At 41.1% G+C, this 71,727-nt stretch overlaps 3 protein-coding genes across 4 annotated transcripts; all 3 read right to left on the bottom strand.

Annotated features, from left to right (window-relative positions):
- Window positions 1-29,994: 29,994 nt before the first annotated feature.
- Window positions 29,995-37,141, bottom strand: morf4l1 (mortality factor 4 like 1). The gene is made up of 12 exons (XM_022189982.2): window positions 37,000-37,141; window positions 36,146-36,192; window positions 35,984-36,051; window positions 35,816-35,902; window positions 35,006-35,083; window positions 34,881-34,906; window positions 34,630-34,721; window positions 33,880-33,981; window positions 33,670-33,758; window positions 33,370-33,542; window positions 30,558-30,642; window positions 29,995-30,478 (listed from the first exon to the last, which is right to left on the bottom strand). The coding sequence occupies exons 1-12, from the start codon at window positions 37,037-37,039 to the stop codon at window positions 30,394-30,396; spliced, it is 972 nt and encodes a 323-aa protein (XP_022045674.1). The 5' UTR covers window positions 37,040-37,141; the 3' UTR covers window positions 29,995-30,393.
- Window positions 37,142-38,685: 1,544 nt separating this feature from the next.
- On the bottom strand, window positions 38,686-51,545 carry pias1b (protein inhibitor of activated STAT, 1b). The gene is made up of 14 exons (XM_022189993.2): window positions 51,501-51,545; window positions 49,217-49,649; window positions 48,942-49,026; window positions 48,699-48,746; window positions 47,801-47,891; window positions 47,578-47,712; window positions 47,354-47,459; window positions 46,793-46,866; window positions 46,348-46,508; window positions 45,722-45,855; window positions 45,459-45,636; window positions 45,191-45,330; window positions 44,111-44,148; window positions 38,686-40,705 (listed from the first exon to the last, which is right to left on the bottom strand). The coding sequence occupies exons 1-14, from the start codon at window positions 51,543-51,545 to the stop codon at window positions 40,376-40,378; spliced, it is 1,998 nt and encodes a 665-aa protein (XP_022045685.2). The 3' UTR covers window positions 38,686-40,375.
- A 737-nt stretch (window positions 51,546-52,282) lies between these two features.
- Window positions 52,283-67,781, bottom strand: skor1b (SKI family transcriptional corepressor 1b). Of its 2 annotated transcripts, none has more exons than XM_022190015.2 (8): window positions 59,138-67,781; window positions 57,100-58,844; window positions 56,675-56,768; window positions 56,448-56,552; window positions 56,282-56,341; window positions 55,599-55,673; window positions 53,699-53,773; window positions 52,283-53,089 (listed from the first exon to the last, which is right to left on the bottom strand). In XM_022190015.2, the coding sequence occupies exons 2-8, from the start codon at window positions 58,825-58,827 to the stop codon at window positions 52,995-52,997; spliced, it is 2,232 nt and encodes a 743-aa protein (XP_022045707.1). In that variant the 5' UTR covers window positions 58,828-58,844; window positions 59,138-67,781; the 3' UTR covers window positions 52,283-52,994. The 2 variants fall into 2 exon arrangements, with proteins under 2 accessions (XP_022045707.1, XP_022045699.1); XM_022190007.2 differs by having other exon boundaries at window positions 52,283-53,092; window positions 59,138-67,780.
- Between the last annotated feature and the right edge of the window lie 3,946 nt (window positions 67,782-71,727).

Below are 71,727 nucleotides of genomic sequence, written 5' to 3'. Positions count from 1 at the left end.
GTGGAGAAGGGTCTGGCTATGCGAAACAAACTCTTTTGATGACAACCCACTGGTCAGTGTAGATATACAAATACACTGTTCTCAAATACAAAAGTACTTTGATTTACATGCATATATTCTGAAGCAACATTCTCAAGCAAAACTGTAAACTTTCACCCTGACACTTGTTATCTGCATGTCAATAATCTGCTTGCGTTCATGCAAAGATTTCATTTTAAAGTCTTTATCAGTCAATGTCACATTTTTGACCTATGTATTTAGCAATTATTTTATTATCAATTTATTTTAAGATTTTTTGTCAATAAAATGTCAGAAATACACATTATTTTTTCCAAAGCCCAAACGGGCATCTTCAACTGTTGTGTTTTACCCAACAGTCCAAATCCCCAATTATTTACAGCCACAGAAGACAGTTTAAGGCATCAAAATCCCACATTTGAGAGGCTATAACAGAGAATGTTCTGCATTTAAATTAGTTTTGAAGATTAATTGTTTTACAACCAATTAATCAATTGTTCGACTTTTCAATTCAGGTCTAATAGATAAGAGTAACAATTTCCTGTTTGCACAGTCTCTTTAGGATGAATGCTCCAAAGGAAAGAGCAGTGCAGGACAGAGGCAGGTGGAACAAAGTAGTCTGTGTGAGAAAGACAGGGGAGGATGTGAAACTGTCTCCTATGTACTACTATGAATAAACCATTAGAGTTTAAGTGAAGGACATGCAGATACTAATTGGATATGCTTGGTTGATTCTATTACACTATGAAGATAAGGTTAGGCAGAGAGGTCAATAGGGCATTGTGACGCTCCATCTGATTCAGTGATAGTTTTCTCCATTCGATGTCCTAAACCTCCCTTGTGCAGACACACATGCACACACTCAGACACATGACTTGAGGGTCAGCTGTCATGGCTGCTGCTCCTGCTTGTCCCTTAGGGAGGGCGGGCGGACAGGCTATTGATCAGCCGGAGTATTATCAGAGCTGAAGCTGTTTATCATGCTGTCTGCTCTCAGCAGGGAGGCTCCGTCTCTAATGGACCATGGTAGGGCGCTCCCCTGCACCTGTCCTTGTCACCCCCACACCTTAAGCATCATCGATCCCTGTGTCACCGTCCTTGTCCCACCGGTGCCCCACTCTCTGGAGGAGAGTGGCTCCTCCTGTGCTGTACTGTCTGTACTGTCTCATCACTGCTGCCCTGCTGATGACTCTCTACTTGGTCCTTGTAGAAACTGCTGTCACCCTGGTAACTGCAGTTTGGAAATAATAATGAGCAAATCATCACGATGTGACCTATGATATGTTCGGACTGTTCATACTCTGTTATGAGACAGAAACCAACAACAAATAATCTTCATTTTCCTCTTTATATCTTAGTAGCTAAAGGGCTACTCCAACCATTAAATCCATCACTTTTATAAAGCTGGAGGGTTTCAGAGAGAGAGAGAGACGTCATCCTGACATCATCCACACGATCATTTTCTGATCTGACAACACTATGATAAGGGTTTAGCTTAACTGCAGAAACAACTTGGGAAAGGTTTAGATTGAAATGACTGCTTTGTTCAGGTTAGCAGACATCTTGGTTACAATAATAAACACACAGGACTGCAGCATGGGAATAATTGTCGTTATGGTTAAAAGAAACTACTGTTGACTGTCAAACTTGTTCTTATTCCCAGGATGTCAAAGATGTTTGTGTCTGACAGATAGGCACAAGGTGTCCTTTGGTGTCAGTATCACTCACATCGATATTAAGTGCAATTGGTGGCAGACATACAGGACTTTCTCCAGTTTAAAATAACCTTATAGAATGTTAGCAGGGGTGGATGAGATGCAAGCTGCAGTGTTTTTCTTCTCGGAAATGTGTCCCGTGTTGTACCTTGACTTTCTACTTAGTTTTGTTTTGGAACTTGTTTTTGTTTTCATCCACTGTTTGAACACGTTTAGGCAAGAAAACTACTCATCTAAGTTAAAGCACAAAATATACTTGGTTAGGTTGAGGAAGAGATCCTGGTTTTGGTTAAATTACACACTTTCACAACATTACCCACATGCTACACACTTGTGGTTCCTCAAAAAGATCAATGGTGACAACATCATCAGAGGACATTAGACTTTGGACTGATGGCTTCTGTTTCTGATGTTTAGTGGTTTTGATATGTATACGGTGCCTTAAAAAAGTACGCTGAAGGTTACAGCATTACAACATAACAACAAGCAGTCCTGATAAAGTGAAACGATGTGACCAGATGTAAAATCGAGCTCAACTCATGGTAGAAGACAAATCTCTTCTGTTAAACTCTGTGACTTTGTTCATTCATGCTGGACACGTCAACAGGCTGTATTTGCTTTGAACCAGAAGTGATACTGTTGATTTTCTTGGAAGGACAGTTCCAAGCCACAGAAGACATTAGTCAACCCTGTGTACATTTCCCAAAAATTGTGTAGCATGTTTGATCTAGTTTCAAAAAGCTTCTATCCTATTTTCAACATTTACTTTGATGACTAAGGTATAGATAACCCTTGTTGGCAGACAAAGCTAGAGTGTGTTTTCTGTTGACAGTAGGTGACCTAGTATATGTGCTCACTTGATGAGATAAAACTGTGTCCAGTCACACACTTTGAGGCAGTGGTCAATATCAGTTCTGTGTACAGCAAAGCTGTTAGACTGGCCTATTAAAAAAGAGGCAGTAAATGTCAGGCACCAGAGGCCGAGGCCATAAACAAGCCAGTGGACAGTGGTTATTCAGAGGTCACGCAGGGAGCTCAGTCGTCTGTGGCGGCTGGCCGGGGGAAACAAAGTGATGAGGATTTAATGATATCCAGCTTTGTGGCTATTGATAGCAGAGTCAATGGGCTGCACTGTGGGTGTCTCTCTGATACACAGCAGATTAGCAGCTCTGTGCCAGATGAAAACGTCAGAGATCAATAGGACACAGGGGAGAATCAATAATCGTCCCACTGCTCTGTGGCTTTCATTTGGTGGATTGCTCTGGTCCTTTATGGCCTGCCGTGCTGTCAGCGTGCCATTAACTGCATTCATAAAACATGCATCACAGATCTGTCACGGGCCTCATATGTTAATGTCTGCTGCTAATGAATATGAATGCTCTGTTCATAAGCCAAGTCTCTCTCTCATTACATTGCTTTACACCTCACTGAGCCGGGTGAGCTCGCCTTGGATGAAATGTAAATCACTGCTTTATTGGGGTAAAATGCATGACTATCATACTAAAAAGCCATGCAGGTGAGAAGAAAATATACTCAGCTTGCAGTAGACGCACACTTTGAAGCCAATAGTCTTGTAAAAGTGTAAAATGAGTGGCTAATTGCAACATCATCACTGAGCCTGGGATGAGGGAATAACAGAGAATATTCAGTCATGTCCTTAAAACTATAATCAGCATTACCTGGCTGTCACGCTTCATTATAGTCCAGAGATCTTAGATTAATTAGCATTATTGTGCACAGTGAGTGAGAGAATTGGACAGTAATTACATTAACCTTCTGGATCACACCTTGTCTTTTTACAAGACGTGTCTGAGCTATAAAAGATTGCTACTGCATAGATGATTACTCTTATCCTTGACAGTGTCTGCCTTCCAAATTGATCCAATTAGCCATTCAGGGCTAATTTAATTACTTGGGGCTGCTATAGCCTCTCTATGATTCTGTCCTTGCCACCAGGATAATCATAACTTTTAGCTGCGGAACAGATTATCTTTAGCACATGCATGAAGAAAGCAAATTTAATCTGATATGGGAAAACATGAATTAACAGTCCCTCTTGCAGCAACCGAAAGCAAGCAAAAATACCTCTCTGTCCTGATTTCTCGTGTATTAATGCGCTCTACACTGAGCTTATTCTTCAGCGCTGACAGAACTGAGAAGGAGGAGAGAGTGAGTCTAGCTTTGTCACAGTTATCAGTCTCAGAAGTCTCTCACTTCCCCAGAATATCAATCATGTGAAAAAGTATGTTTCATTTTATACACTAATGAAGGTGAGAGCTAGTTCATATGAAAGAACATATCCATATGATTAGTATGCATGGGGCAGGCTCACAGTTGATATTAGGTGAAACCGTCTTCATGCACACAGAGTAATCTCATCTGCTTCATTTTGAGCACAGCGGTGGGACGTCGGGCACGTACCAATCTTCTCTGCTCCAGGGACAATATGGGTTTGAGAAATGAGAGGTGGAAGCCACCATGTTGCCAGCCACATCCATAATTGGCAAACTGAACAAGATGAGAATGAACTCTGGGCTTGGCTCGACTTTGTTGTAATTAAGATGAAATTCACCAATCATTTAAACTCACAAATGGAGGTTTGACAGCAGGCCAAGAGCCTATTGAAATACCATTGGCTTGCAGTTTAGGTATTTATCTGTCTTTGCAGAAGGGAGGAGGCAGTATTTAAGTTTCTTCAATCAGCATTCAAGAATGGATTTCCAGTAAAACTATGAGTAGAGGTCAAATGGTAATATATCAGAGAAAGAAGAAAACATGTACACTGTAATGAATCTGAAATTAGATGCAGGCAAAGATTTCACAAATTAACCTGGTTTGTGCAAGATGAAAGCTTGTCTTCTCGCACTGTACGTGAAGGAGAAACTAATTTACTCAATATATCTTGTGTCTGTTAAACAGTTTGCATACTGTGTTGTGGGGAGAAAAACAACAATAAGATCCACAGGAAGCAAATCTGTTGAATAGCCTGATGAAAGAGTTTCTCTGTTTGCATTTCTCTTTTATCTGCTCATCTCTCCGTGGATTCGGTTCATAAGCATGACATGTTAGATTCAGGCCAAGTTTGGGAGCGAATGAGCTGAAACTGATCCAGAGACTTGGTGTTCACGGCAGCCGGTGGGAGCCACATTAAAGACAGCGTGTTTGCAGCTCTGCTCATCCTGCAGCCGTCTTTCTTCGGCGCCTCTGTGCGAATCTCTCTTGGTCATGAACACGGCGTATAAACAGGGAATTGTTTGGGGAGAGTTCCTTTAATCTGTGATTATAACACCAGATCAATGAGGACTCCTGCTCGGAGCCGTGTCAGGGATAAAAAGGAGAATTTACATCAAATATTCATAGCCAGCTTCCCCAGAGGATTCACCACCACAGACAACTTTTATTCTATACAGAGCAGACAGAATAAAACCACCAAGTGCATTCTCTGTACAGACCGAGCTGCTCCAGATTGGGTCTTATGTAAGGAAAGTTACAAACTGCGGTAATTATCTACAAAGTGCAGCTTTATGTTTTGAGAGAATACACTTTAAATAGCAAAAAGAAGGCTTTCTTGCCATCCCCAACCGGTGTTAAGAACAACATGTTAAACATGGTTACCCAACAGTATTACACAGTCAAGGAAAATAGCCTCTTGAGACAAACTCAGCCTTCTCATCTGAACATGTTGGTCTTTGCATCATGATTCCATCTAAAGAACTGAGGCAAGACTGAAGACTGGACAAGGTTTCTTAAGTGCAAAAGCACAATGAATAATGAATGATTGCTGTGTTACGAAAGTGAAACAATGAAAAGTTTTAGGGATTAGAGTGGTATTTGTCTCCTGCTGGTCCTTCTTGTGCCACCAGTTAAAGGCAGTTATGTTTCAGGCTAAAATGAAAGTCATTATGGTGATTTTACATACAAAATTATTCAACAGTTATGCAACCTGTTTCATTTATTGGTTCTATTCAGTAATGTATTCTGTATTTACCACTGATTTACACATTAAATTGCACCTAGTTACTAAACAATGGTCTGTAGTTCTCCTTATTCCTGCACAGAAATCAAGACAATACAATGTCACTGTAGAGAAACAAATTAGCTGCGATTTTATTTGGTAAAACAGAACTTAGAGAACCAGCACACATAGCAATGCAAGCAAGTTTAATCTTTTTAAATGTTTGATGGTATTTGCTTGAAAGTGAAAGCAACAAGTACATAATTATCTGTCTAATTAAGCTGCCAAAACACAAGCACAGTGCTGGAGCACCTCTGAAACAGTGAGTGCACCATTCATTAGCATGTGCTATAAGCTTATTAATCATCTAACAGCCAATTAGCACACTGTTACCATTTGCAGTGGGTGTGTAAATAAATTCCTGGGTTAATTTCTTCCTCTGATAATAAAAGGAACATTATGAAAATTAGCTCTGTGACTATGTAAATGATCTATGTCGTTAATTGCATAGCAGCGATAGATGTTTGCCATGAACAGGGCTGGTGATGCAACAAATATTTCCCGGGCTGTTAGAGAAATTAAACGGGTAGCTGCTGATTCCCTGGAGGAATCCACAAGCTACAATAATGACATTTACCCAACCCTCTGGCACACTGATAATGACAATGTCGCTGCTTGGCAGCAGGCCAGTGGGAGGTGAGGGCGATGGTGTGGGGCTGGCAATCATCTCTGAGAAAGACAGCATGGACACACACACAAACACACACACACTGGCCACACTGTCAGGAAAACAGTGGGCTTTAAGGACTAAATCAGCTCTTGTATCACCCACTGGTAATTAATAATAATTGCTTTCTAATAAGGGCCATGCCATTAGCAAATTACCTCTCTACTGAAATGCAACCGCAGCAGAACATGCTGTTATTGGAAATGGAATCTAATGGGATTCACTTGACCAAAATAAACACACACACACACACACACACACACACACACACACACACACACACACACACACACACACACACACACACACACACACACACACTGTGTTTTCTATCATTGTGGGGACTTACCATTGATTCCCATTCATATCTAACCCCTAACCCTTACCCTAACCCTAATCTTAACCCAGACCAAAACAATGGCGAACCCTAAAGAAACGATTTTGCACTTTTACTTTTTTCAGTAACAACAACATGGCCAAGAAAACACTGTTTAAACTTGTGGGGACTGAAATGAGGTCCCCACAAGTGACATTGTTTTCGGTTTTCCTACAGTTGTGGGGCCATTTGGTCCCCACAAGTTTAGTCAGCACCTGAGCACACAAACACACACACATACAAACACACCAAATCCACTGAAAACAACTGATGACCACTCACTGCTAATGGAATTAGATGCATAATGCATTACGGCTGTCAAAATAATGTCATCAGTTCCACAGACATCAAACTGATGCTGAATCACTGCGCAGCCCTGACAGCTGAACTGAAGGGGGGATTTCACTGCTGATGTTTTCCTGACAAGTGAGTGCAGTGAGAGATGTTCGGATGTGAGAGAAACAAAAATGCAAGGTGGGTTCTGTTTTTTTTTTTTTGCTTGAATTCCACCACCTCCCCCGATGTTCAGACCCTGTGATAAATGCTTCAAGCTGGTCTTAACCATGCGTGTGACAGAGGAGGAAATGGAGGCCAGTGCAGACAGACAGGATGAATGGAGCATTTACTTCGGGTGGCTTCCATAAAACAACCTTCTATGCAGTAGTACCCGTGCACTGCTGACACTGTCTAGCTACTGACTGTGCACCTCGGACGCTTTAGCAAATGCACTCAGCATGGGTTTCCGGATGAGGTTAGACTTCACTAATGTCAACAAAATTCAAAGTATGGATGGATCTGCCCTTAGATCTGGACTGTGCAACCTGTAAACTTTAAATCATGTTTTTATCTTATGTTTCATGGTTATAAAAAGATGTAATTATAGAAGGACTATGCTTAGCTGTTTGGGCTGCAGCTATCTTGTCACGTTATGTAAGTGAATGTCCTGAATTAGTGTTTATTTATCGGCTGCTCATCCTTGAATTCTCAGTGCAGCCAATTCTTCCCTCCTTCTGCTGCCCAATCAATTAACACACGCGTAATACCAGGCCTATTAGAGCCAGCCAAAACTTTCTCAGCCCTGTCATCTGCTGTTGGAACAATTGCTTAATATAACACCAGACTCGAAGGAGCACTTACCAGGGTCCAATCTTCTGGAATCAATAACAACAGGCAGGCTATATTGTTTCAAACAAGGAAACAGCGGGGGATGAGAGGGAGAGAGAGAGAGAGAGGAGGGAGATGGGAGGTGGGTCAATACAAGTGCTTGGGTTTAAGAGATGCTGGCTCAGCCATAAAAAAAACACATTGTGCCCTAAAGTGCTGCTGTTCTCTGACATGGATATAAGCAGAGGGGAGGGCAGAGATGCTGTGTGTTGTTGGGGTCTGACGAAGGACGTGGCCTATCACCACGACTATGAGAAAAGTCATGAGGCTTAACCTCTGAGCACTAACACAACAGCTAAAGGGCAGCGTCCTGAAGGGAGACGCTGTGTGACTGTCTACAGCTTTTGTCACCGGCACTGTGGGACAGCGTCAGGGAGTGGCTGCAGCCGTGGCATTTAGGCTCAGGAAAGATCTCATTTTCTTGATGATAATTCTTCAGGAGCTGTCCATCAAAGTTGATGAAAATTCAAATTGTGCTGCGAGCAGATGATTAGAAAGGCATTTGCCATCCGCGTAACACAAATGTCACAGTCTTGCTAGCATAACAATGGCAGGGCAGAGCCACCCAGCCGAGCTAATGGAGAGCATTTTTCTAGTAAGTGAAGCTGTTGCCTCCCTGGGGCCTGTCAATGTCAGAGCTGCATGGATCGCATCATTTCCTGTGCCAGCAGGGCGAGCTGGCTGGAGACACCACAAAGTATCGATCTGTCTGTAATCACACAAGCAGTTTTGGCTTCAGAAAAACTTCATCCTGAAGTGCTTAGCTTTAAGGACAGGATCCAATTTCTTTGCACAGTGCAGCAGGAGAGGACCAAAGGAGGGAGGGAGACAGATTTGGTGTCAGTGATCTTTACTACAGGCCTGAAACAGAAGAGCAGCCAGTATCGACAGCATGCTGTCTGTCATCAGTACGGAGGTCTAAATCTGCCCCTGTATGACCCAGTGGAAACACTCATGTGAAACCACACCACCGCTGAATCTTTTAACACACAGTCTAATAACCAATCCTCACAGCTTTCTCCTACCAAATCAATAAGCGAAGCACTGGTGCTGGTGCCAAAATATGAGTATTTGCAAAGGGCTTATAAGAGAGCGAGCATCAATGACTATAAAAAAAACAAATGAGGAAGGACAAACCACATTCCTGAACTTCTGGGTGTCGTGTGTTTAGAGAGAGAGAATGCTTCTTCTCTGTGCATTTCTATTAAAAACTGATCATGTAACTGAAAGGCATTTGGCAAATGTGAAAAATGAAGAAAAATGACAGGCTTTCTCGATGATGGAAATTTGAATAACTGTCTATTTTGGGAGCAGAGGAGGTGGTTTTGACTAACCACGAATGGGTGAATGATCACACCTGCATCCTTGGATGAAGACAGTGAACCTGAACAGGCAGAAAAAGGATCGGATGAGAGAGCAAGGAAGCAGGTGAAGAGGAGGTGTGAACTACAGCGTCCTCCCAGGAGGAGTGTGATCATTTCTGCCTCTCATCTCACTTCTCTTTGATGTATTTACATGAAAGCATCGCCCAGTCAGTCTCAGAATTTCCAAATTAAGGTCTAAATGTGTGAAAACCTATTTGTTTTACATCACTTAATGTCTAGTAACCTGTCAATAAATAAGTACATAACAAGAAATCTCCTCATGAAGAATTATTTGAATAAAGATTTTCAAAAGATAAGAAAGAACAGGGAAATTAAATGTTTTACATCATATTGGGTTTGCTTCAATCCAAGAATGATAATATGTTTCAAGCAGAAATCCTGAGAAGATAAATCGTAAATGCCGACTATTTACTTTTCTGCCTCAACATATTGGCGCAGGAAGCAGATGTGCAGAGGAGCAGCTGCCTGCAGACAGACAGAGAGAGAGCTGTCTGCTGCTCTATGGCTGCTATCAAACAGCACACCATGACTTCTTCCAGCTTACAGCACGCTACCTGCATACGTCCCCCCAGTTGCCATGGTAATAGAGACCGGCGTAAGTAGTGACGGGCCAACCACAGACATCAGAGCAGCTGTTAAGCAGCAACATCAGACGAAAGCTGGCGGTGTGATTTATTAAGCCCGTGTTCAAAGTCCATCTGAACCGTAACAAGCCTATAAGCATGCAACGGATCAAATACATTAAACTCGCTGAGAAAGCTCCGTCCCTCTTCATTACCGTGTTCATATTACATTCCACCATGCATGCAAGGCTGAATGAAAGGACAAACAATAAACCGAATAAAAAGATACTGGACTGTGCTCAAAAGCAGGTTCGCCAGCTTATTTGGAGCACACCGTGTTTATGCACAGAGTGAGCCATAATTTGCTCCTAAATAATTGACTTCTCCAGTGTTAAAATCTCAGGGGAGCCTTTCTGTTTATTCACTGAATGGCCTTTGCAGCATGTGCAGCATATTAGCCTTTCAGAAATGTCTTGTCAGGCCTGCCACCGGGCTGTACGTGGAGACTCTATTCCATAACACCTTTCCCTGAATAATAACCTTCAACTAACCTTTAAACCACAGTGAATAATTTCAATCCTATTTTCATATCAATGGCTGAGTCAAGCCAGGCAATTATCTTTTATCCGTATACTTTGCTGTCAGCCGAGAGAATAATAAAGTTTTCCCTTGTGAGGAGCTGGAGGAGGAAGAAAAGAGAGGGAGCCAAAAAAGCCGAGCAAGATGCTGGAGATGCTATCTAAAGACATTAATGCAGCGATGAATTATTCAGTAATGACTACAAGATCTGTCATAAAAAAAAGAGCTCTGCTAACATCTGCACTGTGTTCTGAGGGGGCTGAGCAGAGCAGGGCATTGACGCCAGAACGCCTCTGAAGATAAACATGACAAATTGGCAGATCATCTGTTCAATTAGGATAGCGGAGCAGGTGTGCCGGTGAGGTGCCTGTGCCACAGGATGACACAGTTACCAAGCCAAACCAGAGGCATGATGGGAAATACCTTGTTTGTGTGACAGTGATGTAGAGCGATGCACCAGAAGGATACCCCAAGAAAAAAAAAGAAGGATATTCCCCTTGGTACTCATTAAAATTCGACTGCAGACGGCACCCTGCCCCTCTCCCCCACCGCTTCATCGCTTCATCCTTCTGCTTTTTGGCTCCTCAGCTGCCTGACTGGACCTTCCAGGATCATTTCTTATTAATCCATAAAACATACTGCACTGGTGATTGGATTGAAGAGAGCAGCGGAGCAGCAAAACACGAGATATGGAAAAATATCACACATTTTGGCGAGCAGGCAGGCAGGCAAGCAGGTTGTGGGGGTTGAGGGAGGGGTGAGAGTGGAGAGGAGAATAAGTGGTGAACAGGGAATGGGCTGCATGTGTGAGAGATGATGCTGGGGGGAGGAAGGGGAGAAAGAGGAGGAGGAGGAGGAGGAGGATCGAGGGGGCAAAGGAGGGAGAGGAGGTAAAGAGGGAGGAGGGGAGACGGTGGAGGGAGGGGGTGCAAGCAAGAAACATGTTTTGAAATATTAATCCATGGTTCTGGCCGTGGGCTGGTGCACAGAGATGAAAAAACGCAGGGGAACCTTTGAAGCGAGGGAATGTTCCCTGAATTTGTGAGGCAGGCGCTGCGCAGACGGCCATGTTGGTGGAGAACAACTGGGGCAGGTGCAATGTTTCTGAGAGCCCTCATCTCCACTCTATCCCATACGGCTTATTGGTGCAGCGTGTATTTAGAGTGCTCCCTTTTCCCAGCCCTGACACAAATGAGATGAGTGTGGTACAGTCTCTTAATCCCCCAGTGCCTTGTAAAGCCTTTGAAAGGAATACTTACTGCGGCATAAACTATCGTTCACAGTCTTAAAGCAAGCGCTGGCCTCGCGCTCTGAGCGAAAGACAACTTCCTACATGCAGCATTCACCGGCTGTAGCATCATCAGGTTTAGGTGAAGTGGAAAAGTGCTTAACAGGATATCACAGGATCTTATTGAACCTTAATGACCTGCTGGAGTCCCGCTGAGGGACAAATAGATTCAGCACTCTGTTGTGACTGCCCTGTGTGCCTGTTATAACCACAGCCCACTTATTCACAGCTCTGTGTAGCTGAGCGGCTAGCCACATCACCTCTCAGCCATCTCTCAGTGGTATCACACATGAGCTCACCAACACTTCCCCAGTCTCTACGCAGAGCCGTACAAGAGCCATAACCACAATGCGCGCAAAGCAGCATGAAGACGTCGGTAAAAAGTGACAAAAAGTGAAGGCTCATTAAACATGAAGGAGAAAACTCATTTAGGTGGATAACTTAATATGCAGTCCTCGAAATTTACCACAGCAAACACATCCGCTATGAAGACAATGCATTAAAACACTTTGAAAAATCACATTGGGAAAAGTCATCATCATTAAAGCATACTCAGGCTAAGTATCTTAGATGAATTATGCTCCCTGCATCAAAAGACAGCAGGAATAACATTGAGAGTGTGTCCTTTTCTCTTCTGTTCTCTGGCAGCACCCTGCTGGGAAACTTGAAATTACCCTCTGTCTGGCTATTCTCCACTAATAATAATGATAAAGTTTTTTCTCCCTAATTATGCAAAGAACTCTCAATTAGCATAACTCGTCCTCTGTGTCAGTACAAACAGTAGAACACCCCGCGGGCCCATGATGGTTTCATTCTCAGCCTGTTTTTTCTTTTTTCTCTCTTCCTTATTTCTGTTTTTTCTGACTTCCTCTAGTGAGCTAATGAAGATGTACGTTAATAAAGATAGCTGCGGTGGTGGTGGTGGTGGTGGTGGTGTTGGTATCGGTGGTGTTGGTCTAAAGGTGCAAAGGAGCTGCTGGAGGAGGAGATGATGCTGGGTTAAGTATGTCGCCCTCTGCAGGCCTCCCGCGGGGCTGCAGTGCTGTGAAAGCAGGCCTGCAGCCTCAGTGGAGAGGAGGCAGTGACACACTCCCTCTCACACAGCCTGCAGCAAAGATTAAAGATGTATGTTTAGGGCAGATCAAATAGAATGCAGAATCCACAGGCCTACAGAGAGAAAACAACACATTAAAAAAGATTTTAAATAAAACCATACACACTGTATGCTCAGGGCTTTGTCTGAGCCTGGAGTCACGGCGGCTGATAACGTCCATCAAGCTCGCTATCATCAAAAGAAACAGGCGTCCTGAAAAGCAGAGCCACTGGTTGTGATTTGCGCGTTTTAAGGACAGCACCGTCCTGAGGGGGAAACCATGAAAGAAAGCTGCGAACAAACGACGGCTGGTGTAGGATGCTCCTCATGTAAATGCATAATGGGAGTGTGCTGCTGCTGCTAGGAGATGGCAATCAGGCCTCACAGACGCACACACGACTGACCCCTGGGACTCCAAGGTGTCATATATAGTTTTTTTAAAAAAGCACAGGAGTGTGAGAGGAAAATAAGACGTTAAAAGCTGAGCGAACGCAGGCAGGGGAGTGTGTATTATGTACTACTGAGTGCTGATGAAAGTGCCTGTAAGTCCTTAAGGGTTTGGCAGTAAACACTACAAACAGACAATCCCCAGAGAGCTCCATCACCTCCCTCCTCTGCCTGCCTGCCTCCTTCTGCCTCTGACGAAGTGCTCTCTGAGTGGGAACACCATTAAGACCACAGCGAGGGTGGAGACACAGCATTTCCTTAAAGAAAAGGAAAAAAAAGAAGTCAAACCAGATGCCGGTTACCCTTGAATAGACCCACGGCTTCTGCTGACTTGTGGTCTATCAAGTGTCGTCAACACTGAAAAAAGTCACAGCTGAAGGTGTGAAGTGGACACCCAGCCACCACATGACACGGTGATATCCAATCAGCGGACAACATTTTGACACATCAGCAGCACTCCAGAGGGCCTGTGTCGACTCAAGTGTCCACATTTCTGCTCGGTGGGCGCTCGGCCCGGCCACAGACACAAACAGAAACACACACACACACACACACACACACACACACACACACACACACACACACACACACACACACACACACACACACACACACACTCACACACACACACACACACTCACAAACACAGAGGGGTGTACAATGCACAGGGTGGTGCAGTGTTTCCTGTGAGAAGAGGAGATGAAAGGTCACGTTATGGTGTCAGATTAGACATGGCTTTAGCTCCGGCACTCTCTGAGATCGGTCAGACACATTAGAGGGACATGTTTTCCCATCGCCTCATTTGAGGTGTGCTTGTGTGCCTCATGAAATCCTCTCCCCTCCTTACACTTCCACCGCCTCAGGCACTCACAGAAAGAGAGAGAGAGAGGCGAGAGAGTGTGTGTGTGTGTGTCTGTTCTGTGTGTGTGTGTGTGTGTGTGTGTGTGTGTGTGTGTCTGTTCTATGTGTGTGTGTGTGTGTGTGTGTGTGTGTGTGTGTGTGTGTGTGTGTGTGTGTGTGTGTGTGTGTGTGTGGGAAAGAGAGAGAGAGGATTTCACAAATGCCTTCATCATTTAAACGGCTGTGCTGTCGCTGGAGCGCAGCATGAATAATTCAGCGAGACTGCTCCTTCTTCAAACAGACAAATAGAACAGGATTACGCCTCCACAAAACAAACGGTAAACACCACAATCAAAACAACAGAATTAATTAGGTAATTAGGGAGACAAAATAAATGTGAAATAATGATAAACTCTTCTGAGACCACAGCTGCAACTCTGTTACAGTATGCAAATATGCAGATTCAAGAGTTCAGAATACATTACGGGCTCAGAGGATTGTTTGGAATGAATGGCACTCGCAACCAGTTTTAAAAATGATGAGATTCAACACATAATCCACATCCAAGCATGCCGCTGAGGAGGAATTTTCAAAAGTGTATTTGCAAGGCAGACTTGCACAAATCTATACGAAGCCAATCAATCAGCAGTGATGAATATTCAAAGCCGTTTGCAGGAGATCATCAACAGCGAATGTATTGCTTACTTAATGTTTGCATTGCTTTAAGAACTCTGGGTAAAATTGACTCATACGCTTATTAATGCTTGTACTTGAAAGTTGAAAGAGATTATAAGTCTTGCCTGTCAAGAATATATTTGTATATTCACAGTGACACCATTGAGTAGGGAAAAAAACAGATGTGGGGCTTACATAATTGAAGAATGAACAGCAATCCAGCTCAAGGATTTGTAGTTCATTTGCAGTCTAGCGTTAAGAAGGCCTTTATCTGCTTCTCCTTCCAGCTGGAGTATTTCAGTGCTCTATAGCCGATTAAAAGTGTAAGCAAAGAGAATCCTCCTCATCTCTGAGAAATCCAACCATGAAGAAGACGTGACAAAAGCGTTTGGAGAGAGCAGGCCTACAGAGAATTTTGTTTTGCGTGTGATCTGGAAAAGGTCAGGGCTAAACTTCGTGCACGCAGCAATTAACGTCTACGACTCAGGCACAGGATATACAGTCGACATCCTCGGATTTCATCGCATGACAGAGTCGGGCACGGGGGGCTTAGGTAAATATGAGCTATCCATTTCAAGCAGTATTTAAATCACATTTCCAAATTGCAGCCCTTGAACAGCAGTTTAGAGCGGGATGAGGAGGTTGAGGAATAATGACAGCTTCTCTGGGGTTTATTGAAAGTGATGAATGCTCAGAAGAGGGGATTGCTCGATGTGAATTCATGAATTTGAAAGAGATTATTTAAGCAGAGATCAATTTGAAAGTCCTACAGTTCAGCACTGATGCAATGTTTCAAGGGCAGAAAAATACTGAGCACCACCAAGTGAAAAAAAGAAAAAAAAGAAGGCATCCCCTCAACAGTTTGAAAAGCCCCTTTGCCGCTGGAACAAATTAGCTCTCTAAATCTGATAATGCCTCCATCCGAACCAGTTTCATCAGCAATATCAGGGCGAGGGGGGACACTACACGACACACTAGAGTGGAGAGACACTGTGCAGATACTGTGCGGCCTGATCCATATGTGTAGCAGCAGCATGTAATGATGGGAGAGTAAGAGGATGAAAAACAAGCCTTGATGTGGACTAAAGCAGCAGGGGTCACAAAAATAAAGAACAATCAGTCGCTGTTATGCGTTACAGTGAGTGTAAGTTTACAGCCGAACAGCAGCTAAACTGCTGGGACGAACTATATTAGCCACTGCTGAATACAACCCCCTGAAGACAGCATTAAAGGCTCGACAAGACAGACTGGAATACAGTGGAGCTATCAAAGGACCTTAGAAACGGATCCCCTGTGTCACAGGAGAGAAAAGAAAAATACATCACTAATAAATGAACATGAGATACAAAGAAAAATGGAAAAAATCTGGGACAAAAAGAATGTGGTGCACACATTTCGTGCGAGTCAAATGGAATAGCGAATGAGGAGCCGCTGCTGTCCTGCAGGGGCAGGGCGGCTGTTTTTCTACGGCAGCATATCCCTATCTATGCCAGCACTCATTTACTGATCTCATTAATATCCCTACTCTGAGGAGGAGAGAGACAGCAGCCGTGAAACAGCCTCCCCCATCTCCTCCTCCTCCCCTCCTCCCTGCATCCTCCATGTGGCTGTTCCACTGGGTCCCCCTCCCTCTCCTCTCATCTCCGCCTCTCTGTAGTTCAGTAATTGGGCTCAGCTCATTGTTATTCAAAACCCTGTAGAACCAATTAGCTGCAGACCTCCTGACCCTGGGTTGCTATGTAATGGTGCAAGCTAAAGACTCTAAGTGAGGAAGCCAAGAGCAAAGGTTTTAAATTCCTTTAGTTCCTGATTAATAATCCTGTCAGGGCGATCAGAGACATTAAAGAGAAACTCTGGTTCAGCTCCTGCTTTTATGGCTTCTCCCTCATTTCTCGGCTGTCCATTAAAGCTTAATGATGCCGGGGGTCGCTCTCTCTCCTCTGTCTTGTCAGATAAATGTACAGTTAACAGGATAATGAGGAATCCTGATCCTCTGGCAATCTGGGACAAAGCAGCCCTGTGACCCCACTGGGAAGATGTAGGGCAGCAGGGGAGGATGAGCGGGACGGCGGAGGCAGCGGTGGCGTGGATGGTGGACCGAGATGTCCGGCTGCCCTGGAGGAGAGAGATGAAAGAGCCGGGGCGGATAAAACCTGGGGTGGAAGGCAGAGATGAGAGGGATGCAGATAACACCCTCATGCAACATTGATGAGGAGAGTGAAGGTAAAGGAAAAGTAGTGAGTCTGCCTGGATGGCCTGCTGCTACAAGCGATTTGTTCAGCTGGGATACCAGAGTGCAGTTGTTTGAGTGTGTCACAGAAGAAATCATAACCAGTCAGCTACCCGGGAAGATTGTTTGTTTACGCCTGTTCACGTAAGCTTGGATTTATGGGAACAAAATTGACTATTCTTTGCATAACAAATCAAAATATCACACGCTGAGGCTACATTTATATACTAAACAGCTCTATGCTGCTTAAAGAGGTTTTAATGGAGGACGCTTCTTCCTGTAAGTCAAAGATGTCGCTTGTAGTGAAGAGAAAATTATCACCCAGTTCCCTAAAGAGCTCAGGATTTAGCATCTTTTTATTCTGATTTACAGTCTACAACAGGGTTCAGAGTCACTGCGTTCATTCGCTCATCAAAAAGACTCACTCTGTCCGACCTGCTCAACACCAAACATCTCATACATAAAGGTAGCAAGTAGCTGGTAAAACCAGGAGCAGCTAGCAGGTAAGTTGGTGGAGACCAAAACAGAACTAACAGCAGAGGTAATATGAGGGCTAATGAATGTTTTATCAATTAGGTGTTTTGTCTGTGTGTCAAAAAATGTAGAAAAATGTTAACTAGTGTTTCCCACAGCACACAATGACAAATGCCTTGCTTTGTCCACAAGTCAAACAATATCAGTTTACTGTCATAGAGGTGACAGATTCTACAATCGACTATCTATAAAAGATAACAGACTTTTTACTCTTAGAAAATTACTCAAACTGTTAATAGTTGGTGATTAACTTCACCACCACTAATCAGTTCATTGATTAATCATTGCAGCTCTAGTTAATAGGATTGGATTTATATTTGTCAGATAACTACAAACAAAACTCCACTTGAATGGTAGCGTTGCTAAGTGTGTGCAACTGTTTGTTAACAGGTTCAGCATATAAATTTGATAGATGATGAAGGTGTCAGTGTTGTATTTGTTTAAATGGAGCCAGTTTCAAGTGGCCATTTAAGGAACTGCAGTCCCCATACAACAGAATTAAAGAGGGATGGTTTTTAGAATCAACAGTTTTAGTTTTCATCGCTATGTTTTGTCTAATTTTTATGTAATTCATCTATTTAAATTGTATAAAGGTTTACAGTTGTGCGTAATTAATGCCGTGGCCACTTTAAATGATAGTTAGGTGTCCATGGACCACCTCTGCTCCACTTCTTTGCTCATTTTTTTGTATTAGCTGGTAGCTAGGACGAGTCAGGCAGAGCCAAGATGTTGGCAGTCAGAGCCAACACATGAGCTTTAAAAAAAAAGATTTTTAGGAAACCTGTGGGTTTTACTGTCACAGAGGGCTTGTCCATCTTTTTATAGAGTCTTTGGGTAAAATTCACAGACAGATGGCAAGAAAACAAGCGCACATATGAAATCAAACTACTGCTTTAAAATACACTTCTGAGCTGTCTTCAAGGGAAATCAGATTCAGATCTATTCTAAACCCCAGACGTATCTATTACAAGCTTGTCGACAGTCTTTCCAGCTGTTGGTCTCAGTTTTATAGAGCAAATAATTGTATGAAATCCCCACAAGGCACCGAACCAATATTTCCAAATCGGTCCATATAAGGCCACTGACCGGGCTTGTTTGTGAATCGTCTCTGCAGGTCATTACGATTTCCGAACAGAGAGGACGCCGAGCTCACACCTGTTTTCTGAAACCTATTTGGAGAGGTTGTGGTGTTTGCATTCCTCAAGCTGAAGTGCTTATTTGGTTCAGTTCTTCAGGCTTGGCCGAGAGTTTTGGGAGGATTCACATGCGATGCTGTAAACATTGGCTGCCTCGAGCCCTCTGACACTGATGCATCGCTTCCTAGGCTGTTATAAATCCTTTTACAACAAACTCCATAAAGCTCTTTGGTGCCTAAATATTTATGGTTGCCTGAGTTTCCCTTGAGGGTTGTTTTCTGTCAAAGTACCAACAGGACTAAGTCATGTGGAGCGACTCCAGACATCTTATCTGGGAGTTGGGGTAAAGGGCCGATGGTCTGGCCGTCACCACCAGAGGAGGAACACACAGAGAGGAAGGGCCACTAATGAGTGCTTCTCCCTCCATCACTTCTCCTCACCAGCCTCCTCTGTTAGTGGACTCAATTGACCCGGCAAACAAACACACCGCTGCGTGACCTCTGCTCGCCAGACAGACAAACAAACAAACTTTTCCGTGTCAAAACCACCGAGCACGCTTCTGTCAGGGACCACAAGGCAGTCAATGTAGGACAAACATGCTGGAAATATCAATGAACAGAAGACAATAACGGGCATGACAGGCTGTAACCCGACCTGCCTGCTGTGTGACTCATGGATCAGGGGGGTCAGTCGGTATTATTGCAGCACACCCTGCCAGCGTTGTGTGGATGCTGTGGAGTAAATACAGGTGTGCTGACGGTGAATCTCATAGGTAGCTGCCTTCCTGAAATGCGTAATTTTGCCCATCTTGGTGTTGCTGTCAGCTGCTAACAGTGGCTCCTTGAAACAAGTGTCTCTAAAAAAGCAGCAGTGGGCCTGATGAGTCCTCAAGCATCCTCCCAGTGCTGTGATTACTGACGTTTACCCTCTTTAATATGTGTAATTCCCATTTTCTCTGATTCATGAGTAAGGGCCCTCAGGGGGACCACACTAAGTGGCAGTCTGCCAAAGCCCTCCTGTTGGAAAGGCTCTAAGTCACTTCTCCCTCAGCAGTTAGATGCAGCGTGACAGTTACAGGTTGTCTCATCTACCTTTATTATAGTTATTTGCATCTCGGAGCACTGATGATAGCTTGATTATACAATGTCTAATGTTATGTGCTTCACATGCAGCTGGAACACGATTTTAGTTCGTGACAACATTCCTATAAAAGGCACAGAAAAACAGGAACAAACACTGTCTGTACATGTGTCACAGAAGCTACTTTTGTCTAAATGCACATTAGAGTCCATGTAATGACCACTGATTAGTACGACCAGAATAACTGACCACAGAAGACACTACAGCATGTATTTTCCTAATCTTTTTTCCAGTACAGTCATATGTAGAGACTTTATGTCATAAACACATGTGTACTCAAATGCAATTGCAACAGCCCTGAACAAACATTACATTTGTGAGGCTCACAATACTAAATGATGTGTCACAGAAACAAAAAAACATTAACTACATTTGTTGTAGCGGAGAGCATTATACTATCAGGTGTTCATGTTATTTTGTCCACACCTCTCCTGTATATTAACATTCAGCAACAACCTGAGCTGTTTTCCACAGGAGAACATCAGGGTGCCTGCAAAGATCAACATAAAGCCAAAGAAAGGCTGTTGTCAAAATAATATTTCCAACTGCAGTTAAACAACTAGCAGAAATCCAGTGACCGATTCATATAGTATTGAATTTCTCCGGCTTCCTGGCAGGAGGTACTCTTCATCTTCACCGACAGAGAGAATGTGAGAGGTAGTGGTTTCATTTAATGTCTAGTTAGTGTATTCTTTTCATCTCTGGGTTATAGAGTGTGCTACAGGCCAAACACAGACGGCTCACTGTTGGAGAACAGCTACATGATGACAGACCCACCAAGAATGTTACCCTGACCGCCATATGTAATACAGCACCAGAGTTCCCTTATTAAGGAGTGAAATAATTTCCACCAAAGTGGTTGCTGGTGCTGACAGCTCAGATTAATGCTCTCTGTAAAACAGCCAGAATAACAACTGCTCCTGCACGCATCGTGAAAACCAGTACGTTTGGCTGAGGGAAGCCTGCCAGCTCTACAAATTCATGCATATTTGGGTCTGTGAACATCTGCCAGCGCAAATAATTTATGCTGTTCTCTCAGCTAAGGGGCAATGAATCCCCTCTGAAAAGTTTTCTCCAACTTCTACAGTAAGCCTGCGTCTCCCCCCCCCCCCCCCCCCCTCGTCTCCCTGGTGTGAAGTGGTGCAGACACACGCTCCAACCACAGACCGGGCTGAATGAGGAGCATCCTGAGGCGAGTGGGAAAGTCCCAGGCAACACTTCAGTCAACCGAGAGCCAACTGTTTCCTGTCCCTCTTCGGGCCTCCGGGTGAGGAGGCGCTGTCAAGGCCACATCCACTGCATCACCAGGCTGCAGCATGAATGGAGCCTTGCCTTGGGTGGGATCTCTACAGCAGACTGATATCTGCATGCACGCCTCGCTGTTGGGGGGCCCTGTAGACGTGTTTCTCCACCGGAGCGATGAATATCTTATGATATCATGGAGGTGGATCAAAACATTTGAGCTCGCTGACACTATGCCACTTCCAACAGCTCTGTTGTTGTGTTCCAACACAATGGTATCAGGTGATGAAACATCCGAGGGGAGCCGTATTGATATTCAAAAACGCCACCACCAACAGATGGCATATAAATCATTAATTGATTCTCTGCCATTTCTGTTTGATGTACAGCACAAAATTCTGGGCTAATTTAGCTCAACTGTGTGCTGTTCCGTGATGATAGCTCGACTATTTATGAGCGTAGAGGAAACCTAACATTTTGTCATAAAATTATAATAACACACCGCTCTCTGTTCCTACAGTCAACAAACCCAGTTGGACAAGAAGCCAACTAAGAATCTATTATATCAACTTGCAAATTAAATAACAACCTTGAAAATATTTTTGTCATTATACACCTGACAACTAATTATAACGTATAAAAAGTACCTGGAAGCAGAAGGAAAGCAGTAATTTAATAAATTGACACGTAGGCCTTTGACTCACACGGTGGAAATATGTGGGAAGGGAGCCTAGAAAAACTTCAGACAACTATGCCAAATGTGCGTGTATAGTTTGTGTACGTGTGTGATCAGGCGCTCCCTTCCTCCTCGTTACTCGTCCTCGTCTTCGCCCTCTCCTCGCAGTCCAAAACGGTCTCCCACACTCCTCCAGCAGACTGGCAGGAGGTCAGCATCAGGCCAATCCTCAGCAGCCCCAGAAGGGAGCTGCTGTCAACAAGCAACATGGATAGTTTGAGCACTGAGGGCAAAGCTGTGGCACGCCGAGGTCAGGAGAAATCACTCAGCCTGCAACTGACCAACAGCACAGTTGGAGGAGATGTAACTGTCATGGTTTAGGCCTCCTAATGAGATCTCACCATCACATTCTTACAAATCTGAAGCACGCCGCTGCCTGTTCTGCTGAGAAATGCATTCAGAAAACGCTATCACACCGTGCTACTCGTGTTCCCATGTACTTCATTCTATTTGTTGAATATAAATTCCGATTCCTGCTATCTGATTGGCAACGCAGCAAGAATTGCATCATAAAAGCTGAAGCCAGTGTAGTCTAATACAGCATTTCTGTAGCTAAATCAGCCTTCATGAGTCTTGTAATATCTGTCTCTGCTGAAAATATGCTACAAATACACCAGTTTAAGTTTGTGGTCATTTTGGAGGCTGTAGTTTGTGATGTGCTAATTTCCAGTTTGGACCAAATACAAAGAACATAACTCGCTAATACAGCATCATCAAAAATGAAATGCTGCAACAAAATAACAACCGAGGAAGACAGGATTTATTGCAGGACTGGTGCACTGCATTGAAAGATTTTAGCTCGGTGTGCCTAATAAAGTGGCTGCTGAGTGTTTACTTCCTCTGTGCTCAACTCCACAGCTTATTTCTCAGCCAAGTCTGCCCTCTGCAGGTAAAAAAATGAAAACTTAGTGCCCTGGTTTTGAATCTAGTACGACAGCAGCGCAGTTTAATAAATTGACATTGAAATTTAAAGAAGAAAAAAACACGGATCCAAATACAAACAGAGTTCTGATGTTGTCCAGTTGTCAAAAACCACTTGTGGTTAAAGGTCATGTTGGCTTTATCTGCCATTTAGATATTTAGAGAGCTTCAGCTGATATATAATGCAAATGGTATGTTACTGTTATTCTGTTTTGTTTTGTTTGTTTTTTTGGTATCTGATAAAATGCAATTAAATAATAGTAGCAAATGAGACACATCTGCATCATCTTTGTTTGCTAAAGTAGATCTGCATGCATTTTTTCTTTTTTAAATCAACTAAATAAATGTTCGCACATATTCAATATATGAAGGAATGAAAAATAAAGTTTTAGTGCAATAAATGACAGCATTTATCTGCAGAAAGCAGCATCTCCTGCTGGTCTGGTTAACCTAATAATGTGTGATGGGAAGTGGATTATCTTGCCAGTGTACTGTGCTGCTGTTTACAGATTTACCTTAGTTCATGTGTACCATGCACCAATAGAGTCATTAACTGTGGTAGCTGGTCAGGCATCAGCAGCAGGTGCAGATCAACCCACCGCTATCCCTGTTAGCTGCCCCCTCTGGTAATCTACTGAGCTGATTATCAGCCAGTATCGATTGTGTCAAAATGGTAATCAACCGGCCCAATTAATCGGTCCACTGCTCGTATCAATTACGTGACATTTTCCACTCAGATTTCCAGGGAACAAAAGGGTGACTACTGCTGCTACTACCACTGTGCTGCTCGGATAAAGACACAGTCGTGTTTCAATTAATTAGTGTGCCCCAGTCTGACCTTTAGTGCACAAAGAACCTTGTTTTGTACTGATTTTCCACTTAAATGTTCTCCTTTTGCCCCACTGTTGCACTGCTCAGAGACATTTCTGTAAATCCAGTTCCTCTAAGCGACAGCTCCTGTTAGAAAAAAGGTCTTGTTTGCCTTTTGTTCAACTACCCCACTAATAACACACAACACCACATCTACACAGTAAAGCTACCAGCCGTGCCATTAGTCGTCACAATGTGCAGTGTTTGGTCTCATCCAGTTCTAGCCATGATTTGTTCTGATTTATCTTCACCTGTAAAATCAATAATGCAATATGCTAGAAAAATGTGAATTTAAAAAAAGTGGGGAAACAAAAATAATAGGAGTATCCTGATAGATTTGACTGAATAAACAAGATGCTTTTATGCAGGACCCAGGTGAGGGGCGAGCATCTTGGTTTAGAGAGGCGTCAAAGGTTAAATGAGATCGCTGCCCTGCATTTACACTGTGAATATTTTTTGTTTGTTTTTTTCAGAAACTGCATATCAGAAAATCTAAATTAACATAGAAACAAGCCCACAGTGAAGAGGTGCAATCGTGCACAGACACTCAGGCGTGGATCAAAGCTGCGGGGAGACACAGAGGAATAGCAGATGAAAGAGGTACACATTAAGCTGTTTACTAAGGTGACATGAAAAGGTGCTTTAGCTCAGTATTCAGCCTAATGAGGGAGAGAGACACGGGGTTATCTTTTAAGATATTCAGAGCTGCCAGTTCGCAGCCTTTTACGTCCCCACTCGACATCAAAAGAAAGCTCAATTTTCTGCCAAGGTGATGTCTATAGTGAGGCCCCTGTAGGTTAAATTAAATTTTGATTCAAGGACTCATTTGCGTTTGGGCCCCCAATCAGCTGAGGTGAAGTCTCAACACTTTTAATGCGTCGTGTGCATTGTGACTCCAGGACAGTGAAGGTAAAAGCACCTGCAGGGAGTCGTGGAATAAATTTGAAGGCTCCGAGAGTGATTTAAAAAGAGGAATACGGAAACAAAGACATAATTCTGCCACACAAACTTTCCTTTAATCTTTGCTCTACAAATATTGGACAGATTACCACGAAGTAAAGCTTATTTTTGTCTGTGTTACCAATATTGTGAGAATGTTAGCACTGATAACAGCCTCACAGAACTTTCTTAAGTCTTGAACTACAGGATATTTTACCAGAATAAGAAGTAAAATTAACCAGTAATTTTGTCTGGAAGAACCTTGAGAGAAATGGTCAAATAAAGCAAGAAAAATAGTTCTTAATAATTAGATAACCAGTGAAGAGAGGCTGCAAGTAGACATGTCTTTGTTTGAAGGGGCCACAAGCCAACAAATCTGGGAAGTTCTGCTCCAGGAGATGAATTTTGATCTCAGTGGCTGGAAATAGAAAAGTTGTGGGCTTCTTGCATTAAAAAGTACTAAGTTACGCTCAGATCAGAACCCTGTGGGTTAAAGACACGGCTTAATCGAATCAAATTCTAACAATTATTTAAAAACCCAAATGTGCAAAATGACTAAAGGCTCCAACTTGCTCTGAAACCTCCACAGTTGCTTGAATTAAAATATGAATCTCAGTGATGGAGAATTTAAAATGAGACTGAATGAAACCTTCTCTGTATCCAACAATTGAACTATTATCAAGGTTACTGATTCTTTCGTGGTTTATAAATTCACTCCTTGGTCAGATAATCAAAGACAAAGTCTTTTATGTGGCACTGGAAGAAGCATTCCTCATTTAAGTATAAATACAACAGTGTGAAAATACTTAAGTAAATGTACTCAGTAACTTTCCAGCAGAGCACTGGGGTGGGTTCATGTTTCAGATGAGAGATCGGATCATCACACATGTAAAAAAAACCCAGACTGCAAATTGAGCAAAGGCCCCAACATGCTCTGAAGCCTCCACAGTGTCTTCGACTCCCACCAAGTGGAGATGCTGAGCACAAAACCACTACTACGCCGCATTGAAAACAGATGGATCAAATACTCCTTCCCATTTATTTGGACTGCTCTCTGTTATTGGAAAGAATCTCAGTTAGAATTACCCAAATCTGGCTGCCTTTCAGGAAAACAAATGGACACAGATGTAGTTTTCCATTTTACAGGCTGTTTATGTCTTGCAAATTCCTTCTCCAGAAGAGCGGGATACGCTCTTTCATGTTTTAATGGCTCTGAGTGACCGCAGCCCTTTGTGGCAAATGCTCTTTTCCAATACTAATGACATACAGTCACACAAGACTCTGGCAGCAGTGCGCTACTGAGGCTGCGTGCCCATTGTGTAATTAGTCTACCACTAAGTCCTAGTCTGGGGAAACATTCGCAACCACATTAAACACCGACAGTCTTTCACCTCGGAGAGCTCGGAGCAGATGGATACGCTCTGGAGGAGTAATACAGAGAACAATTGGCTTTCATCCGTCAATTAAAGTGGTACCATTTGTTGTCTAATAGGAGGGGGGGTCCTCTGCTGTATCTGCAGGAGTTTTTCTTGAGTTTATGGTCTGGAGGACAGACAAGGATTAGATGACAAACTTTTTTTATTGGCATTACATCTCCACAGTAACCTCATCTGTCTCTGAAAAGACTGTTCTATATATGAGAAGAAAAATTACTGAAAAAATAATTAAAAGAGTCAGCAGTGTTAGTACCAACACCCCACAAAAACACCACAGTACACAGACAGCCTTTACAGCTGTTATGTTCAATGCTGCCATCTGGTGACTCCCAAGCAGCATTACACCATATAAAAAACATGTTACAGTGGTGAAAGTTATCATTTTTCTAGCTGAGATTTTTAGAATATAAGTGCTTCAAATGACAATGTGAAGACGTGTGACATAAAGTCTCACAGTAATGAACCTAAAAACAGTTCTCACCTCTCCAGCCAAAGATGAAACTCATAAAAACTAATTTTTGCAAAATCAAAACTACATATAGAGAGTTATTTTTAACCATGAAAACACTCCATTTTTGCTTTAAAAATGCTAAGATCTAATTCTACACTGTTGCCTCCTCTAGAACATGCAGATCTATGAATTCCTACATCTTACTCCGTTCACCCCTCAACTCCTCAGATCACCCATGAATCTAATTCAAACACTGTAAAACTACTCTGTGCTCCACGATGGCACGTTTTAATATTGGAGTAATTCATCCAAACATGTTTGAACCAGAACCCAACTCTGAAGAAGAATGATACAGAAAGCTCTTCTCTGCAAGCTCATTAGATTGGTTCCTCAGATTTGTTACATATTTAACTCTGCGAGTCTGAATCTGTGTTTCTGAGGCTGTCATTAGTGCACTGCAGTTTCAGGGAGGAAATGCTCAGCCATTGTGTTGGCTACAGATTTCAGCTGTTTTCAGTGAAAAAGCTCTAAAAGCACGCTATCTACACAGCACCAACAACAGATACAGTAGCTGGTAAACACAGCGGAGCATTCAGCAGCTAAATGTTTCCCTGGGGAAGTGGTGGAGACCAAAAACTGAGCTCAAAGTGTGAATATTTGATTTATGTGCTGTGTCACTAGGAATGACAAGAACTTAAATTACAGATTCATAATTTTCTAATTTAGATTTTTCTCATGTCTCTGAATTCAAACTTTATTATTTTTTGCTATAATCATCCTTCCTGCTCATCCTGGGCAATAACAAATCCATTCCTAAAGTGATTTTAGTGTAAATAACTGGGACAAAGTTCCCATTCTGCACAGAAATTGATTCAAAACTGTAAGCTAATATTTGTTGACATGAAAGCTGTATATTCTAATGGTGCTGTGAATGTAAAAGCCCAGCTAAGACCATGAAAAATCTACTATAAATTTGTTGCCTAACACATCAGTTTAACTGAACTATGTTAAACTGCATCGTACCCAGCTAATAAACATAAATTAAAATATGTAGCAGGGTTTGTCAAATAAAGACATCCTCTGCAACGAAAATCTAAGTCAGCAACTATATTAAGCATGATGCAGCACAAGGGAAATTTAAAAAAAAATCTAAAAACTAAACCAAAGCACCTTAACATTGTAGTCAAGTAGTATTTGAGTGAACTTTCCACAGCTGATTTTTAACCTCACCACAAGAGCAAAGGCTAATTTGCTCTAATATATAAAACACAACCACACATAGATGGTAAAATATTCTGTTAAATCCTGCTTGTGATCACCCCCAAAGGCCAGTGAACTCCGGACATATCTGATCCAAGCGGTTTCTGCAGACCTGTCTGAAGTGTGTCTTTGACTTGGCAGAGACACGTGGAGGGAAACCTGCTGAAATCATCACTCAGACTTGAAGCAGCCTCATTAGTGGTGACCGTATCCTGCATATGTCTCTCTCATCTGTCAGGTAATGAGAGCACTAAAGCTCCTTGTCACCTGGGTCATATGAAAGCCCTCATACCAGAGGAAAACCTCTTGGTGACTCGTGTAAACGGAGTAATAAATGAAGCTGAGCAAGGAGCTCTGAGGTGTCTCCCTGAACGGATCTGCAGAAAAGTCCTGTGTGCGTGTCAGTCTTTGTGATGGGCTGTTAAAGGCCATCGGGACGCTGTGATGGGAGAGCACACTCCAGCAAAAACACATCTGGTCCTGGTTAAGATTGGGGGAAATTGGATTAAAGAAATTCCTCTTGAAACACTCCGTATTGTTCTTGCCATAACAAGTGCTAGCAGCTGACAGATGAAACCACAAATCAGCCTGAAACTAATATTTAGCCCCTCTTTTTCATGTCAAATAAGTCACAACAGTGGAAAAGAAGCCGGCTGGAGGGGATTGTGCAGAAACACATTTTAGTGCAGGAGGAAGGCACTCTGGCCTCGGCTCAATGGACTATTACATTTCTTTCCTCAACAAAACACCCCGACTGCAGCACATGCTTTCCATCAGCAGGATGTTATTCCTCCACTGGCGGCAGGAGAAACGAGTTTGGAGAGCTCACCTTGTTGAAACCACCAGAGCAGGAAAAGCATCTCAGCCAATGCGGGAGGAAAAAGACAGGTGTCTCTGTTAGCCCACTTTGTTTGAAATGATTTCTTAAGTGGAATATTTAAAGCTTTAAGTCAGAGCTGTGGCACCGGGCCAAGACTGCTGCTTTAAGTGTTTAAATTAAGACCATCTGTCCAATTCATGCTGAGTAAGTCATAAGTTACATTTAACTTCTTCAAGATATATGGAAGCTCGGCAGCAGTCGGCAACCCACAATTAGCTGAAATAAAGCAGAGTCTGTGTATTGAATACTCAAACATCCGTGGTTAACTAAACAAACCAGACAGAGGCAGGACATGAGCAGATCATTGGGGGAATAATCAAACACTTCCAGCAGAGATGTGAGTAAACAGGCAGTGCTATCATGGTATCATGCCTGACTGCAAAGTTTCTGTGTTTTGCTGCAGCAGGATGCTACCTAACCTGACATAACACTGGTGTCCAAAGAAATTTTTACATTTTTTTATGAAATATAATCTTAGACTTGGAGCTGCACAGTGGATCAGTGGTTAGCATTGTTGCCTTGTAGCTAGAAGATCCCTGGTTTGCATCCCAGTCTGGGTTCTTTCTGCATGGAGTCTGCATGTTCTCCCTGTGCATGCGTGCGTTTTCTCCAGCTTCCTCCCAGAGTCCAAAGACATGCTGAGGTTAATCGGTAATTGTAAGTTACCTGTAGGTGTGAGTGTGATTGTTTGTCTCTATGTGTAGTCCTGTAACAGACTGGTGACCTGTCCAGAGAGACGCTTAACCTTCACCATAAGTCAGCCGGGATAGACTCCAGTCCCAAATGAAGATTCATTGATTTATAGATAATGGATCGATAATTATAGACTTACTAATTTTCAGATAAAAAGAGCAGCAGCACAGAAAAGGTCATGTCATATTTTGTGGGTGCAGCGATCGCATAAACCATCATTTAATAATTACACTGTTGTGGAGATGAACTTTCACTGATCACTCTTCACATGCATTTTGTAGTCATCAAATAAAGCATCAGACTGTTAGGGAAAAGAAAATTGATTTTTTTAGGTGTTGGAAATTACTTCGGAATTCAACCATAATAAATCTTGCATTTTAAACGTGATTTTTCTGCTGACAAGTCAGGACATGTCCTCTCTTCCAGCACAGCTGTGTAACTCCATCATTACCAGTGACGTAAGTGGGCAGAAACCAGATTACCTGCAATCATCTCCAACAACAGCAAGACAGCAACACACTCAGCACGACTCTTTTCTGCTTCACTACAGTACAGAGTTCTTACTTTACTGCTGCATAGTTTTGTGCTTAAACGACATGAATCAAATGGATAAAGTGTTGAGTTCACAGAAAAATCTCCTGCAGATGAATAATTGAATAAGACGGTCTACGGTGATTTTAAAACAGAAACAAACCAACAGCTAAAGAATGAAAGACTTTTATTAGAAAATGATGACAGCCTACAAGACAAATTTAGCCAGCATCGGAATCAGAACAGGAAACCAAAAAATAATCATGATTAAATCCTTTTTTTCAGATGATGTTGGTAAACATCAAACAAAAAAAAATATCATAGAAACTAAAAAGTGGTACTGAAAAACATACCAATACAGGAAGAGCGTACTCAGCAGCTTTCCACATGAAAGAAAAATGAATTTGTCCAGGGATTAGTGTGACATCTTGCTTGGATTCTTCCTTAATAAATCAACAGACCTCGCACAATCCGTTTTCCAAAGGCGTTTCTGTGAAATCACATCCTCTCAGAGAAAGTCGTCTCCAAACTTCAACACACAAAGGTTTCAGATCCTACAATAGAAAACCTTAAACTGCCTTGCGGTGGTACTCTGGAGGGGCAACTTCATAGTCGCTGGCATTGAAGAGCGATGCAGAGTTCTTTACAAGGTACCTGGAATGAAGCAGCATGGTGTTCACTTCTACTGTGGATTAATCGCTAGGAGACTGTTTAAAAGCTCATGGATACTCACTTGAGGAAGTCTTGTAGATAACTGAGCAGCAGTGCAAGGCTCTTCTCATCCAGAGGAGTGTATGCCAGCATGGCTCCGATTCTCACTTTTAAAACCAAACAATGACAGAACTTTATGCACCATGTGAACTCTTTTTCCTTCACTAAAGCTCGTTACAGACTCATATACTGTAATACATAGGGATGGCACAGTATGACGACCCTTACAGATACCACGCAGTGATCCAAGACTAAAAAAATACATTTAAGAACTGAATTGCTTTATTTTCTCATACATAATGGATATAAATTAACATTGTAGACCAGCACTCTACAACAATATTGTTTTTAACAAATCTCTATAATATGATAATTGAAATGTAAAACAGATACAATAATTATTCACAGTAACAGAAAGCATTTTTAGCAAATCATTTCTAAGACACTAAAATGTATCCTAGGCTAATGTCTTCTGGTGGCAGATGAGGTGATGACAGAAGAAGTTCTTCAGATTTAAAGTACCGATAACACGACTGTTAACATATCTGACTGACCCTCTAATATTAAAAAAGTGTAGCTCCATCCATAGTCATATGTTGTCAAAATGTGGTCACCCAAGGTTGGTGCCACCAAACCAGTATCCAACCAAACATCAAATATGGTCACACTGTCCACTTCTGCTCCTGAGTTATGGAAAAATTGACAGAAATATGTTTTCTAGAACACCATATCACAATAAAGCTGACCTTTTAAACATTAAATGCCATCACTTCATTCTATCCCATTAAACACTTGTGTGAAACTTTCACATAATGAGTGCACTGTGTGGTGGCCAAAGATGTGGTTTTTGTAGTCTCATACTGGTGTGACCACCAGATTCTAATCAGTTCATTGTTGAGTCTAAGTGGACATTTGTCACATTTAAAGAAATTCCTTTAAGGCAAGGGTATCAAATGTACGGCCTGAGGGCAAAACCGGCCCACCAGATGGTCCATTTTCACCCACAGAACGATTTTGCAAAAGGTAGAAACTACAGAGAAGACATTAACTGTAAATTTGTAAAACTGTAAATTTTTAAGAATTTCTAGATCTTGATAAATTGTTGTGATCATAAAGTAAAATATTCGATTGTTCAGTTCCAGATACCTGCGACTACATGTTTTGTGTCATTGCAGATAAACTATGATCTGTCAGTTGCAATGCACGTATAAATGATCAACCGAGGCATAATATTGTTGAAATTTTTCTGAAGAAATTTCAGGATAACCATGTTTTGTAAAAAGATAATTCATTAAATGTGACTATTTTCAGAATATACTTTTTTGAACTAAAACAAAGGGAAAAAGTTGAAGTAGTTGTAATTTATAGGTTATTAGGATCTGATTTATATATAAATATATAATTCTTGCTTTATACAGCTGTTTGTTGTTTGCTATACTATGTTGTTTTTGGTTTTTTTGGAAGGCACAGTGGGCTGCTCGGCTTATTTTTTGGAAAAAATGTAATATCTTGGCTAAAAATCATCCCCTGGTAGTGATTGAGGGCTCATTTCAACCGCAATATACTTGGGAATACATCTAAAAAGATATCTTTAAATTATATTAAAAAGTTAAGGCTGCAGGGAGATTTTTCTAGACATAAGTGTAGGGTTCCACCGATGGAATTTGGTGATTAAACGTAAATTTGAAAGGCGAGACATGATATTGCCTTCAAATGTTTTATTAACTAATTCTATGCAGAGTAAATGACTACTTTACAAAAAACATAATAGTGAAACATGAAGTCTAAACTGGAAAAATTTACCAAATTTCAAGAATTTTTAATGAAATCTGCCCTAAATTGATGCCTTAAATGACCATTTTCAAAATTTGAAGGCAGTTGTTACACTTAGAGACATCTAGAAGTCTTTTTATACTGCAAAGTATGTGTATATTAGAAGTACTACTTACAATTTCGATACATACGTGTTAACATCAATCGCCCAAGGTCCACACAGGGGAACTTAGACCGTCTTCAGTAAAATTTGATCTGCGAGAGTTGCCATAAGCCAGATTTTCTGACACTTGTATTTTTCAACACCTGACATCCTATTCTTTCAGAAAATATATACTTTCCCATATCTGGCTTATGGCAAGTGAAAATATTCTGGGTGGTACATGAAAATAGTCTCAGAAAAAAAAGTGAAAATTTACTATATTTTTTCAAACTTTGCAGAAATCTTCTAAATTTAAGCAATTTGGAGCAGGTAAACCTGAATATTGTTAAAATCTCAGGTAAAAATTATTAATTTCTCAAAAAGAAATAGAATGAAAAAATATCATTTTTTTTATGCCTGTGGAATGTGTCATTTCCTGAGATTCAAACTGGCCTAACTTTTTAAAGAATAGACCGTTTGACTTGATTTTTTTTTTTTTTTTTTGTTGAACTGGATTTTTATTCTACTATAAGAAAAACAAAAATAAAAGCAATTTGTAGGGGGTCAAATTTTCTAGATTTCCAGGTCCCAGCCCACTGTGGAAGGGCCAACAAAGTTTCGTTGTAGAAATGCTTTGACAATAAAAATCGTTTAATTCTTGGGCACGAAGATGCACAGACAACTCTCAAACAAAACACCTCTGAACACCGCTAGCATCAGCTTGAAGGCAGGCTGACAATACCCCAACAAAATGTGGTACAGAAATTAAGTGCAGTGTTATTTTTTATCAATTTTACTACCAAGTCTGAGATTATGTCACATTTGTCACCCTGTGTCTTGTCATCTACAGAAGCTTCACCAGCCACCACTAATTTGTATATGGCACTAAAACAGTGTGATGTTGGTTAATTGTTCTTACCAAAGAGTCTGAGTAGGTGAGGCGCGCCGTAGATCTGAGACATAGATGTGTCTTGATGGTTGGCCAGGATGTCTGCGTACTGAGGCCTCTCAAATTTGTAGAGAAGTTGTGTTCCCAGCATAACATTGAAATATTCCCGGATACCAGCAACCACCTCGTTTACAGCAAACTCCCTGATCAGTGGAGAGAAACAGTCAACACATGCTGGGAACAGATATTCATAACAAGCCTGTCATCTGTTTAGTTTTTTTGGCTTATTTTTTGTAAACAAGTGACATGATGATAAATAACAGTTTTTACTTGCTGTCAGAGTTTCCTCGTGATTTCTTGTAGTTTGCATAATCTTCAAGGACTGCATCAACATTCTTTTTGGCAGGTAGGTGGAAAAGCTGAAGACGGACAGAAAACCAAAAAGAGAAACATGAATGAGTAACTGAGGCGATAGTATAGTGTAGAGATGTGACAATAATAAAGGCTGTGGAAAAAAAATGAAATTCACTGATAACTAACCTGTTTTTGTCGTGTAATCAGGTCCCAGTCATCCACAAGCCATGGTTTCAGCTCCTCAGGGATTTTCACTTTAACCTCCACTCGATTTATGAAGGTTTCCTCCTAAGCAAACAGGAACACATTTGAGAAAAATAGTTTTCCGTGTTTATGCAGTTAACCGACACTCAAACATTTCAGAAACCTGAGTTTGCTGTAGTTTCTCATATACAGCTGAGAAATATAATAACTTTATTTGTATAGCACCTTTCAGAACATTGACAAAGTGCTATGACAAGGAGAACATACAAAATGACAAAAATGTACAGAATGGATGGTTAAAGGGACAACATCACATCAGGGGGTTAAGAGAGAAGCTGAACAGAAAAGATAGAAATAGATTAAGATCAGGAGGTTAGAAAGAGGGACTACAAGCAGTGAAAATTTTAAAAGGGATAAAAAGGCAAAGAGTGACGAATGAGAAATAGAAGGGAACTTCACTGGAAGGCGAGTCTATAAAAATGGGTTTTAAGAAGTGATTTAAAAGAATCTACTCATTGGGCGAGCTTTATCTCCTCAGGCAGGTCGTTTCAAAGCAGAGGGGTCCTGATGCAGAAGACCTGGTCCCCCCTGGATTTAAGCCTCGACTTTGGAACGACTAGGAGGGACCCACCAGAGGGTCAAAGGCTGAGGGGACGTATTCTACACTAACTAGCAAATCAAATCAGAAAGTTCCTTCCTAAAAGCAACTGAAAAGCTAATTTACAAACTTACACTTTCCACCGTTGGGTCAACACGTGCTCTCTTTTTACGTGGCGGGTGAGTCGGGTCTCCCCCTGAACTCGTTCCTTCTCCTGCTCCAGGAGCTGTATGAAGATAAAAACTCTTGACTGTGTTTCTTAACAACTTCCAGCTTCTATCTCACGAATTACAGAGACACAGAAAATGCAGTGATAATTTAAAAAAATTCAACTCATGAACTTTGACATGTTATATTGTGTAAATACAGAGCATGATATACTCACTCTTCTGTTTGTTCTTTTTGGTTTTCCTGGAAAAGAAAAAATATTTATAAGCGTTTAAATACTTTGTCAAGCAGTTTGGCAGAATGGATCACAGCAGATGACGGAGAAACAAGACGCGTACTCACACATCGTTTTTCTGCGATGCAGCAGGTAACTTCTTATTCGGTGCAGCTCCCCTCATTCTTCCTTCTACATAATGGTCTCTGAATTAAGAACACAAAACAGTTCAGTTACTTACATCATTTATAGTTAACCCAATCAGGTGGTTTTCAGAAAGTGTCAGGACACAGAAGCTAAAGTGAGTTTGATAAACTGCAGAGTTTTTTTAAACCTAGCATCTGTATTTTGGTCTTGTGGCATTCTCAATACAAGTGTAGAGTGATTACGGTAAAATATTAAAACACATTCACTGTGGAGTACATTACGTTCTACTGACATCAGATGACGATGGGTGACCCGATAGCAGAGTGGCTGGGGCACTGTACGGTCAAATGTGTCCTAAACAGAGGACCTTCTGTTCGATTAATGGCTAGCTGGCTGGACATACTTTTCTTTTTGAATTACTCCTCCCTACACTGTCTCTCCTATCAATAAAAGGTGAAATACTAAAAAAAATAACTTCTATAAAAACTACAGAAATGAGATTATGAAGATGATGATGAATGTGTCTCTGGACTTTTGCAATAAGGAACTCTTAGAGGAAGTTAAAAAAAACAGTCTGGTCAGTGTCATTTCCTGTATTAGTTGTTACTTTTCCATTCTAGTTTAGCTAACTTTTTTTTATCTTTACCGGTGTATTGCACTTACACCTTATTGCTTGTTTTGTCTTGTGTTTATTTTCAGAGGAATATCTGGGACAAAAAGCTCCTTCAGTGTTACTAAAGTGACAGCTTCTCGTCTCTTAGTAAAAAGTAACATAAAATATATAGACTTACTGATTGGCCCTCTGAAGCTCTTTCTGTTTCTGCAGATTACTGTCCACATACTTAAGCACCCTGCTTTCAGGAACCCATTCGTCCCAACTGGAAGACAGAAAACAGAAAGAGTTGTAAAATCTTAACTGTACAAATCTTGATCATGACTGAGCCGAGCCAAAAACTTACTTCTTGTTCCAGCCGCTGTAATGAATAAAGTATTTGATTTGTTTGTCCTTGATGTTTATCTTAACACACTGCAAAGAGAGGCAAGATTCACTGTTAAAAAAATACACCAGATACAGAGGAGGAAGACAAGATCAGAGAGAGAGGCTAACTAAGGCGGCCTACCTTAGCTTCGTAGAGCAATGGCCCATGAAAACACAGCACTCTTTCACCTGAACAGAGTGTTGGTCAATTAAAATCAGCATGCCAATAGTTCATGTACAACAAAACAAAACTTTGAAGCCAGCTAAACTGCTTGCACACAAGTGCATGTCTAGACTTATAATCAAACATGATCAGCAAGAATTACTCTTATGAATGGCTTCAATACACTTTAAAGGGTATTAAATGTAGTATTTTTTTTTCTGTTTACTACTCCTACTCAACAGTACTTTACAAGAAAACGTTGTGCTTTTTACTTAATTTAATAAATGTCAAAATTAAAAGTTTCTTACTGATTAAGTGATAATTTCGAAAGTGACTATACTTGACTATTGAGCAAAATTGACTTAGTCCTGCTATCTACCTTCAATACAGAGCGAACACACTGTAAAGAAAGCTGCAGAAACATCTGATGTGACAACTGCAGGCAGTGATAAAACGGTATGTTAGCCACAGTAGCTAACGGTTAGCTCACAGAGAACAGAGGTGGGCGGTGAATTCAACCGGAGCTAACGCTGCATGAATGAAGCTGCTGGTTTGACTTGGTTGGAAAATCCCTAAAACTAAAATCTTACGCTTTCTAGTTACCAACACTGTACTGTGAAATAAAGACAAGACCGAATACACAACTAAAACGACGAACAAAATCGACAAAGACATGTTTTGTGCTCATAGCAACAACAATGAAAGCTAACGAAGCTAGCTTTTCGGCGGCAGCAGTGTTTGTTTCGACCAGCTAACATTTTGGAGCTTTCCAGCGGCTCCGGCACTCCCAGCAGCTGCACATTTCGCGGAAAATTAAACGGGCGACTTGTTACCTTCTTGAAATTTAGGTTTCGGGTCCTGTTTCGGCGCCATTCACGGATTAAACTATCAAAATATGGGAAAAATCGCCAGCTCCCATTACAGTCTGCAACGGCGCCGCTCTCTAATAACGTCATGACCGACGCAGTGACGCATTGATCCCGCGACTAAAGATACATCCACAGAGTCAAACGTCCTATGAATACGACGATAAAATAATAATAAAAAAAACACAACATTTTCTGATGCCTGGTTTGTTTACCTTACATCTCGCAGTCTTGTGGTGGAGTTTTTGTTAATGGTATGTATTAGAAAAAATAGTTTACTGGCTAAACAAGAAGTAGTGAAACAATTTAAAAATTAAAAACAACCAATTTTGCTAATCTCTTCAGAAGTGTTAGTTTCTTGGTTTTGGACACAAGTGTGTTGATGACGGTCATCTGTTGAACAGATGCCCTAAAGAAGACTGAGTAATTCAGAAATGCCGGGGTTTTGAGTCTCCCAGCCCCACCCCTCTACACATGCAAAAAAGGTAAATAATTTTTCAAATTAAAATTTCCGCATTTCCGGATGCAAAATGCCACTTCTGCATGCTGGTGTAAATTATGTTTCAAAACCTCCAGTCACTGCCAATAACATTTTGTAGACATACTTCAACCCTTTATTTTAATTAATTTATTGCTTTAAACCTTTATATTCAATGTAATGTACAGCCCCTGTGCAGTGTCAGTTAAATGCAGAATGTTTCTAAATTGTATGACCTTGTAGTAATTGCATTATTCCTAAGTTAAACTGTGGTCTTTTTGCTGTTTTGTAAAATTACAAACAGTTAAGTTTTTAATTTCCCTATTTTGTACAGGCCCCACCGCAGGAACTCAGTCCAACAAAAGTCAGTAGACCTTTAATTAGTCCAATATTGATCAGGCTTTTTTCATGTAATGTAGTAAAGTTTAATTTTGCAGTTTGGTGCTGAAGAGCAAACGGCTGATCTACTGCATGCTGTCAATAAGACGGCTGATGTGTGATAGCGCTAACATTGTCTGAGCTGTCATCAAAACTCTGATATCCACTTAAAATCACAAGGTTGTCTCAGAGACAGACTGTAAAAGTAAAAATACTTTGAGGAGGACGGCCATTGTGGTTCTGCTTACTGGTGACAAGTATGAAATTGATTTTTTAGCTGGTCATCGATCTTCCTGTGTCCTTTTCCATCTTTGTAAAGTCTTAAAGGTGGACTTTTCAGTTTGCTTGACAAGTGGAACCACAGCGCAGACATCCATAAGTTCAAAACTGAGAAAGCTCTGCCATTCATAGGTCATTTTATAACTGTGTTCATGCAATCAGGTCAATTGGAAATCACATCTGTAGTAAGTTTAGCCTCAGTCCAGAGTTTCGACTTTGGAGCCTGCATTTCAATTTGCTTTCTAAATTATTTGTTGTTTTATTTGTTCATATGATGAAATACTCCACTTGTCATCTTAGAAATACTAGTTACTGAGACGAGACTCAACTTTAAATCATCAGACGTGATGCTGCACAAAGGTTTACTCACTTCTGTAGTTTACCGCAAAGCTGAATCAAATTATGCTTTATTTTGGTGAACATTCGCAAACATAATCTGTTTAATTTTCTTTGCTGCATCCCTTAACAGAGTGACACATGGAGGTGAAACAGGACCGTCCTCAGACCAACTACAAAGGTGAACTTTCTTGTATCTGTTTAATTCTTACAAATATCAAACAGCACAGTAGACCTTGTAGCCGTTCAAAATGATCAAAGCTTCTATTGAGTTATTGACATCATCTGATAGCAAAACGGGACAGAAACAGAAAATGTTACAATGCATGTCAAGCAACAGTGACGTCTTTAAATAGCATTAATTATATAATTACAAAAGAAATATCACATACAATGACAGCAATGCATATCCACGAATCAAACAAATGCTGAAAATATATATGATAATAAATAATCCTAATTGTAAGCACAAGTCATAAAATAAAGGGAGGGGAGGCGTCCATAATAACTTCAATGGTTTTCAACTTCTGGGCCAAAATGCGTGTTGTGATTCACTCAAAGACTAAGCTATCACAGTCATCTTAAAGGCTGTTGCAAATACACTAAACACCACAAAAAAGGCTTTGCGTCCTGTGGCCTCACTAAGGAACAGCATCGCAGTCAAACAGGTGAGCTTTCATGTATTTTGCAGAGACATAGAAAAGCTGAAAACTACTAAGTGAGAACTGTAACGCTTCACTGCTCCACACAGACTTTATGTTCAAAGAAAAAAAAAAAAGAGCAAGTGCTAAAATCAAACATAAAGACATAATGAAATGTAATTAATCCACTTGCATTCACTGAATAGTTTTAAGCCTTTCAATGAAACAATAAACTTCAAGTAGACCAGAAACTAGCCTTGTCTTGCAAGTGGAACAGAAATTTGTCATTGTCAACTGGCCACTTCTTTGTAGCTTCCCATGTATGTTTTTAAGAGTAATATGCAAAATAAAACAGCTATACTTTAAGAGAAAAATACATGATTGCAAATCTTAGATTTACGTTCAGGTCCAATTGTCGGTGCTTGTTGGACCAGCGCGCTTCATTCACACACTGAATGAAAGCCTGATCTTACAATACTGACTTACTCCCAATTTCTATGTATTCTAGGTACATTATTGTTCATATTTGCGAGAAGAAAAGAGTGTAGTTATGACAACAGAAGGATCTAGCATTTGCTTTTGCATTTCTAGTGGCAACTGTTCCTAGAGGCATAGGGAATGCTTCTTAAAAAGAAAAACAAAAAAACAGCACACATCCAACATAACTTACATCATAAATAATTCCTTAAAAATAATGACCACAGCATGAATGTCTTACAGAAAAAAACTACAGTGATGGCAAAAATGGCCAGATCTTTCTGCTGTCAAAACAGTTTGACAGAAATGATACCATTTAGAAAATAAAGTGTTACACATTCTCCTGTTTTGCTGTGACTTGCCTTTTGTACATCGATAACAATGCCCATTTTCTTTATGTTCTAAATTTCACGTTCCATAAGGTGTCACTTCATTGGGTTCTGTGCATGTATACTGAAATAATGCCATTGACATGAAATATTGAAACAAAACTGTAAAAACCAGGTACAAAAGGTACAATATAATCAAAGGACCACATGAAGAGGTGTGAAAAAGTCTTCAGTATTCACAGAAAAATATTAACTGAAGTAACTCACTGGACAAGAAGCGTCCTAAGTTTATATACATATGATAAGTAAAATTGAAAATAGATTTCCTCTCTGTACATAGCACTTTATTCTTTCATCTTCCTCTTCCTTATTTACAAAGAACTCCTGTTCTCGAGGTCTCCCTTGCCTTTCAGTTCTGTGTGGATCTAGTCAAGAGAGATAACGTCAGATATGGAGCCATAAATGGCTGCTGCTGCAGCTTCCACCGAGGACCTGGACAATCCAGAAATGGCGTGGCTGTCCCTGTCTCTGTCTTTGTCACGGTCCCGAAGACTGCTGGAAGACACCAAACTACTGGTGCTGCCGCTGTTGCTGCCTCCATTGGTTGCTGCCAGTGAGATGCTCCCAGGGGTGCCTGGCTGCTCCCGCAACATCTGAGGGGAGCCGTAGGGCAGGAAACGGTTGAGGAGCAGGTCGTGGTCCTCTGAGGCGGAAGCCGATGCAGCCGCTGCTGCAGCCATCACCATGTTGTAATGCTGACGGGACAGAGAGGAGTGACCATTAGTCAACATCCAAACATACTGTACAGCAGTGTGATGTAGATCACTGGTGCTGCCTGTAGTCACCTAACATCAGACTAACAGTACAAGTAACTGGCTGAGTTTGGAGAATCTACAATTTCATTTAGCAGACGTTTCTATCCAAAGTGAGGAACGTCTTAGAGTAGAAACAACCCTAGCAAGGATCTAGTCAATCTCTTAAAAATAAGTTGTGAATCTTAATTGTAAAACTTTGGCCAAATAACACATATTCACAAAGCTCTTTAAAAAAGATCTTAGCTGAGAAAAAAAAATGTGAGAAATTAGTGCCACTGAACACACACGTGGACAAAATTGTTGGTACCCCTCAGTTAAAGAAGGAAAAACCCACAATTCTCACTGAAATCACTTGAAACTCACAAAAGTAACAATAAATAAAAATTTATTGAAAATTAAATAATCAAAATCAGCCATCACTTTTGAATTGTTGATTAACATAATTATTTAAAAAAAAAAACTAATGAAACAGGGCTGGACAAAAATGATGGTACCCATAACTTAATATTTTGTTGCACAACCTTTTGAGGCAATCACTGCAATTAAACGATTTCTGTATTTGTCAATGAGCGTTCTGCAGCTGTCAACAGGTATTTTGGCCCACTCCTCATGAGCAAACAGCTCCAGTTGTCTCAGGTTTGATGGGTGTCTTCTCCAAATGGCATGTTTCAGCTCCTTCCACATATGTTCAATGGGATTCAGATCTGGGCTCATAGAAGGCCACTTTACAATAGTCCAACGCTTTTCTCTCAGCCATTCTTGGGTGTTTTTGGCTGTGTGTTTTGGATCGTTGTCCTGTTGGAAGACCCATGACCTGCGACTGAGACCAAGCTTTCTGACACTAGGCAGCACATTTCTCTCCAGAATGCCTTGATAGTCTTCAGATTTCATCGTACCTTGCACACTTTCAAGACACCCTGTGCCAGATGCAGCAAAGCAGCCCCAAAACATTACTGAGCCTCCTCCATGTTTCACCGTAGGGACAGTGTTCTTTTCTTCGTATGCTTGGTTTTTGAGTCTATGAACATAGAGTTGATGTGCCTTACCAAAAAGCTCCAGTTTGGTCTCATCTGTCCAAAGGACATTCTCCCAGAAGTTTTGTGGCTTGTCAACATGCATTTTTGCAAATTCCAGTCTGGCTTTTTTATGAGTTTTTTTCAGCAGTGGTGTCCTCCTTGGTCGTCTCCCATGAAGTCCACTTTGGCTCAAACAACGACGAATGGTGCGATCTGACACTGATGTACCTTGGCCTTGGAGTTCACCTTTAATTTCTTTGGAGGTTGCTCTGGGCTCTTTGGATACAATTCCAACGATCCGTCTCTTCAATTTGTCATCAATTTTCCTCTTGCGGCCACGTCCAGGGAGGTTGGCTACTGTCCCGTGGGTCTTGAACTTCTGAATAATATGAGCCACTGTTGTCACAGGAACTTCAAGCTGTTTAGAGATGGTCTTATAGCCTTTACCTTTAAGATGTTTGTCTATCATTTTTTTTCGGATGTCCTGTGACAATTCTCTCCTTCGCTTTCTGTTGTCCATGTTCAGTGTGGTACACACCTTTTCACCAAACAGCAGGGTGACTACTTGTCTCCCTTTAAATAGGCAGACTGACTGATTATGAGTTTGGAAACACCTGTGATGTCAATTAAATGACACACCTGAGTTAATCATGTCACTCTGGTCAAATAGTTTTCAATCTTTTATAGAGGTACCATCATTTTTGTCCAGGCCTGTTTCATTAGTTTGTTTTTTTAACCCTTTAAGCTTCAGTGTACCGCCGGCGGTACACCTACTAATTTGCATAGGAATTTCAGGAATGTCCGACGGGTGCAAACGCGATTATACAAACACTATACACCGATGGAAAGCTTAGATTCTCATGAATCCGCCGGTATAAACCACTTTCAGATGCGATTACCACAGCGGGTGAGAAAAACACATTTGTCCGACAAAAACAAATATTCATCCATCCGTTCTCTATACACGGCTTCAAAGCACACAACGCGACTCACATTTCCGGGTTTATTATTACACACAAAAAAAAGATTCCACAAAAAACGGCCATAATCCAACCTTTTACATCAGATGACACAAGCCAGGAAACTATTTTGTCCAAAACATGTCCTGAAGTCGGTATAAAATCCCCGAATCGGTCGTTTTCAAGGAAATGCACCTCCCGATGCGCGTCCAATATTCCCCGTATTTTTCGTAATTTTTTTATTTAAAAATAGAATATTAGCGATTTTTTGTACTGAAAACGGCTGGAATTGACTGAAGCTTAAAGGGTTAAATAATTATGTTAATCAACAATTCAAAAGTAATGGCTGTTTTTGATTATTTAATTTTCAATAAATTTTTATTTATTGTTACTTTTGTGAGTTTCAAGTGATTTCAGTGAGAATTGTGGGTTTTTCCTTCTTTAACTGAGGGGTACCAACAATTTTGTCCACGTGTGTATCTGCAACAGAAGTATTCATCAAAGCAAACATGCTCTGTTCAGAATGCACTCTGATGATTCATTAAATGTACATAAAAACAATTAAGTACCAACAACCTACAGCAAAAATGCAGAAATAAATGTAATTTAGTCACACAGCCATCACTGGATGACTCGGCAACATCAGTGCCATATGTAGATTCATCTCATCAAGGGCTGCAGCTGTAATGACATGCAGATGGTGCTTGATGCGAGGAACAACCATAACGAGGAAAACTTTTTTCGGAGGAAAATATTTTTCTACAGAAGCTCTGTTAGTAATTTAAAGAAAACTCTAGCCAGAAACTTTTAGCACTGCACAGGTGGAATCATAGACTGGATATAAAGTGGACGTAGCATCTGGGTCCAGAATTGAAGCCCACCCGGAAGTGTCAAAAACTTGCAATATCATGCCGTCCGCTAGGGTTGGCTCCAAAAAGCTTTTGCTCCATAGACCCCAATTCATTTCTGGAAAAAACATAAAATTTGATAGACTGATTTTCTACAGCTCAGGATTTTTTTCCCATTAGTTTTCATGGTCAAAATGAGAGATCAGGTGGCCGATCTTAAAATAAATCAATACTGAATTTTAAATAAATCGTTAAAGTTGGCTGAGCAAGGGGGCGTGGCTATACTTGATTGACAGTCCCATTGACTGGTCCTGCCCCTAGCTGCTCTCCGGTCCAGCCTGTTTGATGACACTTTTTACGTCACTGGCTCCAAAAAATCCAAAATGGCGACCAGGAAGTAGCAAAATCCGGGCTTCATTTTCTCGGCGTTGAAACCAACGGGTGACGTCACGGTTAGTTTACGCCTGGGTGGAATCCTAACATACTTGGAGAATAAGATTCAAGGTGTTGCTGTGACCATACCTGATTTTCGCCTTGGAGGAAGGAGAAGAAATTTAGATCTGGAAGAAAAGGAAGAAGAGTCCATTTACTTCTTTCTGAACATACAGAACATAACATACAGTTACAAGCAGATTTAAAGGACCAGTGTGTTGGCTTTAGTGGCATCTCGTGTTGAGGGTACAGACTGCAACCAAATGAATATCCTCCTTTCACACATCCTTGAGAAGAACCTCACATCACTTCTACATAAAAAGAGTGCATTGTCCTCTCTAGCGCTTGATTCATCTGTTCTGGGCTACTGTAGAAACGTGGTGGTGTAACATGCTGGGCTTCTTAGAAGAGAACCTGCTCCCTCTGTAGCTTTAAAAAAAACTCATTCTAACAAAAACACAATGACTCATCGTGACAGAAAACAGAATTATGAAATACAATGTCCTATTTCTGTTAATAGATCACCATCAATCCTGCACACTGGTCCTTTGATAAGCTACAAGCATCCATACTTACAGGCTAGTTTCTTTAGATTTTGTTAAGTCTGTCTTAATATAACATCTGCATGACTTAAGTCCACTAAATGAATGACAAATTGCTGTAATCATTCCTGCTGTCCACACAGGCAGTAAAGTGATCCCCTCCTAATGTGACTTCATTGTCAGACATCAGGGACAACAGCCCTGTTTCAATACCACATCTCCTCTTATGCTAAAATAAAACTAAGGCATACAGGAAGTGATGTAACCAGTGCTACATGCTGTTGTTTTGTCCCAGCAAAAAAAACCCAAAACGTACAACTATCACAATACATCCGTTCAGAGACACAAAGAGAGAATTTTGTGCTGCAAAGCATGTCCTTTGATACAACACCAGCTCATCTGTCTACTTCAGGTTGGTGAAGGATCAGATTAGCTTTGGCTGAACTTTAGAATGTATTTCTGCACAATAAGTAGAATGTATTTTGGCGATTTCTTTATGTATGTATGTGGGCAGAATGAAAGAATACTATAATGAATAACATCTTTAACATCATATGGCCATACCATAATTGTATTCAGGCTATTAAAAAAGCTAAACCCAATTCTTTAGGATAAGTGACAGGTCTACCTGGCAGGTCACTAGTTGTGTGATAATAGTGGCGGTAGTCCTGGATAAGAGGCGGAGGGGGAGGAATGTAGCTGGTCTCCACAGGGGGCATGCTGGGAGCTCTGGACACAGGTGAGGCCTGGCTGTGCAGGTTCAGTACTCTGACAGGAGACAATGGTACACAAGATTAGGCACAAAAGAAATAACTTGACAGATCCGAGCACAAACATTCCATAAATAAAACGGTTTCTGGTTTTCTTACTTCCAGATTCATGGTTTGGAGGCTTACCCCTTGTTTGCAGGTGGAGACACAGGTGACAGTGAGGGACAGGCTCTTTTAGGAGGTGGCTCATCATCTAGCTCGTCCTCTGAGGAGCTATCCAGTGTCAGATCAATCACATCGACTTTCTTGCTGTTGTCATTAGATGATCCCCGTTTATGCTCGTGTGTTTCTGTTCGAGACAAATCTACAAAGAAACGGTAAACTCACACTGTGCCCGTAGATCACATCCACCATTAGACTCGGAAAACTGCAATCTGTAAGCTACGTACCGCTGTCTACACCGTTGTAGGAAGCAGACACCTCCTGCACCTCCTTCTTTGACCTCATAGGGGCCCAGCTTCCATCTTCTTTGAACTGGATCTCATCACAGTCAGAACAGCTATTCAGGATTTCCATAAACAACCTGCGAAAATGGCAAACCATGTCAACACCTACCCCTCCAGAGGAAATCAAGTTTTTTTTTAAACATACCTATATTTTGTGTGCTAGAAGTCATATGAGCAAAAGAAACAGTCAATGTCATGGGGAAGCATTTCCTCCTTGATCTGCAGCACTGATGACAGTCTCACTACAAGGATTGGGAAAACCCAGGGTTTTATAAGCAACAAACGAATCTTTTTAGTTTGGGGGGTGGGACTTCCTTGTCATTATTCTTCATCAGAATAGGTTACCAGATCAAACATGGATATCTGAATTATTACAAGCATATCATTTGGCCATACTTGTAGAGGAGTACTACTGTGTTTGAGTCTGTGTTTGAGCTACGGTAAGCAGTGAAAAGGTGATTCACTACTCATTTCACTTTATGGAAACATTACATATATCTGCAGTTACATTTTGAACACACTACACACATATATACATGTATGCAGATATAAATCAGTGTCATACTTACCCATCAATAATAAGGTGCTCATATGGCGCCTTCTTGTCACAGACTGGACACACCCAGGTTGGCTTTTTTTCGTTCATTTGGATATAAAGTGTAGCATCGAAGCACTGAAGATGTGAGCATGTCATTGCTCTGCAGGGGATTGTCAGTCTCATCTTCCCCAGCTTTAACACAAAAGATACACAGGACACGTCACTTCTCAGGACTGCATAAAATACCACATATTTTTTATGACAGAACCAAGCAACACTGAAAACAGTATGAACTAGATAGAGAAACCTTGGACCCACATTCCCCTATCACCACATATCTTGTTCTACATGTTGTTGTGCTTTTTGCCTCTATGCACAATAAAATACAGTTCTTGGAAACTGAAATCTTCACGAAGGGTAAACAACTTCTCACAAGTTAGTAGAAATGATGCATAGTAAGGGTGAAGAGTATTTACAGGACACAGGAGAGAGACTCGTAGACTGGTGGTAGCGATCTCACTCTCTGGATCAGCCGTCAGTTTCTCTTTGACTGTGAGACGAAGCAAAACACAAAGGGTAAATACACATTACAACTTCTGCTTTCAAGTGTCAGGGCCCCCAAACTCCCTCAAATTTAGCGAACTTTCATCTGTAAACCTTGCATGAAACACACCAAGTCCAACTTATTCGAAGCCAACAATCACTCTGGGATTATCTGAAGAACTCCACAAATAATAAACAATACAAACTTTGTAAACTGCAGTGGAACAACAAGTGGCCTTTTTAGAAGGAGGGAACAAAGGAGGTTTTCCAAAAATATCCTGGGGACCTTTTCAGATCTGAGTTCCTCTTTTATTTTCTAAGTTTAAATCATTGTACTTCCAGACTGCTGTGAATGTGTAGTCAAACATGCCACAAAAATGAACATGAATTACTTTATAGCATCATTTAAAGTGACAATATTTTACATTTCCTGCTCACCAACAGTGGCAAACCAAGTTCTATGTGTTTAACTAATAAATAAAGTTCTAACTTACTCAGAGCTCTTGAGTGGTCCGGGTTCCTAATTCCTTTGGCCCGTAGTCTTTGCAACAACACTGCAGACGACTGCTGTCTTACCAAATACACGGCCATGGAAAAACTCTGACAAAAGAAGAAATAATAAGCAAACCAAGTCACGTCGATGGCTCACGTCTTCAGGTAACACTACATTTCACAGGCTTTTACACCTTTTTCCAATATTCTGACCAAGAGCTCTTACCCTCCCAATTTCTGAAGTCCATGACACCACAATCGTGTTGGGGACTGTTGTGGACAGCCGGACAAGAGATGTTATGTTAATGGGGCGACTGGGCCTTTTTGGTTCAACTCCGTTCTTGGTGGGAGGAAGATATCCCTGCAGACAAAACACCACACAAAATGAGTGACTTCTACTACAGCAAAACTATGACAAGACAGGCAAACAACAAACAGTGTTGACTAACCGGGAGATTACACGGCTTGCCATTGACCTTCACACACAGATTAGGGGGGAAATGATCCTCCTGGGGACAGCTTGTTTCTGATAAACAAAATCTGAAAATGAAAGAAATAAATTACATAGAAAATAAGTTTAAGTGCTGAAAGGGGCAAATTTCAAGGCAATGTTTCTCTTTCACAAAAAGGTTGGGTTGCTTGTATATTTGACCATTTCAGATGTGTCAAGTACATCCATCTCCATCTATGATACAGGAGAGCACTTCTTTAAGGACGTCAATCATCACTGTTTAAGTCATGAGGTGCTCTTTCTCAGCTGAAAAAATGTGCTTGGATGGACTGTTTTATGTAAGGTGTGAGTAAGGCCTCACACCTTACCTTAGACAAAGCACACTATTGATTGACTCTCTTATCAACAGTCAATCAATAGTGTGCTTTGTCTGTATTGATCGGCGAGCTAACAATGTGTCCACATGTAAACATCTTTCCATGTTTTATTTCTTTTTAAAAAAATGTTCAAGTTCAATGAGAATAAACACTAGTAGGCTGAGCAAAAGAGATAAACAAGCCTCTGTTCTACAAATTAGGACGTAGTCGTAATTCACTATTTCCGTCATTTATCATCATGTCTAACTGTCAGCCAATGGATATCAGATGATTAGGTTAAAACTTTCCTTTTTGTTGTTCAAATATAAAAAAGAAAGACTAAAGCGACGTTTTTGAAATATGCAGATTAATTATAACTTTAAAAACAAAAATTCAATAAATGCCAAGCATTATTCAAGTGATACTGCTATTTCTGGTTCCTTAAAACTCAGAGAAGCTAAAAACAGACACTTTCCATTTAGCAGCTAATACACAGAGGGTTTAAAAGGGATGCTCAAAAGAAAACTAATTTAGACATACCTTAACTGGACTTGAACGGCAAAGTCACATTTGGTCCCAGATATGTCCCTGAAGAACACCAAGAAGAGGCAGGTCAGAACAGCTAAACACACTTTAATAACAGCTCATTTTACTTTCTGTCAGATAACATCCGCTTTCAGAGTCCTCTAATAAACTGCAAAGGGGTATTATAGTGTTCGTCCTTCCTCCCTGTCATCTCGCTGACAGCAGAAGACAGAACGTACGGGGAGTGCCCTCACTTACATGGAGCTGCTGATCTGTTGAACTTGCTGTGGTGTTAATGCAAAAGCATAACATGCTTCCTGGAACCGCTGACTGTTGTCTGAAGCTGTGAAAAGAAACCAGAAGCGAACAGTCACCGAGGAAACCAACAGAAACTAATGAGCACTAATGTCAGCTCATACTGAACTTTCACTGAGCGTAGTTTAGATATCTGCGAACACAAAGCTTCTTTCGGTATGGACACAAGGGAAGTGTTGTCACTACACCCACAGCTGAGAAGCAACGTGTGGACTCACCAAGGCTGGTGGGCTTAATTAGCTCATCCAGCACATCGTAGAATGGCAATCTCTGGAGCTTGACATCGGGGTGTACAGGGTGCAGGGCGGAGGGAAGGTGAGGCAGACTCAGCTCATGCTTAGGCCCAAGTAAAGAAACAGGCAGCAGCGGTGACGGGGAACCGTGGCTGTCAAATCCCAGCTGGGCGAGTCCAGTTGGCAAGCTGGACGCAGAGTGAACACCAGGAAGAGCGAGGTCCACTGGTGAAACCATTTTGGTTGGGAAGCGCCGTCTGTAGAGCTCTTTGATCTTCATCTGCACTGCGGGACTGCAACCAGCCTTGAGTAGGTGGAGAGCTTTAGTCAAAAGTTCATGTTTGCGCCCGTGCTTATTTCGTCCTGCATACCCCAACAACACTTGGAGCTCAGAAACTCGAAGGCTCATTACCATTTGCTGGTGAAAAACAAAGAGTGGGGAAAAATAGTCTATAACAACTGTAAAAACACATTTTCCTAATCCCATATAAAGATTAAAGTTTCCTCATTTTGTCTTCAGGCTTTAAAAGATCTTTTTTTTTTTTAAATCAAAGAATCTCTGCTTCATTTTTTAATTACTAAAACCCCTTTCATCTCTGACAAACGCTTGAAGCAGGAAGAATATTATTTCCTTGCTCTCTGTCTGACTACAATTAAATCTCATTAAAAGACCAACGTTAAAAGCCTCATCATACAGTATATTAAACAAACACAGCCACTCAGATGGCTCTGGTCGAGAAAGCCTGTTGGCCGGAAGCAAAGTGCACATTTCTGCTTCAAGGTATACTTTTTTTTAAAGCCTTAGTTGATAAAACATCAGCACATGCCGTAAATGATAAGGTGTACCCACTTTAACATGGTTATCTGTTCAAAATAGTACAATATTTAAATTTTGGGACAGCATAACAGAATGGTTGATTTAACACTGGCAACATTTGACAGAGCAGCTTGTGATATTGTATCGGACTTGCTTATACTATTAGATTGCCTTTTTTTTCAGGAGATTGTGAAAATAAAAGCAACGTCTTATAACATGATATCATTGTGCTTGTTTTATATTCTCAACAAATATTGATTGCACATTGTAATAGTTTCAAATAAAAGCCTTATAACCACCACAAAATGGGACAAACACCTCTGTGATTAAGCGGGAAAGAAAAATAAACACATTCAATTCACAAAGATAGCACCATGCTAATTTGGCAATGCATTATGTTCCATTACACTGTAAAGCTATCTATATTCTTGTGTTAACTCTTTTTGTAATAATCTCTTGTCCTTTCTTGCGGATAACTGTGGATAAATGCATTACACAAATGTCAAAACTGAAAATGATTTGTTTTAAATCTGGCCTGTAAGAATGTGTTAGTGCACCACAGAGATATACAGTACTTTTGCGTAATAATAGGTGGGATGAACTCTTGAAAGAGTTAAAGTCTGATGTCTTGTAAGCTGTATAACACGAAAATTGACTCGACAATAACAATACAGTTGATCAGCTTGACTAACAGCAAAGGAGGAATGGCAGTAATCCAGATATCAGCCTAGCAGGGGCGCAGAAGAAAAACGTTTCACAATTGTTTTTTGACAATTCATAAGTACACACATTAAAATAGAGGAAGGAGAAAAGAGACGGCGCGGATTTAGTTAGCATAAACTAGCTAACATCGCCTATATGATGCCAGTGTAAACCGACTGAAATAAAACTTAATGTGGTATTTTTATCACTTTATCTCGTGTTTGAGCGTGAAAATCGCCAACATGGACACCATTCCAACTAATGGTGGTGAATATTGACTATATTTTGAGGACTACCATAATATGTCAGAAGTAACGCTAATGAAAGTGAACCTGCGCTTCGAATCCAGGGAGTAGACAGAGCCCAATTTTTAACAGACACTGCGGTCCGCACGGTGAGCTACTGATAATGTCAGGTGGCTAAGGATACAGTGTAGCTAGATTTAAAACACTGACATTAATGTGGGTTTGTTTCTGAATAAAAGCGATATGTGGCCTTATGTGCAGGTGAGTCGCAGCACAGACAGCCTAACGGATCGTCGGCAAACAATAACAAAGCTAATGCTAGCGAGCTAGCCAGCCTGCTAACTGTTTGTTTGCTCCCTCCTGCTCTGCTGTTTTCTTATTATACACTCCGATGGCGTCACTCCTCGGGTCTCTACTGTCAAGTAACACCGGTGGTACGAATTGAAATTCAAATCTCGGCGTGTGAAACGTCTATTTGTCAAGCTAATGCAGGGGCTCGCTTTACCTTCAGTTCCGCACTCTCCGCCATCTTGTTACTCTGGGTGCGCATGCGCAACAGCCATCCTCTAGGGACGGAGCCGATTCAAACTCGGCTCTTTCCTCCCGGCGCTCAGCAGGGGGCGCTGCTGCAGCACAAAACAAATGCGGCGCTGCAAAAGCTCTAAGAACAGAAGCATTCAAATCCCATTCCCTTTGTTTAGAACGTGTTTCTGCTGTCTTACTGGAGCACACAGCAATAAAAGTGCTGCTTGACGAGATTCAAGATGCCCAGTAGTGTTACTACTTTTTATTTATATTTGCTGCTCAAACGACTTATTGAATAATTGATGAATAAACTGACTTAGAATGAATGACCGACTATTTTAATTATTATTACGTCATTTATTTACTCATTTAACATCTTTGCATATTTGTCACGTCTCTCTGTTTTATCACAGAATATTAAAAATATCTGAAAATAACTGATAATTTTGAATGTCCCATGGGCTCTATATGAACTTGTGATTGGCTGTTCGAGACAATCAATTAAAAAGAAGGAAACCGTTTTCTGTATTCTTGCTATGTGCTAGTCTAAAATGAATACGCATTGCTTCAGTCATTCAACACATAGATGTGAAAGCTGAACGCATAAATAGAGCAAATTCTCCCATTATAAATGGCTAAATTAGCAATTATTTTAATAGAGGCCACTATGGGATCATAGCTGTTGGATTGATTTATGAATCAAAAACAAACCTGAAGGAGGGGAGCTGTGTCTGTAGACCACAGTGAGGGCAAGAAATCCCATTTCTTTTAATAAAATGATTTATTAATCAGCGATGAAAACAAATATTACATGGACAAATAGGCTACTCTTAATAGAATATCGCTACTTACAAGGTCGCAGATGCACTAATTTCGCCCACTAACTTATTCTGTTTTTCAAGTCTTCCAAAATAACAACAAAAAACAAACAAAAAACAAACAAACAAAAAAAACAAATAGGTGTGGTTTGACCGCTACAAATAAATCGGTTGTAGGCCTGTGTCGATGCAGGGGTTTTTCTGTTCGTCTCATCACTCGTTTAAAGTGCATAACATCCAAAGTATAAGCTACTGGCCTGCACAGAAGGAGAACACAGCAAAAGTCTTATTTACATTACTGGGAGGATATTATTGAATGAATTGGCTAATCAAAGCTGCTATTGTTGACAACAACAACAAAAATTAAAAGAACAACCCACCATTACAACATACATACATTGTCATTGCACTTTGCCACAAATAATAAATAGAATCAATGGTATAATTTCAGGAAAACAAATGTCACCGGATGCCAGATGGTTACATAAATGCTGAGGGGGGTGAATATGCACACTCTTGAAAATATTACAGTTAATTACAGTTTATCTACTTGGAGCTGGATTCCTCAAAGTGTCCACGGAGGTTTTCCTTTCCACAGGGTGTCGGACAGAAGCTGCGGATGTGTCCTTTGTTGCTCTGTCGTGTAAATATGTGATTCATGGAGGAAGCAGAGGAGATTTGAAGGAGCAGGAGCCGCTGCAGTGGCGAGGAGTTAACATCTTACAGGAGAAATGGTGTAAAGCGTCGTGAGCTTCTGAGAAGAAGGAGATAAAATCATCAATAGTGTACGTGTGTGTGCGTAAAAAAAAACGACTTGTTTGAAAGGAAACAGTCCGCAAATCAAATATTTACTGTACTTTGAGGCATCAGGGATGTTTGAGTTGCACAGGAAAATAAAATGATTCAAGGGTGCGTAAAAATGGCGTGACACACGTTTGGAGACGTTTTATTTTAACATATTGTCTGACGGTGAGAGCCTCTGGGTGCAGAAATGTCGTTTGTACATCTTCCTGCCGAAGAATTACATTTTTATCTCTCTTATTGCATGGATACATGACAGTAAGTTTCATGAAGTTGCATGAGAGGCAGGATAAGACGCGTATAATGCTGTATTCATAATGTTATATTTCTTTTATGTCAACCTATTTATCACGCACAAGTCGAAAGTAATACATAAATCACAAGTAAAAATGCGTAAAATAATACATTTGATTGTGACAAAATCACACCCTACAGATAATCCAAACAAACTGAGCACACAGGCCGTATTTATGCAGTAATATATGTGGAAAATATGTAATAAAAGTAACAGTGACGTCATGTCAGAGCGATGCTGATTCCGCTGCTTTATTTTTCTCACCTCTGACGATGTGAAGCTGCTGAACCATCTCCTCCCTGTAGGACAGCTCCCTCTTCATCTGATCCTGAAAATTATCTGAGGAACAAGTGGAAGGGAGGCACAGATTTGGATCAGTGGAGAAGTGACTCTCCATTTTTTTTTACCAACTTTATCCCCTAAGCTCCTTACAAAAGCTACTCAGTCATTTACTCTCTGATGATGTTTACAAATCTTTAACTTTATCTTTTATGAGCACTTCAATGTGAAAATGTTCAACGTTCATTTTAATCTGATTGGACTTTAATCAGCCAACAGAGGGCGCTGTTGTCAAGATAAAGTCACAAATCAAGGCTCCAATTTGCAGCAAAGCACAGTTTAACATCATTGAGTGAAAATATTTCTATTCATGTTGAATAATGCAGATAAGAAACAGGAATATATTTTAAAAAATAACACTTAATTACCTATATTTATAAAACTTCATATTATTGCTGTTTTACCATGTTTAGGATGAATGGGAGGTTAAGCTAAGTGTAAATAAATATATTTAGAAGAGTATCTCCTTTTATACCATACTAAAAAACATAAAAATAATCTAAATATATGACTTATGTGAGATATTTTGCTTGATGCTGTATTCACAGCGCTTTACCTAATATTTGAACAGTCCTGTTAGCAGACAACACATGTTATAGGGTGCATATACTGGGAATAAAAATGTGGATTAAGTGTTCACATTAATATTTCAGAAAAACTGGCTTTCCTGTCTTGCCACCAAATAATACCTTCCGTCTCTAAAATGATTAGCAGTACGTGCATAAAATATTATATTTGGTGTTGTGTCCAGAGCTTTAGCACACAGCTTTACATTTGTCAAAAACACGTCAAATTAGATCATGTGTGGAGGCACTGTATTTGCCAGAAACAACATAAAGAGGTGAACAAACGTTGATAAAAAGCTATAAAGAAACCTAACAATATGCATATTTTATTGTAGATTGGTTGTTGGTGTTGTTCTGATTTTTTTAGCTATTAAAATGTGTTATTTTGCACAAACTAAATGCAGCACAGTTTAAAGTTTATTCACACCCAAAACTGACGAAAATCAAACAGGATTATATGTGCAGGAGCTAGACAATTTCAAATCACCACCTTCACACAAGTCCCTCATTTTCCTGCCTGGAGATCTCAGATTTTGCACAATTAAATAAACATTTATTTCTTTTTTTTTTTTTTTACATATATTGAGGGCTGCTACTGCTATTCAGACAGCATGAACAGTGCTGAACAAAGAGCCGAGTGAGTGAGAAATTTTTGATCATTCTGAAGAGACGGTTAAAGGTATTTATTATCAGTTTAAAAATAGCACAGGAGTCAAAATGTGAGCGGTGTTTTATCTGTATTTCACATGACAGTCACCTGATTAAGCACCTCATATTTCCAGCTGCTTCTGCTGGGCATGTTTCAGTTTAAGAACTATGATCTTTACAGCACCAGTCTGGAGATTTTAGTGTCACATATGGTCTTAATGCATGCACTGCAGATGGGAATTCTGGCATTTTCTAAACAGCTGTTTAGAATTTTGATATTTCAGTTCAATGAATTCTCAAAGTGACTTAAAAAAATTCCTCTACATCCACATATATTTATAACAAGCTATGTGTTTGCCCTGCATCAATATTGCAAATTAAACTGCAGCAGATAAAAATATAGCTGATATTTTGGGACATGCACAGCACTATTGAGGAGGATTTACCAAAGCGTGGGTCATGTTTTGGTCTGACTCTCAAACAGGAGGAGCACTTCACACACACCAGAAAGACTTTTGAGAGTCTTGTGTGAATAAAATCCCTCCTGTGGTGATGAAAAGCCAAAATATTGAGAGAGAAAAAAGAAAAGAGTTTGGCAGAATTTGGCTTACCTTTCAAGTTTTGGAATTCACGTTCCAGCTTTTTCCTCAGCTCAACTTGCTCTAACAGCTGCTTCTGCAGTTCCTCTAAAAGGCAGACAAAATAGAGGGTGTTGGAGGAGAAAAAAGACACAGGCCTTTGGATCAGCTTCCATCTAGGACACTTTTCTATTTTTAATGACAGTGATGAGCACATCATCATCATCATCATCATCATCATGCACAGACAATCAGAGCAGGTCTTCCTGGGCCTGCAGGTAAAAAAAGAAAATAAGAAAAAAAAAAAGGAATCCTCCCTCATATTCAGGGAAAATACAGAAAATGGAGAAAATGTGAGGTGTTGTTTCATTTAGTAAAGTGAAGTAAGAAAATGCTTCAGCTTTTGTAAAGTGACGGTTAATTAAAGGTCGCTGTGGCTCTGAAACACTGGTTTACAAAGGTTTGGCCTCAGGGCTTTAAAAAAAAGTGACTGGAGATGAGAAACAGGACGCTGAAAATTCGTTTGGTTTGTAAAATGAAAAGTCAGTGCAAGAAAACCATCCAATACTGAACAGCAATTGTTTAGAAATAAAATAACGGTTGGTTTTATTAGGTTAAATAAAAAAGGATAACGTGCGTAAAATCTAAATGTAGAACTCTATTCAATAATAATAATAATAGTAATAATAATCTGCCCATCATTTTATCTGCCTTACCTTTTGCCAGACTTTGTATCTCTCTTTGTGATGGCAGAGCTCTGGCTGGTGCGTCCTCGCCTGAATACATACAAATAAATGAAATAAGCTATTTCTATATTCAAAAAATATAAACCTATGTCTCTCAAAACAGAGGCAAAAATCCTCCGTCTTCTCTCTGACTTACCCTCGTCCTGCTCTCGCTGGTTCTCCTCGCTGCTTTGTTCATTAAAAGATTTCGTTTCGATCTCCTCCACTGTGGAAGACGGCTCTTCTTTACTTGCACTCTCATCTTAAGAGAAAATAAATCGATGTAATTGTTTTCTCCCCTTTCTCGACTTGATTTTAATTGTATTTATTTATTTGTTTAGCAGCTAAATGTGTAAAACAAAAAGCAGAGGAAAAATATCTAACCATTTGCTGTTAGAGCTCCAGTCAGGTAATTGGCAGGTCTGAACTGATAGGGACTGGTCCTTTGTTGCAGCTCACTCCTCTCCGCTGTGTAAACCTACAGGAGAAACAACCACCACTTCTTTGAGGCTTGGCACAAAATTTAATTTAAAATTAATAATTAAAAATATACTCTATGTTGGAATGCATTTATTTTATTTAAATGAATGATATTTTTCTAGGGGATGTGGACAAGCTGTTTTGTTGTCGCTGTTACACTGTTTCAATGAAACACAAATTCCCCCACAAGGACACATTTATCTGCGTAAAATAAAATTTAAAAAAAAGTACACACAGGCCAAGAAAAAAAGGAGCGCACTTGCAGAAAACTTGAGGGGAATATTACAGCTCGTATTCTGGCCAGTGTTTCTCTGTCAGAAGTCACTCACTTCAGTAAAAGACGCAGCTATGTGGGTCTCTGATAGCTGCTTGTTGTGCAGTTCCCTGTCAGAGGACTGGGCCACGTGGAGGCTCATTTTCTGGGAATCCACGGCTGCGCTCTCCTGCATGACTTTGGAGTCGGAGTCGTTTGGTGAAACACTGTGCGCCAAACCGGGAGGAGTCCGAGGACACACCGAGGGCAGAGGCCGGGAGTCCTCCTCCTCCTCCTCCTCCGGTGTTTTGTTTGTCTCCACGTCCACGTCCGGCTCGCCCTCGCTGTCCACGCACGGGGACACGGACCGGTAGCTCGAGCTCTCGCTTAAAAAATCGGGCGATAAATAACCAGTGCGACACCCATTATACGCGCTCCTGTTGCCGTACAGTTTGGCGATGCAGTCTGCGTCTTTAATGACGGGTCTGAAGGCGGAGACGTAGCTGATCTTCCGGGGCGGCAGGGTCATCCCCTCCAGCGGCCTCCCCTCGTCTCCGGACTTGTCGTCTTCGTTACGCATGGACTGGGTGCTGGAGCAGCGGTCGTTGTCAACCACACTGTCTTTAGAGGTGTTGGTGCTCCGGTCGCTGTGCTCAGAAATGTCTATGTCAGTCTGTCTGGGGGGACACAGCAGCTCTGGAGGGGGTTTGTGAGGAGTCTGCGGGTACGGAGGCATCGGCAGCGCGCCTGCCGCGGGCCAGAACATGGGGAAGGAATGGTAGGCGCTGTCCTTGGTACCGGGCCACAGGACACCCGGCAGGGCGGCTTTGCTCTGCTCGCCCATCATACCGTCATCTTTCTTCTGGCACAGGCCAAAAGCTGGGAACCCGTACGGATGAGGGAAGAGCGGCGGGGGGATCTTCTGCAGCATCCCGAAGCCTTTACTGGGCACCGGGATCACCGGGTAGCTGCGGGTGCTCGCCATCCCACCCCGGCTGTCCTCGCAGCTGAGGATCTTTGCGGGTACCTCTGGTGACTCTCGGGGTCGGCTGGGTCCGTGTGATTTTAAAGGAGAGCTGGATTCTGATCCACTGCCGGGCAGCGTCCTCTTGCGACTGCCTCCGTTGAACATGGCCTTCACATCTTCCCACGCGTGTAGTATATCTGTCTGACTGCCTTTATCTGTTAATTTCAGATGTCGCCTCCAAGAATTAAAGTTAGCCGCATCTGGCTGCGTGTACTTGGACTCTGGCGTGCGATGTGAGTGAAATATGAATTTATTGGGGGAAAAATACATGTTGCAGTAGGAGCACTTGATGCACTTGGCCCTGGAGCTGTTGTATCTGGCCGGGATGAAGCTGCCTCGACTCCCCCAGGCGCACTCGTGGGACACGTCAAAAGCAAAATTCTCGGGAAGTTTGGGAGGCGAATGAGCTCCTAGAAACGACTTACAGAGTCTCTCGGCCTCGCGTTTAGTGATCATCCCGCAGCGCCTGGAGGAGATGGGCATCGCACCGGCTCTGCGCAGGATCTCCAGCTGGACAGGAGTGCACTGGACGCAGGTGATCCCAAGCGCCACACGCCGGTTGTGGATCTCGTTGTAGCTGTAATTCTTCAGCAAGGTGTTGGATATCTGTGCAAGGCAAAGTCTCTCCTGGCCATCTATCACCAAAGACACGATGGGTATTCCGTACAGCACCGTCTCCCCGACCTGGTTGGGCTTCAAGTTGGTGGTCGGGTAGGAAAGTTCTTGTTTGGAGCTTGGCGAGGAGCTGGAGTCTCGCCCCGCAGGTATGGAGTCCATCCTTGGAGCCCTGGAAGCTGCAGAGATGACGTTTGATATGAGTCAAATGAAGAAGAGCCAAAAATAGAGCCTCATAATAAAGCTTTACTACAGCTTTTAGTTGGAGGACAAGTCTCCTGCAGGCCTGCGTTTTAATAAAGTTAAATGACTTTTACATATCTAGAGATAAATCCTTACATGATGGTTAATAAATATCATGCACAAACTTCACTTGAATGAATTACATTTCCCTACACCTTCAGCATGTTGTATCATGTTTTAATTCCAACCTGTGTGCGCACGAATCGTTAAAAAACAGCCACAAACTCACCTTTAACGTCCGCGCAGCTCCCCTCGACAAAGCTGTGATCAAGCGAACGTCGGAGCGATGCAAGAAAGTAGAGGAGATGTTGGCTTTAGGACGCGGTTTTGCGCGCGGCACCGCCTCCCTCCTGTTTCTGTGCTCCGGTCCTCCTCCTCCTGCTGCCGCCTCTCTGCTCCACTCCCGGTGTGTGTGCGGACGGTTTGTGTTGCGCCACCAGCAGCAGCAGCGTCCACATGGCAGGCAGACTGTAGCACAGCCCCCTTCACGACAACGACAGCAATCAAGTGACGGCAAAACTTATGGCAAGGCACTCCCACTCACACAGGCAGTCTGCATTAACTATGGATTCATGAGCAATGAAGATGCCTGGATCAGACTGTTTTGGTCTTCCAGCAGCCTGGAGGTCTGGATGGATAAAGGGGATGAAATCTTTAAAATTCAAACATTTTATCCAAAGCAAACAGTGAGCCTATGTGTTTAAATAAATTACACCTTAATATGTTATTATTCTTTGGGTTGCTGCGTTGCCATATTGCCCTTAATTAATTCTTTTGCGCTTCTTTCCTGTTGCAAAACGCAGCGTTGTTGGCATTATGCATGGATGGGGCTGCAGTGGGATTTGGCATTCCGCTAAAACAGCAGGGACCCACCGACACATTGTTGTGTTCATGAAGCCTGAATGCGGCGCGCAGGCCTCCATCATGTGCTGGGTTCCCACGGACTGATTCACCGTTTTACGAGCTCTCCGGCCTGCACGCGTTGTGACAACAAGCAGCTGCTCTGAAAGGTCACTCTGTGATCTGCGCAGTTTTTATTTTTCCCCTCACTCAGGCCGAGAGAAAAAGGATCAGACAGAAATGGGAAAACGGTGGATCTTTGCGCCATGAGGATATTTCACTTTTATAAGTCAATTAAAGGTGTGGGTTCATCATTTTCACGGGACACAGCAGCGACAGACACTGATGTAATATTGATGAAGGAAACAGGACACGGTGCTGTTGGTCCTTCAGTGGGACAGAGCTGAGCAATAGAAGTCTAAGATTATCCTCTCATTTTAGGAAAATAAGATGCACCATATATAGGAGGCATTCAATAATAATAATAATAATAATAATAATAATAATAACAACACATAGCTTAAAATTCATATCGAATTTATTAATTTAATCATTGTTTTTGTCATATCCCATTTAAAATTGGAAGTGGAAAACCTAATATCAGGTCGAAATAATGCATTTCATTTATTTATTTTCCATATTAAATTAAATAAACATGCTGCATAGGTTATAATTGAGCTCAATTTTAAAATATTATATGAATATAATGAAAATAAATTTTGAACGCCTCAAAAGTGCAGCTGAATCCAGACTGAGTGGAAGTATGGTTAATAATGGATTATTTAAAGTCTGTGAAACGCACCAATATAAACCGCTTAATTGTTGCTGCCATCAGATAAATTCCAGTTTTTGATTTTGTGAACGAATCCAAACGCAGCGAAACGAGCTCTAAATTCGTTCTCAAATCACTCCAAAAAAAACCCCTTAAATTTCTTCACCACAATCTATCAGTACTACAGATTTATTTGGAGTCCACATTTTCCAGCACTCACACCCTCATTCACTGCGGCTAGTGGTGTGTAACAAGTGCGTTTCCAAACAAACCTGCGCACAGTACAGGAGGAAATGAGAAAAGTAACCAAACAAGTCAGTGAGGTCATTATCAGGCTCCTGCTTGTTCTACCTTTTTTGTGTGTGCAGGAGAGAACAGCTCATTTAAAAGTGTGTCTGCATTAATCACAGTGCTGCATCAAAGTATGATAATCACCTGAACACTCTATTAAAATAAAAGTGGCAGCCCAGGGGAAATCTTACCTTACTCTTTAATTGTTTTGAGGCTTTGATAGGCTTTTTAATCTAAGATTAATTTATGCATTCTTAAATAACTCTACATATGATTAATAAGCTTGAAAATTAAAAGGAGACTGAAGCAATTATAACAAGTGGTTGGTCATCACCTCATTAGATGGTATTAGAAAGATGCAGTTTGTGAGTGTGTGAGTGTGTGTGTGTGTGAGAGAGAGAGAGTGTGTGTGTTTTCCTGATGACAAAAATTAACAGTGGAAGAGCAAAAATGTGGAGAGACTGTTCAATGACAATCACTGGAAGAAAGAAAAAAGTGCTGCAGGCTAATTATTCTGGATCTTTCCAGTTTGCTCTCTATGAGTGGATGAGTCATTTCTTGAAAAGAGAAACGCTAGGCATGGATTTATCAGCTGAAGCTGCGCAGACTCCAGTCCAGATCAAGTTTAGACTGTTGAGGTGATCTGAACTGGAAGGACAACAAAAGAGAAAGATCAGCTGTTTGAGAGGCCACCGGAGAGACGCGGGGAAAACAGTGAGACTTGCTAAATGGTTGCTAATGTGTAAACAAGACATCACCCCTCTCCTGCTCTGATGTTTATTTGTCTCCTAAAAGCCCACCCCTGGGTCCTGACCCCCACATCCTCCACCGCTAAACGGAACATTTCTTCTCGCAGGAGGTGGTGTGCAGTGTGTGTGTGTGTGTGTGTGTGTGTGTGTGAGTGAGAGAGAGAGAGAGAGAGAGAGAGAGAGAGAGAGAGAGAGAGAGAGAGGAGTGTGAGTGAAGGGGGGGAGTTCATCACTGCATCAAATGAGGCTGAGCATAGGGACCCTTTTGTCACAGACAGGGACTCATCTGCCAATGGTGGGCTGTGAGGTCCTGGGGGAAGGAAGGAACAAAGGTGCTAAAAGGCTGTGTGACAATGAGGGTGCTCCGAGGAGAGCCTTCAAGTGTGGGACACAGGCTGCATGGGACAAGCTGTGCCAATCACTCCGCAATTACTTTTTTGTGCAATCCAGAGGCCTTGTGTGGGCATTCATGGAGAGAAGCAAGGACACGAGCTGCCATGTCTCCCTGAGCTTTGCTTGTAATGTAGAGCTGACCTGACGCTCACCGTGGAAGAAATGTATAGAAAATCACCTGCTCTTCTGTTGTTGGAAAAAAAACAACAAGTAGAAAACCTCCATTTTCATAAAGGACCCATCAGAGAAAAAAATTTACATTGCAGGGATTCAAAGGCTTGTTTATACCACAGTAACAGGAATAAGTGTAGCATGTAACATGCTACTCAAGCTTTCACTGAAGACAATGTGCTACGTGACTGAAGATATACAGAAATCAGAAAACAGAATTCCTGATCCTGATGGCACAGAAAAAAGCTTTTCCTTCATTTTTCTGGTTTGGACCAAAAAAAAAAAAAAATCCCTCAAAACATAAACAAACATGAAATGAATGAATGAATAAAATTGCTGGTGCAGTATTTAAGTGTAGCAAATGTGTGCTAAACAACACAAGACGCTAAAATGCATTTCAAATCCTGTTACTTTAAACAAAACTCCTCACGTATGTAGAATAAAATCTAAATGACTCATTAAGATTTTATGTTCAATATTCATTTTTGGAAACAATCCTAACAAAGAAAATGTCTCCATAAAACCCTGCTTTAGTTAATTTTTGCTAATTTTTTTACAAATTGATTGAAAAAGCACAAATTGACACGATCTAATTGCGGGGAAAGTCAGTATAAAATCACATTATTTCATTATTCAACCTCATCTACAACCAAATTCAAATGAGCACTAATATTGCAGCATGCAGATCTCTCGACTGTTCCTATAGAGCAACAATTCTTGAACTTAATTGTCATTATACTGACTGCTTGAGTATTTAGAGACTTTAAGTTTTGTGTACTATCACTGTATGCTACAGTGTAATAAAGGAAGATGCAGGAATTTGTCAGCATCCAACCCCGAGCAGTTTCAATAGTGTAATGAGGAGTCAAGTGAGAATGGGAATTATCGTAATGATAACAAAGGTCTATGCACCATAGCTTGGGGCTGTATTGTAGGGCATTACCATAAAGATGCGATGTGCTTGTATTGCAGGGTTTTTGTGAGGGAGCAGGCCAAAGCGATAATAACTATTAGTAGATGACAGTGCTTTGTGGGATTCCAGCTGTGGAGCCCAAATTTCCATACAGATAGAATGGCTCTGGGTGGATGATATGCGTGTGTGGGGGAAGGGCTGGGTGACTCCGTGGACTCATCTGTACACACACACACACTATCATGGTCTGGATGTGGCAAATCTCAGTGCCGGACTCGGTGTTGGTGTCCCCAGTGTGACTTGGGGGAGGTGAGAGCCTCGAACACCCTGTAGGTCTCGGTGGAGGAACTGTCCAGAGTCCTGAAACAGCTGCTGCTGACAGCTCTCAAAGTCGGGAAGTGCAAAGTGTGTGTGTGTGTGTTTGTGTGTGTTTGTGTGTGAACAGAGAACCAGGGATTTCCATCAAGATCCCATGCAGGCGAGAGGGTGTGCAACATATTTGTCAGCACCATGTCTAACAAAGAATAAAAGCACCCTTTCTAAAAAAAAAAAAAAAACCTTTTCAAGGTTAGAAACTTTCAAACACACACCCTGGAAATACAAGGTGCTTTCAACATATATGGAAGTATAGAAGCACTATTTAAAGGAACCAAGAGTCACTGATAGCACTGGAATATCTGCACAGTAAATATGGAGTCAGCGGCTGGTTAGCTTAACACAAAGATTGACTCTCAATAGGCCACATGTGACCAAAAGGAGTAGCTGAGGAGCATAGTTTGAACATATCAACACATAAAGTCATCATATTACCATACTGATTAAACTAGCTGTGGGTTTTGCCATAATGTTTTGTGATTTTTTTCAATAAAATATCACAATCCCTACATTTCTGCAGAAATAGATATTTTTAAATGAAGTGGTTTAATAGCACTGAGGTGTTCACTCTTCATTATCTAGCATTTTTCCAGCCAGTAGACTTTGTAGAAGTCATTTTCTGGGCAACAGACACAGAAATGAAAGATTTTAGGTGAACATTTTGTGACAATTTAGCAATAGCACAGAAAAGCTGTCAAAACCTGATCAGCTAAATGTTGCCGTGAGCTTGGAGAAATATCCATGAAGAGTTTGTGTTTTGGGCAGCTAGCAACAACCCTTCACTTGTAATAATCTTTAGACTTTTGAAATATCCTGACAAGAGACTGTGTTGTCAGAATTAGATAGAAGTCACTGAATAAAGAATTGTTTTCCCTTTTGTTGTGCAGTTTTATTTCATTTCCAAGGGTTGGTTTTATTATGCGTTTCCTCACTGACAAACTGTCGGGTGAAGACAAGTCAATACTTCATGAGACCTTCACCTTGTAGCTGTCCTTTGAGAGTCTCCTGGCTGGAAACACAGTGCTGAGAGTAACAGTGTCTGTTTTATGCTAAGCTAAGCTAAATGGTTCATGGCTGCAGCTTCATACAACAGACAGAATGTCAAGCTGTTTCTGTAGAATCTCTCTCTGGTCATTGATTAAACTCCTCAAGAAGTCTTCAGTGTGTATCAGTTTTATATTTGTTTTTCCTCATGAAAAGAATCACTTCCTGCTTTAAAATGATGTCGATGTAACTCCACAGTGCTGACTCCTTTACAATGTGCAGCTCTATGAAGTTCCTGTCTCTCTCTACAAGCATATCTCCTGTGCTCGCTGCAGCTCTAACACACCAGCTCACCCATAAGTCTGTTTAAACAGGAAAACAACTCGATGCAATGACAAGCTGTAATATTTGAGCAATTCAGCCGTACATGTTGGAGTCAATGAAGAACAATGTTATGGAAAGTCCAAACCACAAAGTGACAGGATGGGTTCCTGTGATATGTTACATATGAAACCTCAGAAATCTAAATCCATGTTTTTCAGACACTGCAGTTCTGTCATGGTGTGAATTGCTTACTTGCTCATTATATTCTATGTGGTTACAGCATACTAAAATGGTTAACAAGCCAAAAAAACTTGCTCTTCATCAGAAGGGGTCTTTTAAGGTTGAAACTGGCTTTGGTTTCCAAAGTAATTAATTCAAGTTGAGGTGCCGCCTGTGAGAGTGTGTCATTATGACCCAGAAAGGACATGCAGATGTGAGGAATCAGGGCTGAGTGAGACACAAAAAGTGAGATCTGAAGGTAACTGTGATGAATTATCTATGGGAGGAGGTGAGGTTAATAATAGCGATAGATGTAGTGGTGGAAAATTCAAGTATGCCGTCTCTTGTGTTCTCCTCAATGCACCGGTGTAAGTAAGTACACAAACATCTGTAAACAATGGAGCACATGTTTTCTATCAAACAAACACAGCTGTTTAAAAGTGGGCCCCGGAGATGGAGCAGGTAAGAGGGCTGGGATCCCGGGACTTTGCAGCTTCTTTTTCTTTTTTTTTGTTGGTTGACTTCCAATTGCCAGACATGCTGTGTGCGTTTATGTAAGGGCGAGGCTAGCAGGGAGGAGACAAAGATAGTGAGAGCAGAGAGCGTGAGGACACCAATCACCCTGTAATTATCCCCCTGGTGTGTGAACTGCCCAACTCTCTGTCCTTGATAGATTCACCTGACCCAATAACACAACACACAGTCACAATGGACTTGAGGCGGGATAAAGACAACACCATAGATCAGTCAGGGATCAGCAATGAGACAAAGACCTAACATCTGGGAGCTGTGGTGAAATTAAAGAACCGAAAGACTGAACCAATCCTGTTACAGCTTTCCATTAAAAGCCTGGGAGCTGCTTGAGAAACGACAAAAAGTGCGGTAACACAGGATTCAATTTCATTTGATATTAAAGAAACACCCCTTGGCATCTCTCTCCTTCCTCCTCATACTCTTTCCCTCTGCTGCTCACATCACTCTGCTACCTTAGAGTGATGTATTAAGCCATTTAAATTAACAATGGAATGACTTATTCTAATACGCCCGTCCCAAGGAGAGCCCGGGATGCTTGCTGGAGTGGGACATCAACAGCACCTCTAAAACCTCAGGCTGGGCACCGATGCGTGTCGCTTCTTCCAGATAGCCCAAACAATCTGGCCGACACTCCATCCAAAAGGCAAACATTCATATAGTCATTATGATGTGGAGAGGGTGAATAACACCACTGAGCCCGTCATTACCGGACACAAAAACAACATCTCCCCAAGACGAGTAAGTACATGTCGTTTCCGAGGTGGAACAGAGAGAAAAAGAATCAGTAAATACACCAAAGTCCTATGGAGAAAATGACTGTTTTTGCAGTTTGAGGCAGCAAACCAAACGTTGGAGTCTTTATGAAGTTCTGCAGCGGCTTTTAAAAGCTCATATCGCCACTTCTCATCCCGTCTATGCCTGATATACAGACGTCTAAATCATTTATACTAAGGCCATGGTCAGCTGAATACAAATGAGGATACAGTGGGTGCCCCGTTTATCCCTGAGGGGCTGCACAGAAATAGATCTGAGAAAAGCACAGTTTGATTGATGCTGCTACACTCTGAATAATGATCGGTTCAGAGGTCAAACTACTTCAGTGGCATGCATTATATCATTAATTACAGACATCAATAAACAATAGGACAGTGTCCGTATGTTTTAGGCGTGCTCATACCTCCTCTGCTCCCCCTCTGGATCATTTCACAATTAGTAAGTGTTACACAGTGACCTTAAAAAAAGACACTCATCAGTTATTGATTGCATTCTCAAGATATCACGCGAGAAAAATGCGGTGTAGTAATTACACGTGATGAAAGAAGCACATTTCGATCTCACAGTTACATATGCAATTAAAATATTATTCATTACCTCTTAAATAAAAGCCTGGTTCTGAAATCCCATTAAATTTAGGATAATTGTGTGTGTTTAATTATAAGCTGCGGCAGGAAGGAAGGAAGGAAGGGAGCAAGTTTCGGAGAAAGTAACAGAATGCGCTGTGACCTAGATAGCAGAGGAGACATTTTGTTTTAAAAGTGACCTTGCTGTGAAACCTCAGCTCAGAATAGCTCCGATTTTCCACATACTCTGAGTGCACAGACCTATCACTTCTGTAGTTGTGGTGAATCAGAGCTTTAACAGTGAATGAGGCCGTCAGTCCTCAATTTTTGCTGCTAAAATTCTGAGAGGATGAATCTGCTCTTCAGCTCTGTGATGGTTAGGCTGGCTGCTGCTACAGTCTTTTTTTTACAGTCTGATGCTGCTGCTGCTGGCAGAACAAAAACTGCAGACGCTGGCCTTGTTTCAGCAGTGGACTGTACCTGAATACATCTATTGCGAGATCTGTAATTAAGCAAAATTTGGAGATAATTGCATTCAACTGGAGCACGTCTTTATGAAGCTACTTTAACTCACGTTGTTTGAGATGGAGATGTTATACTTTTGCTTCTCCACAGTTGTCTGCCACCTTTTTGTTTTGGAGGGAAAAGGGGAAAGTTGTGGGAAATATACTGCTAAAGCCAGCTGCAAGTTTGCCTAACATAGCATAAACAGAAAACAGAAGTGTAAAATGGCAGTATTTTTTTGTGTTTTTGTTCATATTAAGTTAGGAGGCTTTAGAGATCACTGTTATGGAGAAGTTCCTGGCTTTATGCTGCAGCGTCACATTTAACAGGCAGAAAGGACAACTCTATCAGTCTTCTTGTACAAATCTGAGTGAGAATAAGCATATTTCTTCAAATCCAAATGTCAAGCTATTTCAGTAAATACAAAACCTTCAATCCGTTCACAAAAAATAATTCAACAACTAAAAATAAATTTAAAAAATCAATTATCAACTGTTTACAAACTGAAACTTCTGCCAGGTTTTCAGCTGGGATGAAAAACTTCTGTAACTACGAGGCTTTTAAAACAAACAAGCACAAAAAAAATCCCATTTTGCAGTACTACAGTATGAAACACTGACTTCAAATGAAATTAACTTCTACATTGAGCTGAAAAAGACTTAAACTAAATTCACTTCTTGAGTCCTTTGTTACTCACACAGGTTAAAAGTCTGTATGTTGGCAAACAGCACAGTGAAATCACCATCTAGGAACATTAATTACTTCAATTAGATTCAATTTTACAATTTTAATAATACAGCTAAAATTTGGTCCCCGTCAGTCAACTTTTTATTTTGCTGACAATACTCTCAGAAAAAATCACTTGTAAAGAAGCATTTTCAAATTCCAATTTTGCTAGTTCTCTTAACGCTTTTCCCACTACTGCATTTTATTTATCTATTTATTTAAGACATCCACACACTTTCTGCAGCCTGCATAGAAGTTCATGCATAAGCTGTCTGCTGCCCCGACCCAACATCCCCTGCTGGCTCCCTCAGAGCAGCTTGGCTCGGGCCGGTGGCTTCAACCTGCAGGCAGCCATAGGACAGCCCAAGCGGAGCTGTCTGCCACTCCTGTGCTTCATTAGGAAACAAAATATAAGGTTTCCACTCCATTAGGAATGACTTTAGGAGTGAAAGCACATAAGACGCCGACTCACCTCATCAACAATGCATTGCAATAACGGCTGAGGATGAATGAGAGCGAGCAGAGAGGGGAGAGAGAAAACAGCATTAGCCTGTATACAATGTCTTTACAGCAGAGTGGGAAGGAAAAAAAATCATTAATGCAATAAAATGTGGTCAGATTAATCAAATGCCTCAAACTCTTATGAAAATATTACAGGCAGAGAATTTTCTATTACATCTAATGGTATCTAATCTAATACTGGCAGTTAAGGGCTTGGGCATCTATTTATTGTGAAACACAATTTAGGAAGTTTAAAGGGAGGCAGTGAAGCATGTGCGCAACATAGCCGTCAGGAACATAGGCAGAGATCTTTTCCTGCTATTTTCTTTCCCTCCAACTCATAAAAGCTTACCATTAAAGACTGTAGGTCGCTCTGAGTTTGGGGAGGGGGGCGAATACACAGAGAGGGAAGGCAATATGTAATTAGCGTGTCATAATCAAAATGACCCTCTCGGACACTTTATGATCAGCAAGGCAAAAATTACTGCACCACTGGTGGCAATCTGTGGGCATTTGTTAACACCATTAACATAATGAAAATACACGAATGTTAATAGCCCGCCTCTGCATAAGGACGAGGAGCTGAAGCACAATGTTAATGTCACGGTGCCTCTTCACTAACCTGCAGGTTGTAGAGAAACACTGAGAAACATACAGTGTTTTTGTAAATGGCTTGGAAGAAGGAGGAAAAAAAAGTGTTCTTTTCTCTTAAAACAATCTGCGAAAAGTATCATTCCCTTGCCGCACATCTCCAGTGAGAGCCTCTATGCAAGATCTCATTTTCAATTAAAATCTCATTTGCTTGGAAGTTGAAATGAAATCATGTTGTGAATTAGCACATGAATTTACATACTGGGATGCCTGCCAGAGTGCAGGGAGACTAATTTACCTTAAAGATTGATTTTTCTAAAAAGGATTTCAGTGATGGCGTGAGTGCAATGATGCATACGTGAGATCTGAGGAAACATTTACCAACATCCAGCAGCAATGAAAAAACTGGATTGTAAGATGTAACTAGTGAGGAAAAACAAATTCTGTTTGCACCGATACGCTGCACAAGAGAAGAAAAAACCCCCACATCACTTCACAAACTTTCAAAACCTACACAAGGACATGTTAGAGTATTGTTTGTGGATCACTTGAAAACAGCAAGGACATGTTGAAACTCATTCTTAATTATGGATTAAAAGACATTTACGAGTGTCAAGAATTGGTAAGTGACAAAGAAGCAGCAAGTATTCTTGTCTGCTGAGGAGAAAAGATAGAATTGACAAATTATTTCTGCAACTCCTCGGCAATAAAAAAAAAAGCCAACATCCATAGAAGCGCTTGTACTTGTAATTTGTTAAGTTTTTAAGATACCCACCTGCATCTCCCACCCAGAATGCACTCCTTCAATCAGCTATCAGCCTCGGATTGTCCACATTAAATTACTTGCTCATTTCGCAAGGCCTTCTCTGACAAAGCGGCGCAGCTGTTATTGATTCATTCTTTCAATTAAATAAAGCTTTGCTCTCTCCACTCCTTGTAAATACCTAGAGACCCCCTATCCAACACAATATCCATTCTTCTTACACTGCTAACATTATCAGTCTGCACGCAAAATTAATTCCCTCACTATTGCTGAAATAACTATAATTGCAAACTACGTAGAGAGAGAAATTGGAAAGGGGTTTTAATATACATTTCCAGGTGTACTCTCCATTTGTTCAAGTCAATAACATTTTTCATTAACATTTGTAATAAAAAAAAAAGCAAGATCTGTCCCCTGCTCATTTCCTTTTTAATTCAGAGATGAATTCACGACACTTTTCCCAAACTGCTATGAGCTACACATTCTCATTTAATTTGGTTTAAGACATCCAAATGAGATTAATGTTGGCTATCAAGTATAAAACACTTTAATTTACATATTTATCCGCTGAATGAGCCATGACTCACAATAGGTAAGATGTATTAACATGATTGCATGTTGATGCAACACTTTAATATAATAGAAAATCAATATGTGGATGGAAATAGATGGCAACTGTAAGAGTGCAAGTCCTGTCAATTTTGATATTTATTGAGTTATTTCTTTGATAGACTAAGTATTTGTAAGGATTCCTTGAAAATTCCATTTGCTGCTTCAAAAGCTGCTCACTGTTATGTGAACAGCTGCATTCTTTTGAGGAGGAATGATTAAAAAAAAAAAGCTGGGAGACGGTCAGCGTGCAAGGACATTCAGGTTTCTCCACAGACGGGACAAGAAGAAAGGCAGAGAAGAAGAGAGAGAGAGACCCTCGTCTCTCCGATCGCCTTCATTGTTATCAGCGACTATCCAGCAGGTGGGCACAAATCAGTGTGGCTCGGCCTCAGCTGTACTGAGGTCAGCTCTCCGCTCGTCTGTGCAGGAATTATGGGCTAGCCTTTTGCCCGTGGCACACAGATTTAGTCGTGACCCTGAACACGGCCTCCCCCAGAGCCTGACAAATTTTATCACCACATTTTCCCAACTTTACTCAGAAAACCAACCTGACTCACGAGCCCTCAGCCAATCCAGCCCCACCAGTAGCTTCCCCTAACCTCATATCTCATCTCAGACATAATGGGAAAATCAGACCTCTGTGAACAGGAACCCTTTAAGATTCATGGAAAATGAGGGCATGTGCTGAAATGATGAGGGACAGTGAGAGCTCACCGCCTTCACTGCAGTAAATTAGAACAAGGTTCGAAGATGTAGACGATGGTAATTACAAAACTACCTCATTTAAAAAAGGATGTTCACATTTTTCTAAAATAATTTAAAATATGATTATAGCTGATCTTTAAATTTGAGATCTCTATTCTTACCTTTTCTTAAACTTTGCAACCATGTTTTAAAAGTTATTTAAAACCTGAATAAGTTTCAAAATTAAAACTGGAAGCTTTCCAGTGTCTTATATCTCACACAGATAAATGATTTAAAAAAATACACACACAGAATTACCGCCAAGACATTATATCTTCTAAGCACACAAACTTTAGATGTAATTTAAAATGAACAGAAAACTATCGTACAATTGCATTTCCATTAAATGTTTCAGTTTTGGATGCAAATCTAGTCTCTACAATAATAATCATGACAGACATATTGGGAGTCGTCAGTGTTTGTGCCTCTCCTCTCTCTAAAGTGTTTGAGAATCACATCGTCCTACCCGAAGA

This window comes from Acanthochromis polyacanthus, chromosome 8, assembly GCF_021347895.1.
Source record: "Acanthochromis polyacanthus isolate Apoly-LR-REF ecotype Palm Island chromosome 8, KAUST_Apoly_ChrSc, whole genome shotgun sequence".
In the NCBI taxonomy this organism is placed as follows: Eukaryota; Metazoa; Chordata; class Actinopteri; family Pomacentridae; genus Acanthochromis; species Acanthochromis polyacanthus.
The sequence above is the reverse complement of the archived record's forward strand: the minus strand, read 5'-3'. Positions and strand labels throughout refer to the sequence as shown.

Coding starts and splice junctions, on each gene's coding strand:
- morf4l1 (XM_022189982.2), bottom strand. CDS start 37,039: ATGGCGCCGAAACAGGACCCGAAACCTAAATTTCAAGAAG. Junction 36,193..36,999: donor GAAACCTAAATTTCAAGAAG/GTAACAAGTCGC, acceptor CACTCTGTTCAG/GTGAAAGAGTGCTGTGTTTT. Junction 36,052..36,145: donor CATTGCTCTACGAAGCTAAG/GTAGGCCGCCTT, acceptor CTCTCTTTGCAG/TGTGTTAAGATAAACATCAA.
- pias1b (XM_022189993.2), bottom strand. CDS start 51,545: ATGCGCACCCAGAGTAACAAGATGGCGGAGAGTGCGGAACTGAAG. Junction 49,650..51,500: donor CGGAGAGTGCGGAACTGAAG/GTAAAGCGAGCC, acceptor GTTTTTCACCAG/CAAATGGTAATGAGCCTTCG. Junction 44,149..45,190: donor CACAACTAGTGACCTGCCAG/GTAGACCTGTCA, acceptor CTTTTCTTCCAG/ATCTAAATTTCTTCTCCTTC.
- skor1b (XM_022190007.2), bottom strand. CDS start 58,827: ATGGACTCCATACCTGCGGGGCGAGACTCCAGCTCCTCGCCAAGCTCC. Junction 56,769..57,099: donor TAGCTGCGTCTTTTACTGAA/GTGAGTGACTTC, acceptor TTTCTCCTGTAG/GTTTACACAGCGGAGAGGAG. Junction 56,553..56,674: donor TGGAGCTCTAACAGCAAATG/GTTAGATATTTT, acceptor TTTTCTCTTAAG/ATGAGAGTGCAAGTAAAGAA.